General features: G+C 38.5%; 1 protein-coding gene across 1 annotated transcript; it reads right to left on the reverse strand.

Annotated features, from left to right (window-relative positions):
- Window positions 1-10,654: 10,654 nt before the first annotated feature.
- On the reverse strand, window positions 10,655-47,706 carry LOC129777541 (uncharacterized). Its single transcript, XM_055783864.1, has 5 exons — window positions 46,953-47,706; window positions 21,179-21,338; window positions 20,852-20,994; window positions 20,572-20,713; window positions 10,655-11,588 (listed from the first exon to the last, which is right to left on the reverse strand). The coding sequence occupies exons 1-5, from the start codon at window positions 47,002-47,004 to the stop codon at window positions 11,303-11,305; spliced, it is 783 nt and encodes a 260-aa protein (XP_055639839.1). The 5' UTR covers window positions 47,005-47,706; the 3' UTR covers window positions 10,655-11,302.
- Between the last annotated feature and the right edge of the window lie 24,383 nt (window positions 47,707-72,089).

Here is a 72,089-nt window from a genome sequence, read left to right on the forward strand (position 1 = left end):
TGTTTGCCAGTGCCGCAAGCGATAGTCGTTTCCAATTGTTGAGAAGCGGGTTATTATAATGACATTGGCTATGGATTTGATAGCGGAGAAAATGGAATGTTTGATGGTATAGAGAATATTCCACCACATTGAAGAAACCATATTATTTGACAAAAGCAGGAGTTTGAATCTCATTTGTTGCCACAATCGATCATTGATTCTAATTGGTGGAGAGGGGGTATTATTTGTTCTGTGTATTTTCGAGAAGGAATCGACTCCTCTTTGAACGTTAATATTCTTTTTCCAGCTAAACGAAGTGGATTGTAATCATTTTGTTCAAAAGATATAATGTCTATGAATTATATGCTTATTAATTATTGACCCGAAAACTTTTTCCAATAACTTAAATATTGCTTTGAAACAGGCTAATGAAATCACAAATCTGTATATAAACTGGTGCCGGCTCGGAAATTCATTTTAGGAACGTCGTTTGATGTTTGCTGAAACGGACACGGTTTGTTGAGGACCGTCGAACGACAATGAAGCGTCTTTGTCAAGGCAGGTGGAGAAAAAGTTTGAATGGGGTTGTCCCCAAGGGCCCTTCTCAGGGCTAGAGACGAATGAGCCGCATACGTTTAAAGTTTCTAGCATTCGACAACAAGAAAAAGAAGAGGTAGGATTCCATTTCGTTGTGATAGCGAAGTGACATGGGAATGGTTTCGCTAGCTCGCCACGCACTTTGCTCTTCTCTCCTAATTCCATTTCTTTTCTGCCGCCGGACCGAACTGATGCGTATTTTTTTGGTAAAAGTAACAGTTCTATCGTAAAATGCTCACGCCGCTATCGGGCGATGATTCCAATTGTCGGGGTTGAGAAGGGAGTATTATTTGTGCTGGGTATTTCCGAGGAGGAATCGGTTCCTCTTTTGAGCTTTAATTCTTTTCCGGCTAAACAAAATGGTATGATGATCTCTTTATGCGAAAGATGAACTTTCTATGAACTACATGATTGCTACTTCTAGATTGCTAAGCCAACGGTAGTCCTACGTCCACTTTGCGGTTATATTACACTCGTTCAAAACGTTTCGAGATGTCGACACCGTACTTTGTTGTCCTAAAATGAACTCATTGCACTTTACTTTGTCAATCGTTATCAATAAAAGAGTCCCTGGCTTATTTCAATAATGATAACAACAAGCGGCGTCATTCTATCTCATCTATGTGTCTTAGAAAAATGATTTGAAAAAAAGTACGCTTACTAACATATTATACACAGGACCAGACTTACTAGTCTTTGTTTCAGTTTCCAGTATACTTATCAGTCTAGGTTATGTGATATCACTTTGTAGAGTCTCAGATCGTCAGAGTACATCAGCAAACACGATTTCAGCCGATGGCGAAAATTATTCAGAACGCTACCTAGAAAGCTATCTTGAGGAACGCCTAACAGGATAGAGAAAATGGGCGAGTGAAAGTCATTCAATTTGACAAACGCTCAAATTGACCAAATAGATGCGATCGCAGCCATTCCGGGATCCAGTCAGAAAGATCAAGATACTGGAACTTATCAATCACTAAGACGTGAGACGGTCCACTAAAATGTTTAGCCACTCAATTTGGTATGATAACCATGGAATTTGATGTTGCGATTGATTTAATGTATACTGACCGCAGTAAGATCTTAGTTTTGTTGCCTTTCGAGAACGAGCGGTTAATTGCATACTATAAATATCCCACGTGTTTGAAATGAAAATGTTGTCCGTTAATGACCCGTTTCAGCCAACCTGAACCAGGTTAAATTTATTGCTTCCAGCTTGCACTTTGATTAAATATTAATCGGCCCATTGCACCGGGGTTCATTTATGCGTATGGGTTGGTTTTCGGCTGTTTTCGATCCAGTAATAAATATCAAGGCATGGGGATTAAATATTATTCAATTATTCATATTTCGCTATTTTCGATCACAGAAATAAGCAAATTATCTCCTGTAGCATTAATTGAGAAGCTGACATTCAGTGTCAGAATTGAGAAAAAAAACTTTTCCCAGTCTTAAAACAAAGAAATCTTTATATTATATATAAAACAGAGTTTTTTACACGTACGTATAACTCATCATCACGGGAGAACGGCTGATCAGTTCTACTTCATCCATTTATTTTGTGACTTTGTCTTCACCCAAATTAGAATGATAGAATACTGTGTTTGAGATGATTTGAAAAATTCGAAAAAGTTGACTCTGCATATCTTTATATATGAGTAGGATATTCAAAATAGAAAGGGAAAATTAGAAAATAAGAAGTACGCATATGTATGTTTCGCTGTGAAAATCATCATTTAGATCAATTTGACAGATCTGAACGATAACATACAAACTCTCTTGAAGTATATTCGTTATTTTTACCAACCAAAATATTATCTAGAAACACATTATATGGCAGAACCACGTTTGCCGGGTCAGCTAGTTCTATATAAATTTGAAAATGTCTTATCTCATCTAACGATATCAATGCCAGAATATGAATAGTTTTGAAATTGCCTATGTTTGTTAGATCCCAGCTAATATTAAATGTTGTTCTTGATGCAGGAATTGATACCGCGAAAAACGGTTCAAGAGAACTGGTTCACTTAGGTGACCGAAACATTCATTGAAAAGAACTGCTCTGGCCATCTTTACTCCATGTCTGGTTTCGTTCTTACACAATTTTACTGACGGACAAGGTGATTCGATTTATTATTTTGAATTATTGTACACCTATTATTCTCAAAGTCTTGACAAGAGCCTGGTTTAACAGGGTTGAACGTTGATAGAGATTTTATTAGTTATGCTGTTGTCTAACCATATCGTGCCTAATCTACGTCTCTATCATCTAGGATATGAGTTCGAGTACGTTGGTAGTCAGTCTTCCGTGTGGTACAAAAAACACTGCGTACGAGATGAACATGTTCACGCTGTTTTCGCAGTTTTGTGCAAAACAAAACATTTTTTTTGTACCTGTGTTTGAACATGTGACATGTATGTTCAAACATGGTGTACAATTTCTCTCGTGTTTTCTTAATCCACAGCACGAGTTACGAGTTGCCAGGAACCAATATGATGATGATGTTGTTGCTTCTCACGCGAGTAAGCTACTACTTTCTGTCTAAAGCCGGGTTCAGACGGTGCGAGTAAGCATACGAGTCGGTCTAGTCAGTTACTGCAGTACAGCTACTCACACCGTGTGAACACATCATGCCAGTTAGTGTCATGTGTGATTCGGCGTGCGAGCTACTTCAAATTTTTTTGAATTTACTCGCACTCGCATCCCTCAAAACGTCAAAAACAGAATTTAGCGCTCGAATCAGGGAGGCCAAATCTTTACATTGTCTTTACATGTCCCTATTTTTAAGATATTTGAAAATATGCGAAGATTATTATAGACTTGAAAATTATTGAAAAAACAAATAAAACCCTCATAGTTTCTAAGCGGAATCGTTGTTATTAAACGGTTTTATTTAGCTTGCCCTGTAATCTGTTTGTATGTTTGTAACATATCCCACATTAGTAGAAATTTGACCCCCTTCTTGTTGACCGATTGATCTGAAATTTGGAACACACCTTTATCTCTGTAGTCATTACAAAACTGCGTATTTCATTATCTTGTAAATCCAAGATAGAGGCCGCTACAAAATGGCGGATCCCTTTCTTCCTCAAAACCTCATCAATGTGGGTTTTCCAAAACCCCATCAATATGGGTATCAAATGAAAGGGCTTGACTAGCAGAATACAGTTATTTAAGAAAAATGCAAATCCAAGATGGCTGCCACTACTAAATGGCGGACTACATAGTTTCCCAAAACTTCATTAATATGGGTGTTGGGGGGAAGCAAACTACGCCACTGATGACTTGATCTGAACCTGCGCATCCGGACGGTGCCACTCCATGACGCACCCAGACAATCATTGACAGCTAGCTGTCATCACTGTCATTCTGAAAACTTCTCTCGTACCACACATTCTTTGCTAATCACAAAAAAGGAGTAGAGATAGAACCCAAAATAAAGTTGAATTCCCAAATTGTTAAATAATTGAATCATCCTGTCGTGCTTTGAATTTAAAACGAGGAGATCAAATGTAGGTAAAACCTAATAATGTAAAGTTCTTGTTTAATTATTGTTTCTCTTAATAAATACAGCTTTGAGCTCGCTATACATTGATAAAAACGCGTGCTGAATAGAACCTCCGAAACCCCCGTAACAATGGGTATCAAATGAAAGGGATTGACTAGCAGAACACGGTTATTTGTGAAAAATGCAAATCCATCAAAATTCTACCAAATGGCGGACTACATATTATGTCAAAACACCATTAATATGGGTATCAAATGAAAGGGCTTGAATAGTAGATCACAGTAGATCATGAAAAATTAAAATCCAAGATGGCCGCAATCACAAAATAGCAATATACTTTATTAAACGGTTTTATTTAGCTTGAACTGTTCGTATGTATGTATGTATGTCTGTAGGATTGTCCCACAGTAATAGAAATTTGACCAATAGGAACTGACCGGATAGGAACTGCTGTCATTTTAAAACTGCTTATCTTGAAAAATCCAATTTGGCCTCCGCTCAAAATCGCTGATTCCATATCATCTCAAAAAAAAGGTTGATTGAGATATGTGTATCAAACCAACGAACTTGACTTGGAGAACACACTATGTATTTTCTGCAATCTACTCAATATCGGTATCAAATGAAATTTTTTGACTGATAGAATACAGTACAATGCCTTTATTGTAGAGAAATATTCTAATGAAACAGATAATGTACTAAAAACTAGAAAATAAAATGAGTAAACAAAAACTTTTTAAATTATAAAATCCATTCATTTTCATTATCCACAATTAGTGATTTCATCATATGTCCCACTATTTTATTTTAGTCTTATCAATGCCCTAGACTAATGAAGGAGAGGTGTGATAACTACTAACTGCAACTTGCCTAATTATTTTCTCTAGCTTTTAGTACATTATTATGTTTAATCACAAATAAACCGTTTAACTTAAAAAGTTTTTTTACTCATTTTATTTTGTTTTGCACGCTGGTGGGGCACGTTTTCTTTTTGAGATAGTTTTCTTGGGATTCTAAATATAAAATCATTATCGGGCACAATTTTCATTCGAAATTCACTCACAACTTCCAAAAAAAGTATTGTTCTAAAAAACAGAATACATATTCCATTTAAAAAAGTAGATTTTTATTCATTATTTTAGTTTTTGAGGCGTATTTATTCCTCCTGCAAATCTACTATCATTTTCATTTCACAAATTGGTACACGAAGCTGCTGTCAAGGCGAAATAATTCAAAATTTGAAAAATCTTTTAGACTGCCATTTGTAGCACTACATACTTTCGGAATTATTTTAGCTATGGATGCTTTCGAGATTCTAAAAAAATATCGACAATAATCTGAACGATATTCCAGAAGAAAGGTACAACATTTCTAGTTTCACTTATGTAGGTATAGCATCCCTCATGAGTGTATCTTGCGTTGTATTTGTGGAGCAATTAAATCCAACAGTTTTTTCACTTTTTCAGGTGTTATTCTCAACACTGCTCTGTACTCTCGGGGATCATCATCGTAGAGTTACTTCAATATTGTATTTGTTGCTCCTTTTTTTTGCATCCAATTCCTGGACCGAATCCTTTTTTCTTTCTGCTTTTTCCGGATAGTACCTTCAGTTCAAAGAAATTCAGCACAAAGTATTTTTAAACACGGCCAGTGTGTGTTTAGCGATAAAATTGTGTAATGATAAATTCAACTGAAAATCTAAGACGAAAACTGCCAATAAAGAAGTCGATTTCGGATCAATCATCTGACAAATTCGGATCTGATTGCTGTTTCTGACGATTTGATGGACATTTGAAAAACCGCCTGGCATCTCTGGAAAACCTGTGCCGTAGTATCTAGTTTCTTGCCAGCAGCTCACATTGTGTGAACGGACAAGGCGAGTCAACCATTTGTCAAGCGAGTTCACCGGGTCAGTAGCTGCTCATTGTGAAGCCAGCTACTAGCAACGTATAAATGGGCCTTAAGAGCATTCGTGAATTGAGCGATCAACTGATCAAAAGTGTCTCGTCCGTTTTCAAATGTCTTCACGTGGTACGAAAAAATGTCTTCAAATGTCTTCATAATCATATCAGAGGAAACTAAAATTTATAACTTACTTTTGAACAAATTTTTATAGTTAATTCAATATTTATTTTAATTGGTGTTGTTATACAGGGTTTTCCATTTCGGGCTTCCGAAAGTATACAGCCCTGCGCCGACAACCGTTTGACATAGCTGTCAACCAAAGCGTCATATCGTTAGTTGAATGTCCGTCATTTTACACTATGAATCGTTTTAGCATCGCACAACGTGTTAATTTTGTTAAATTATACTATAAAAATGACGAAAAACCGGCAAATGTTTTTCGAGCATTACGGACGGATTTTGGTCGTCATGGACGGCCTACAGAGCACACAATCGCTAATGTAGTGCGTAAATTCGAACAAACTGGATCCGTAGCGGATATTGTGAAACCTGTGCATCATCGTAATGTGCGTTCGGCCGAAAATATTGCTGCTGTTGCTGCCAGTGTGGAGGATGACCCGAATGTTTCGATTCCACGGCGTGCTCAGCAATTGGGCTTGTCAAACACATCATTGTGGCGAATTTTGCATTTGGACTTGCACCTACATCCATATAAAGTCCAACTGGTACAAAAATTAGAGCGTGGTGACCATGGAATGCGTCGGGCATAGGTCGATTGGGTGAAAGAACAACAGCAGCAAAATGCTGAATTTTCGCATCAAATTTTCTTCAGCGATGAGGCACATTTCGAGCTCGGTGGCTATGTGAACACCCAAAATTTCCGTATATGGGGCTCAGAAAATCCACACGTGATGGTTGAGAGGCTATTGCATCCGCCAAAAGTCACTGTTTGGTGCGCATTATGGTCTGGTGGAGTCATCGGGCCGTATTTCTTTGAAAATGAGGACGGCGAGACGGTAACTGTGAATGGTGAGCGCTATGGCCGCATGTTAACCGATTTTTTTACCACAAATTGAAGATATGGATACGGATGACATGTGGTTTCAGCAGGACGGTGCCACGTGCCACACAACACGACCGAACATGGCCATATTGCGAACGATATTTAAGGGACGCATAATTTCGCGTTTTGGTGATGCCAATTGGCCGTCCAGATCATGCGATTTGAACCCGCTAGACTTTTTTTGTGGGGTTATGCGAAAGACCGTGTCTATGCCAACTCTCCGCAAACTCTTGAACATTTGAAAGACAACATTCGTGAAGTTATGACCGAGATGCCGCTCCATATGTGCCGAAAAGTCATCGAAAATTACCTGTTCCGGATCAAGGTGTGTGAGGAAGCCCTAGGTGGACATTTGAATGATGTTGTATTTCACACATAATGGCATAAACCAAACTTTAATTTGAAATAAAAGTTTCATCGAAATTCGGATTCTAAGTGTGTTTTATTTCAATTTACTTTCGGAATTTAAAGTTGGAAAACCCTGTATAACACATTTCATTAAACTTACCTTTAGTATATAACCTCAGTTCTTCCACAAAAACGGAACTGTGATAACTCAATTAAGCGTCTGAGTTCAAGCATTTTTTGCAATACGAATTAAATTTCTAGTTTCTGTGAAAAAGTATTCTACAAAGAAAAAGTATTCTACAAAGAAAGCTTTCTACTTTGGTGCCTATTTGATTGAAAACATGAGAAAATCATCGAAAAAAATGCTTTTCAAATGAAGCGAATAAGAATCAAACTTCGGACACTAAATAAAATTTCGGACAGATTGAATTCAAATTTCGGACACTTTATTTCGTAATTTTATGGACGAAAATTACATTATACTTGATTATATTTTATAGTCAACTGCGAAACACTTACTAAGCAATCACAGTAAACTGTTAACGATGATGAGAACTGATGAAACAAGGGAGAAATTTAAATATTTATGAACGGGTAAATTCTACTTGCTTACGTAAAACAAACGTCAAACACAAACGATAATGAGTGGTGCTGTTGAATTTCTTTCCCACTATATAATAATTCAAATGTTTTTCTCAAATGAAGTGATAGTGAAACCAAGGGATCACCCTAAAGAAGCAATTGTGATAAAAAATTTATAGTTATATCATCAGTGCATGAAGCATTTCAAGATATTAGAACAAAGTGTTCGAAATATGATGTTGTCCGAAATATGATTCAGAACGGTACAACAAAAACACGTAATTTGAGCATCGCGTGCACATGTGTAGGGGAAGTGGGGGCATAGTGGTCACCCTAGGGAATATGCCCATTTCCAGCGTCCACATACCGCTACAATTCTCGTTTTTCATAGAATATTATAGTTCAACTAATTGTTGTTCAAGATAGCATACGGCTTTTACTATGAAAATTCAAAATATTATATTTTTCATCATTAGAAAAAAAGATGAAAAATCGATCTCTTTGTTTGCTTGGAGGTAAAGTGGTCACCTATTGGGGGCAAAGTGGTCACTTGCACATATCAAGCTAAATGTGATAGATTTATGCGTTTTTTCGTCCAAATTTGTTCAAATCATATTCGAATTGAGACTCTAGGTGAATAGACCAAGTTTATTTCATACATGTACCTACTATCTTCTTCTTCTTCAATGGCACTAACGTTCCTAGAGGAACTTCGCCGTCTCAGCGTAGTATTACTTGCGTCATTTTTTATTAGTACTTAGTTGAGATTTCTATGCCAAATAACACGCCTTGAATGCATTCTGAATGGCAAGCTCTAGAATACGCGTGATCACAGTGCAAGTCGGAGGAAATTTCTTTGACGAAAAATTCCCCCGACCAGAACGGGAATCGAACCCGAACACCCGGCATGTTAGTTATGACGCTAACCACTCGGCCACGGGAGCACATGTACCTACTATACATGTATGAAATAAACTTGGTCTATTCACCTAGAGTCTCAATTTAAATTTTCTGATGCATACAAAAACGTTGTAAGAAACATATAACGTTCGGCAAAATGAGGCTTGGTTTAGTTGGGGTGGCATATTTTTCCAGGGTCAAAACCACAAAAGGAACCTCTTCAAGAGCAGAATGTGATGAGGTATATTAGCTTTAGTAAACAGAACATTGTAAGTCGTTAGGCACCTATGACCACTTTGCCCCAAACATCAAACTAATTTCGATGCTAATTAATAGCTGAGATTGAACAAAATATATGTTCACCTCTCCTAGAATATGTGAACAGTCGTCCAAACTTATGATTTGTCCAACATATAAGATGAATTAAATTTCACGAGAAATTCCTTAGAAACCATGCGCACAGAACTACGGCCGAATGGCTATCGTGAGAGCAATTTCTGTTTTTATTTATATTTTGACATGTGACAGTACTATTGAAGTACAGGGTGACTCAAAAGTCATTAAAATCTTCAAACATAAGGTGACTATCAATACGGTGACAATAGTCAATAGTTATACTATCAAACAAGCAGGTGACCACTTTGCCCCCCATGACCAATTTGCCCCCAATACCCCCAAGTGTATTTCGGTAACTGTTGGTAATGTCCAAAATTTTGCAATGAAAGAACCTAACTCGCTGCCGATTGAAAGGCTCGAAAGGGTATTCCCACGCAGTAATGGTACACAATATCTTATCAAGGAGTGTTAATGGTTTTATTGACGTAGGACTACGTCCAACCGGAAAATATAGGGGGTAAAATGAAAATCTAGGCACCGAACATATGGGGGGAAAAAAATTCTAACGCTTATAACTCGAGCATTTTTTAATAGATCGCAAAAATGTTTACATCAATCGATAGAAATTATTTCTACGCATCTATCAAAATGAATAACATTTTATTTTGCTTGAGATAAACAATCAAATAATTGAATCGTTTATTTGAGAAACCCCATAAAGTGACGCTTGCGGGAAAACGACTAAAAACTGCTTTTTTTTTTTCAAATTTTGACCTGGTCCTCTTATGTGTTGTTGTTGAGCTATTAAATATTGTTGTTATATATAATAATAAATTTAAATCGTTGAGTTCAACTATGATCAGGATATTTTGTTTTGTTTTCAATTTTGTCACACGGTGATAAAGAATGTTCGAAATGTTGCGTTCATAAGACATATCCTCAATGATTAAAACCAAAAACCAAATCGTCAAGAAACACATGGACTCAACCACAAAGTGATGGCACGAACATCAACGCTTTTAACCACAAATATAATTGACAGTCGTTAAATAAATGCCATTCATCTAAATCCACCATTTGTTTGCCAATCGAATTGGTGAAATTAACCATCCTCGGTGCGATTGATTTAATTTATATTGGCCGCAATGAAATTTTCGTAATTGTTGCCGTTCGAGAGAGAGAGAGCTATTAATTACATTCGATAAATTTCTCACTTAGTGGAGGTTTGGCGAAAAAAGTGGTTCATTAATTAATCATTCCAGCCAACCTGAACCGAATAAAATTTATTACTTTCAGCTGGCACTTTGATTAAATATCAATCGGCTCATCACACCGGGAGTCACTTATGCGTGTGGGTTGGTTTTCGGCTGTTTTCGATCCAGTAATAAATATCAACGCATGAGGATTAAAATATTCAATTATTTATTTATGTCGCTAAAAATATTTTCAATCACAGAAATAAGCCTACCACAGGAAGCAAATTATGTCCTGTAGCAATAATCGAGAAACTGACATTTGGTGTCAATTTTCGATTTTATTTTCGGTTATGAGTCTGATGCAAACATTTGAGTAACAACTATAATGCAATGAGTGTTAATTTGCTGTACCGAAAATAGATTCTCTCCACCACAAATATGCATTGCTAAGCGGAAGTAGATACGATCCATGGTTCGTTTTAGCACCTTGCATTCATAGAGAGTAGACATATTATGTAGTGTTTAGAGACTAGAATCACAGCAATTAGTTAACTTATTTCACATCAAAATTTCTATGTTTTTAGACAGCATTCATCTAAGGTTGAACAAATGGTAACAATTATTCCGTATGAGACATCGGATAAACAGGCATGCATCCATACAACAGTTTGGTCTAGCAATGTGACTCCTTATTCATAACCTAGGTTAATCCCTCTCGAAATCATAGCGAAACCATCGATCTATCACACTCACAACGAACACCAGCGCTCTTCTTTGATCCGCCGGAATCCATTCACTTGGAATGAGCTGAAAACCGCCGAACATTGGTAGATATCATCTTACAAAATTCCATCTGAAGATTAAACTCATCCCCAATTCCGGTTGATTTATCGACATACAAGCCTCGTGGAGCAAGCCATCGTAAACGTTTGCAGTAGCAGCACCAACAGCAGCATCATCGGGATCGGACCGGTCACCCCCCGTGGGACCGTCACTCCGAGTGGCAGCGGTCGGCCGGCGGAAGAGCAAATTTCATTCTCGATTCTATCACAGTTCAGGAAGTGTTTGTCGGTGGAGAGCAGCTTAGCGATCTTCCTGAGGAAAATGGCCGAGTCCAGTTTGCACTTGTATCTTGCGCTGGTGAAGACACAGGTCTCGTAACCGTACCGAGCGCTAGGACCGAGATGGCGAGATGAAAAGGAAGAAAGAGAGAAAAGAGAAAGTTTGAAAAAGGACGGAAGTAATATTAGGCACCGAAACGGTGGATGGCGGAAAGTAATTCGTTCCCGAGACGGGATTGTGCTGATGTGGAAAAGGCTTCCGCCCATAAATTATATTCTGCCGCCGCCTGCAGCAGAAGACGGTAACCGCTGTAATGTTGTGTTACTTTTTCTGATGGGAAATAGGATAATGTATGCTCTTCTGAGAGTACACTGGCGACAACATTCCGTACCAATGCATTAGCGGTTCAGGAAGGTTGTTTGTGCATTCTCAGACAATTTGACAAATCATAGACACTTTTCACCCTCTAAAGATTTACAGGGAATTTTTTTTTCAAACTTATATCCAAAACATCACGTCTCGTCAGCGTCAGTATCTTTTCAGTTCTATTGATTTTGTTGGTTATTAATTAGTGATGAAAGTGGTTTGGCCGGATACCGGATCCCGGATATCCGGCCAGCTTCGAAGCCGGATAGCCGGATATCCGGCTGTCGGATATTTGGCTCTATATTAGCAAATGCAAAATTAAGAGAAATGGCATGTGACATGGAGAAAATGAAGCGTTGAATGTAAGAAAAAAATAAACACATTTTGAAAAAAAATTTTTTGGATGATTATCAAATTTTTCGTCTAGAATAAATATCCTATTTAAAGCGTGTCCACGTTAAATTTTGGACACTTTTCTTTCAGTGTAGTTTATGAAATATGTCACTAATCAATGAAAAATTTCACTTACATGACAGCTGAAACCCTCCTCTTTATTTCGATGTTCAACTTGTTTACATTCCTCTTCAGTTTGGTAAAAAGGCGTCGAATCGAGTGGAAGTACGCAAACGCATTTTGCGCGAACGGCAGCAAAATCCAACACTGTCGGAACGCGATCTCGCCAAAAAGCTAAAACTGCCGAAGAGTACCGTGTTTAGTGTGTGCAAATCGTTTGACCTGCGCTTAACTGTGGATAGAAAGGTTGGAAGTGGAACAAGTCGAAAAGTATGCTCCCGACAGATGGACCGAAAGGTGGTTGCCATTATTGAGAAACATCCCAACCTTTCAGTTAGATATGTACAAAAAGTGAAGCAGAGGCATGGACTGAAGGCGTACAAAGTGAAAAAGGAGTCCAATCGTGATGATAGGCAAAATTTCACTGCAAAAATACGTGCTAAGGTGCTCTACACCCAGTTTTTGCAAAAATGTTCATGCACCAAAATGGACGATGAAACTTATGTTCTCGAAGACTTCAAATAGCTTCCGGGTCTCGCTTTTTATACTACAATTCGAAGCAATGCCGTAGCCGAGTGTTTCCGGACCAAGAAGCAGTCTAAATTCCAGAAAAATTACTTGGCAGGCCATATGCAGTTGTGGCCGAAAATCCAAATCTTTCTTCTCTACCGGCACTATCAACAAAGATGTTGTTCGCGACCGACAGCGCGAAAAAGGAGTAAGTATCCCTACTTCCAAATTCCAATGTCCATCCTTGTCCTTATTCCCATCCAAATCACTCCCTCCCATTCTAAATACAGTGTGTGGTGCATAACACAACTACACAGCAGCAAAACCCCGAAGTACAATATAAAACGCAACGAATACCAACGGAGTGCAAAGTGCATACAAACCGATTCCTATATATTTTTCATTCCAATTCCTACTTTTACCCGAGCAAGATCACAAAATAAATCCAGTTGTGTTTTAGTTAGAAGTATTCCAAAGTGTGTTTAAGTCTCCATACAAGCCGCATTCCAAATCCTGAGCTATCATCCAGGCCTCCTTCAGCCGAAGGAACCGCCATCATCCTCAATGGTCCACCAGATGTCTACGAGAAGGAATATCTCCAGAAGCGGTTGCTACCATTCATAAGAAGCCACTACTCTTCAGCGTTATTTTGACCAGATTTGGCCTCTTGTCACTATGCAAAATCCATCCTGGAATGGTATAATGCACATGTATGTCAAATATGTTCCAAAAACAGCGAATCCGCCGAACTGTCCACAACTTCGCCCAGTCGAAAAGTAGTGGGCTCTGATTAAGCGAAAACTATTCGAAACTAAGAAGAAAGCGAATGGCATTAATGATTTCAAGAGGAGATGGAAAAGCGCCGCCGCCAGCATATCTGAGGATATTGTAAGGAACCTAACGGCAGATGTTCCCAAGAAAGTTCATGAATTTTACAGACAACGTAATTTACATCGAAGTAAGCTTTCCTTGTTTTAGATATAAGTCTATTTTACTGAAATAAACAATCGGTTTTGTTGTATTACGTGAATTTTCGTTTTACTGGCATCATCTTAGTATCCGAGATTTAACATGGACAGTCTTTAGGTTTGCGCAGTAGCGATATATCGTAACGAATGAGGTTTTACCAAGGTGCGATTATGGCTTGTTGAAAAAAAATCATGGAGAGGTTGTTTTAACTACTTAGAAGAAGATCAAAATTATCTGAATGCAACCTTTTTAGACACGAGGTTCAGGTCAGACCATTTAGGAGTTCTCGAAACGTAAACAGACAGACAAAAAATCATCGTACAAAAATATCTTCTGAGAATAACAGCTCATTGCCGTCTTCAACATATGTTAAACGAAACGAAAGCGATGAAGCTGAGTGAAACGGTGGGTTGATAATAATTCAATTTTCATAACAAATTTAGAGTAATCACACCTTATTTTTTATCACGTGTGTTAAAATTTATCTAATGTTAATAAGATTTTTTTTTCAAATATCCTGTATCCGGTTCCCGTTATACCAGTGCATACAATGCTCTGGTTTTTTTGTATGCACGTAAACTATAATTCATATCAGTTGCACCAATACGAATTGGCAGCGTATTCGTGATTCGTCCCACGCGTAAATGTCGCAGAAAGGCATTTCAAGCGCCGTGCGAGTGCCCCGGTGAAAAGGATCTTAGACTGCGAAAAGAAAGGACAACTATTCGCGAAGATGGTCAGAGGTCGTCCGAGATCAGCTGGGTTTCCGAGGGTTATCGCTGCCAGGAAAGTGAGGTAGGAAAGGAATATTCGGGGCGAAGTCTACTTCAAGTTTCCATGATTAGAATTGAGGTCATCGAGATGCATTAATAACATGATTTAGATATATAAATCTGAAACAAATGGTATTCAAGCATGATGTTCACAATATTTTTAAGTGTTATAATTCAGAAAAGGTCTGAATTCGTACCAAATAATCATCTGGTGGTTGATTGAATGCCAACTCAAGCAGCGCATTAACACCAATAGATGGTGGACTTTATAAAGCTTTAAAATATGTAACTCCGTAAATATATCCTACAAAACTACTGTAAATAATGAAAAACACAATTTTATTTATATGTTTAGAAATTGAATACCTGATTCGACACAGGTGCGCTGAACTAGAGCATTCAAGCTTCCAAAAAAGAGGACAAACCAAGATAAAATTTTCGACAGGACAAACAACATCATTTACCCTACTGCTCACCGACGAGAGCTTGTCGATCCCGTATCAAATTTGGAACAAAATCAACAAAAAAAACTGATCAAAAAAGATTCTTCTTAAATCGGATATTTTTGAAACTCTCAGGAAACTTTTTACCAAAACTTGACGAATTGTCTCCCGAGAATTTGAGATTTTGAGGTATTCGAAGCTGTTCTAACTAGTTTCCTCTTATCCCGGCCAGAGAACTTCGATTTACGTGGAGCTCTCTTCTTCGTACCGTATCCTTGAGGTTCCGTCAAATAGTTGAACACTACTTGATGGAATCGTCCAATCCGACGAGTAATTTCTCTGATACCTACATTTTCTTGGTGAAATGCATCGATTTGTTCTTTTTCTCTCTTCGCGAGCATTTTTCCCTCCGGAATTTTCCAGGTTTATTGATAAAAAAAAGGAAATGTAACTGGACTTTCACAAACTTGACACTTAAAAAATACGAAAATATTTGTTTACGCTCAGCGCTTGCACACACACCCATGTGAAACCCCTGCAGTGTATGATAGTTATCAACCGCATCCAAAAAATCACAAAGAACCACTTTTTCACCTCAGCAGGAACTGGAGATGGTTATTCATATCCTCGATTTGCAAAATCAGCTATATGGTTTGACGTCGCATAATATCCGGGAAATGGCATTTGAATTGGCCGAAAAAATGAACTTATTCATCCCCTCATTCTCATAATTTGCTCAGCCGGAAGAGATTGGATTGTCGGCTTCATGAAGCGCCAAAAATGTCATATTCAGCAATAATTGTCACTAAATATCTAAGGTTTCCAAATGCTGGTAATGCCATCCTTTTGTACCAAAAGTTTCGTTGCGAAAAATGGCATTGTATGGTCTCAATTCAATTATTCTGGTCTGGTTTCTGGGTATCGATCCCAGAACACTGGTACTGATTGAAATATAATCCTGAATTACTTTACATAAACATAAATATGTTTTTCAATGAAACACACACATTATTTATATCATCCACGATTATAACCACATCACCCCACATGAAATTTAAATATCCAATAATCATCTCTTTTATTTTATTATATATTTGATAGTTTGAAGCTTGATACAATGATTACACATTATTGATTGAGAGAAAACAATTATAGCTCAGTCTTCAATGTGACTTTTTAGATTTCCATTTTTTTTATTTGGTGTCCAGATTACCCCCACTTACCCTACCAATAGAACTGAATAAATGTATAAAACTGATGCTTTATTCTCCCGAAATAGGCATGAATTTTCGGACAGCCCAATATGAACTATCCTGATTTCTTCCTGATTTTTGAAAATTATGGTTGGCAACTCTGTTCCTTGAGCTTGGACTTGGATAGACCTTCCACTTCGTGATTGACCTGAACCAACCAAATTGCACAAAGAACACACAGAATGACGCTTGGGATTAGCAAGTTATTCTCGTTGTGCAATTTTCGGTGATTCGAGCTTTAAATGGTCAATAACGACGCCGGCCACGACCTTACAGTCACCAGGGGAAGGGAAGTAATGTTAGTATGATGTTCGCCGCCCGAAGGCCAGAAGGGTCACCTCTATAGCGTGATTTCCTAGCGTTTATCAAGGAAGGGATAGTTGTTAGTGGGGAGAGGTAAGAATCAGGATTCACTGAGGTAAGTGATGTGATTATGTAAACAAGAGCTATCGACCATTCGCTGAAATGAAATTCCGGAAAACTTATGAGTCATAATGCACGGCAGAGATTATCTTCAGGTATCCTGAGAAGGAAAACCTGTTAACACGTTTGTTTGGACCGGCTATATACTGTATTATTTATTTTAAGTACTTTTTATGAAAATATCGCGACCGAGAAAAGCTGGAAGAAAATATTAACATATACACAAATAACCCATCCCTACTAAGTCATCAATGCAAAATATATAAAAGGACAGAAAGAGCAAACTTATCTAGCACCGTTTCCTACTCAGCCCAGCCATGCGAGGTTTCCTGCTAAGGTGATACGCATACTACGACACAGAAGTTTCGCATTCGATATAAAAAAAAACACAATCAAAAAACAGAAAGAATTTTCGACCAAAAAAACTATGCAATATATCTATCACGATTTTTAACACGCGTCGCATCACACTGAAACAACCGCGCGACGATTAAGATCGAAAAGAGATTTCTCAAACACATGTCGGTTAGTTTCTACTATCCAGAATTTTACTGGTTTTCACATCACTCGAAACAGTATTCTATACTTAAATCGCGCACACACGCGCACTAAACCTACCACAGAGAAACAAAATTTAACACATCGCGGAAACGAGAGCGGAATCCGAAACCAAGAGTGCGACGATTGAAATTATAATGCGAAACCGAGAGCATAACGAACGGAAAACTCTCACTAGCGAATGACAACTGAAAAAAATGGCTTCTCTGGAATTATGATCACTATCAGGGTACGTTTATGACAAGGTATCCTGGACTCGAAGTGTGTCCGACACAATTCACTTATACACTCTCAACTATGACGTCTTTGCTTTGACGGAAAGCAGCGATCGCAAAGCATTTCATAACAAGTGTTTTTTTATTGCGAATTTTACGTGTTTTGCTACTTTTTATTTGAAGATACGTCAATAATACGTGAGATAGAGGAGTTAGTGAACCATTAAAGTTAAAATAACGGGACTAGTACCCAGGATGTGTTGTTTCCGTGTTGCTTTTTTTACGGCGGCTTGACTGCGAAGGAATATATGTAAAATATTTCTATTTTCAGATAACTCTATGACTCGATGTGTGGCACCCGGATGCGTGAGCGTTCGTTCACCCGGGCTCGAGTCCAACTCGAATTATGAAAACATATCCCACAAATTATTCCATCGATCCCCAAGGGATGTGACCATTCGGAAGAAATGGCTTCGATTCTTTGGACAGGACCTAAACAGCAGTACTAAAAACATGTACATTTGCTCGCTTCACTCGAGTCCAGATTGTTTCATTCATATCGATGGCTTGAAAGTACAACATCGTTTCAAACTTATACAAACAGGTAAATTTGAACAAATCCATATTATAGTTACAATTATTACACACAACTCTTTATTTTTAGCTGTTCCTACTGTCAGAAAGGCCAACGATTCTCATGCCTCGGGAAATCAAAACCGAACGGCTCACCGAAAGGTCTTGATTGACATCAAGCAAGAGTTGAATCTAGTAAAAGCATTCGTAAAATCCGCGGAATCGGCCCAGTTTTCTAATAGGACTAAACAAGACCATCCCGAGAGGGATATTCCGTTAAAGGATATCGGGAGCAGCATCGTCAACATACTAGGCTGTCAAAAAAGTCCTGCGGTATTTCCGCGAGGTGTCGTTTTAAGCGCGTATTTCTAGTTGTATTCATTGTATCGAGTCATACTATAACTTGTTGGAAAGGTATTTTTGCGCGCTATAATATAGTTCTTGACAGTGTTTTGTTTGGTTAAGTCGTTCGTGAGTTATAGTGTCGCAAATATGGAGCAAAATAAAGAGAAAATCCGATATATTTTACAGTACTACTATGACAAAGGCAAAAATGCATCTCAAGCTGCCAATAAAATTTGTGCAGTTTATGGGCCCGATACAGTTTCCATTTCCACCGCACAAGCCGTAGCAGCCGTAGCATCGGCCAAGAGCTGGGGATAAGTCATCAAACCGGTATTAACCATTTGAAGAAGCTTGGATTCACAAAGAAGCTCGATGTATGGGTGCCACACACGTTGATGCAAAAAAACATCTTTGACCGTATCGACGCATGTGAATCGCTGCTGAATCGCAACAAAATCGACCCGTTTCTGAAGCGGATGGTGACTGGCGATGAAAAGTGGGTCACTTACGACAACGTGAAGCGCAAACGGTCGTGGTCGAAGCCCGCTGAAGCGGCTCAGACGGTGGCCAAGTCCTCATTAACGGCCAGGAAGGTTCTGCTGTGTGTTTGGTGGGATTGTCAAGGAATAATCTATTATGAGCTGCTTCCCTATGACCAAACGCTCAATTCGGACCTGTACTGCCAACAACTGGACCGCTTGGAGGTAGCACTCATGAAGAAGAGGCCATCTTTGATAAACAGAGGCCGCATTGTCTTCCATCAGGACAACGCCAGGCCACACACTTCTTTGGTGACGCGCCAGAAGCTCCGGGAGCTCAGATGGGAGGTTCTTTTGCATCCGCCGTATAGTCCGGACCTTGCACCAAGTGACTACCACCTGTTTTTGTCCATGGCGAACGAGCTAGGTAGTCAGAAGTTAGCCACAAAAGAGGCCTGTGAAAATTGGCTATCCGAGTTTTTTGCCAATAAGGAAGCGAGCTTCTATAACAGGGGTATTATGAAGTTGGCATCTAGTTGGGAACAAGTCATCGAACAAAACGGCGCATATTTGACTTAAAACAGATGATTGTAACTAATTTTATGAACAAATGAAAATTCAAAAAAAAAACCGCAGGACTTTTTTGACAGCCTAATATCTCATGAAAAACCTAGCGATTCGGCCGGTTCTGATGGCTTAATTCAAGCACTGCGGCAGGAGGTATCGAAGAACTACATTAGGAAACTAAAATCCGAGTTACCGAACTACAATTTCTCCAATGTATTGATAAGGTTTTGAATCTTCACGCTGCAATGAATAAATATATACATTAGGCTAAAATACAATAGATATAAACTTATTTAGACTAATTTATTATACCGCTCCATGATACTTGCAAAGCTAACACGTCACAGGCTCACTATTATTGATGCACTAGTCAGTCCAGACTACCTTTCCATATACGTCCGCTGGATCACTATTTGGTTTTTATTAATTCAATTTCTCCATGAAATTGAACCTAATTCTATTGGTTCACAAGATTGTTTTACTCGTTACACAAATCACGAACTGTCGAGTGATAAAAAAACACAAGCACCCATTTCACATTTCACGGAGCGAAAATAACACATGTCTATTCTAGTCTGTTGCTTAATCCGCTCTCTCATTATGGTTGGCAATTCTGTTCCAGGTAAAAAAATAATTCGGAACAATATCATAATTAAAAAGAGGTCAACGGCTAAGCAAATTATTCAAACAATATTTCTCGCGCAACGTAAAAAATATTATTTGAGGGGCTTAGAATGCAAGGGGTGTAAGTGACTTGATCGATTTCTCTTGTGAGTGGCAACATAGTAGCCACTGCCTTGAAAATGGTTGAAGAAACTTGAATTGTATGAGCCTTTTTGTCAAGATTACTGATACTTGACAAAAAGGTTTTCCGGACATATTTTCCGATGTTGCATCTCAAACAGCCCGACCTAAGAGCAAGCTTTTTGGCCGAGCGCTATGTAGCTATTTCCGACGAATTCTGATATTTACACCACTGTCACGACAACAACAATGCCCTGTTCTGCATGTTAATACTCCCGCCAGAATTTTCCAGCATCCAATCGGCTCCAACTGAGCCTCCGACAATCCTAATCGCTCGAAGCCACCTAATGTCCCTTAGCTTACCAGCAAAAGTGCATGTATTGCATATTGAAGGACTGCTGTGTTGTTTTCATCATTTCATCCTTCAGAATGTTAACGAATTTGCTGGAACACGCGTCCCAATCGTTGTGCACATGATGGAAGCAGGCCTTGTGTTTTAGGAATTCTATCCATGTGTGTTTTGGCAGCATGATACGTGGAATCAAGTAAACATAAAAAAAAGGATAGGGAACGAGATGAACGATCGGTTGTCGGTGGAATACCGAATCACGTGCGAATCGATGTGGGGATTTGAAAAGCTCACCTCGCTGAAAGGATTTATCTCGGCACAGAAACCCGTACAGCTTCCTGGCGCCGTACACTTCGTTTTCGATGATGTTGCGCTCCTTCGATTCCAGGCAAGCGTTCAGATAGCGCTGAACGCACTCCATGCCCCGATTGAACACCCTGTGGAATGTGAAAAGGGGGGCGCATTAGCTGAAATGATGACTCGAGGGAAAAATTGGGGAGGGGAAAATGTATATCACACAAAATGGAAAGCAATTTGCTACTATGATTCAGACATTTTGGAGTTTTGTCTAGAGGACAGAAACAAAACAATAGAGACAAGGAGAGCTGAAGGTTTACTTACAGGCATCGTCCGTTTATTTCCTCTTCCGTCTCGGGGATTTTCACCGAATAGAGCAAATCGGCGGCCACACGGGGTGTCGTATTGTAAAAGCAATTATCCAGCATTAACGAGATTTGTCCACACACCGGCTCTGGAATGCTGCCAACCTGCTGGCTCGAATCTGGAACGAATGCGGCGAAAGATGAAAATCATTTGCAAGGATTAAACGGACGGCATGGCTGGAATCTGTCTGTGGTTGATGATTTATCGGTTTTACAGCTAGCGTCGACTGTGTGGAAAGGTATGGTGTGGGAAATTCCTTTCCGAAGGCTATTTATGTACGTGATATCTTGCGTTTGTATAGAAGTGAATGACACACCGTAATATCGAATGACTTTATTAGCATTATTGGTTGCGAGCTCTGAGGGTGGGATAGAAATATACAGCTGGGTATTATCCGAAAGCTAGCTACAAGGAATGGGCGGTTCAGAACAAAACATCGCCGTCTTATGTGCCGGCAAAGGAGATCACACAAATTGTTTGTATTTTCCTTTGCAACGGAAATTCCAATATACTCTGTTGTATATTGGCCCCCTTCCGGGGCAGTTCGTTTCCCAAAATATTTCGCGCCATATGTTATTTATGCAAATGCCGACATGATCCAACACTGGGTTACATAGCCCGGAAAGCTATGGTACGTGCTTGTTTTGTGACAAGCTTGCAAATCTAGTGCTAGCCATAATTTGAAATTTATGATTTTTCTAGAATTGTGAATTAATGGAAAGTGCTGACGTAGTTATTATATGTTTTTGTTTTGCGCTTTATATGGTATACTGTGCTGTTGGAGCACATACTACAGGTGAGTATCGTACACGAAAATTACTCACACATATAAAATAGCGTGCATTGTTGTGTTCAGAACAACTGACAAATTTGTGAATTTTGTTGATATAAACCAGTTTTTCTGTATGTTTTTTTCTCTCACAAAATTGAACTCGGAGACAAAGTGAACTAAATTTTTTTTTTATAGCATACCTAATAACTGGCTAAGTTCGTTAGTTTGAGTTCACAATGGGTAAACAATGAAGCCGTCCATTAATGGTGTAACTACTTTTTTGCATCAGAAATCAAGTTTTCGTTTCCCTTTATATGGACGTAAAAATAAGATTGTGTACGCGGGTAACAAGATTCATGTCAGGGTGGAAAAAGTGTGTATTGAAGTCAGTTGATAAGGAGGCAGATTTGTATTCAATTGTCACGTTAATAAGAATCTAGGAGAATCTAGAATCTAAAATAGTTCATTAGTCATCCTCGCTCTCAACGCTCTTCAATTCATTTTCTAGTCAATTCAAATTATGTTGACTCGCCGTCGAAGTAGTCCTAGTCGACACGAAGCTACTGAGAGGAGAGTCGATTTTCATTTTTCATCTTCGATTCGGGCCCTGGTTGGAACACAGTAGAAGTGTGATACGCACCCCCTAAGCGAGAATGGATTTATCTTGATCGTGCTCTCAAAATTTGAGGTAACAACTTCGTCAGTACGTAGATTAGTTAACCCTCAGCCATCTGTAATCGTTCTGTATTTTAGATACTGAATAACAAAAGTGCTACGAATTTTATTTTGTAAGGCGCCCAAATTCTATATTTTCCAATCATACGGTGTTAAATTGCCCAGCAGAAGTAGAGGAGATGTGTCTAAAACGCGCCTGCCGGGCAATTCGACCCGCCTGATTTTATCGTAAACCAGCAAGAATATAATTGCAATGGATATAGGCAATCGTGCTAGTCAATCATAGAATCCTACCATCAAGTTTTACATTTGTAGCATGCTTTAAAAAATTATAAAAATAATTTTCTTTGGAAGCGATATTCGATGTAATTTTCCACATCAGACTATAAAGCTCAGAGAAACAGCTTGTATGAATGAGAGATTCCACCAATCTATTCCCTTCATGCCCTCCAGCGAAGAGAAGAAACCGTTCCTCCGGTGAGCATGTTCTCCCAGTATTCGTGCATTAATTCTCCAGTCCGCGCTCATGTTTTCCTGCATTCTCTGAGCACATAATATAGATGCCAGATGTGAAGACATGTTTTCGTTGTCAAGACATTTAATTTTGTGAAAACATACTGAGATCATTTCAAAGTATGTAAATACAATTTTTTATGTGATTTATCGAACATGATTTATAAATATCGTGATGGTTTGATCATTTTTGTTAATTTTGATTACATTTGAAGACATTTACAAATGTTACAATGTTACAAATGTAAAACTTGCATGGTAGGATTCTATCATTGACTAGCACGAATGCCTATATCCATTGCATTTTTATTCTTGCTGGTTTACGAGAAAATCGGGCGGGTCAAATTTCCCGGCAGGCGTGTTTTAGACACATCTCCTCTACGTATAATGTCCACATTTACCACAGCGTCCGCCTTTGTTCACATTCCTCTATATTTCCCCACGTGAAAAAAAACTCTGAGAATAACTCAAATAGGAGCGGCTATTTGATTCCATTACGTGTAAGAGTATTGAACATCACAGAAGAGGTGTGTCGCTCATTTGTATTATTATAATAAAGGGTACCTAATATGAATCATAAGCTTATCCCAAAAACACACAATACTGCATTTGAAAAGTTTCACAAAGTTTCACAATACATCTGTTCCAGATACGCTTTATGGTGGTAGCTGAAAGTGAGGCTTCAAAAATAACCAAATATCCCATTTCACTCCGTTAATACGTTTTCCACAGCGTTATGCCACATCTGCTTCAAATATCTGTAGTACATTAGCACCACAACAGGAGAGTGCATCGTCATGTTCAAACTTTTTGGTCACAGTTTCTTGTCACGTCCGAGCAGTATTTCATCCACCCCATCTGTTTCTGGGTAACAACACCCACTAAGGGATACACACGTAGTGGTGTGATGCTATATTTTCAATTCGTTTGAATGCACGCCAAATTAAAAGCACAACAATGATTCGAATAGCATTATTTTTCAATCCAATTTTGAATGGAACTCATTTTCATACCCCGCTTATTTGCTTCCTTTTCATTGAAAACCGCCCCCATAAAGACCGAACAAGAAATGGGTGGCCAATGGAGGGCAATCATCTACCATGGGGGGAGCATCACAGGGGGATGGCAGCCGATTATACGCATTTGTATCGGAATACATCCGATGCTCCAGTTCCATTCTTAGCCGGATCGAAATGGCCTGTGCCACTCGTTCTGTTTCTATGATAATCCAAACATGTCAGGCACAGTTCCTCAGCTCGATGAGCCCCAAAGCAAGGGTCTGACTTTCGTTTCGGAAGAATTTGCATATGTGCAAAGCCGTGTGGGCTTGTGTCAGCTCCGCTATGAAAATGTTAATGTGATCACTGCATTGTTTTTCATTTTGTATTTCTTGGAAGGATATTTTTAAATCTACTGTTTTAATATGGAGCGAGAGAGAGTGTGGAAGTGTAATATGAATAGAAAGATTCATTTTATCTTCATGGAACCTTTCAAAGTCGCTCTTGATGTGCAACCTCGTATTCTGAGATAATCGCAAAGGTTTCCTATGCCTCAGATTGCTTTACGCCGGTGTAGAATTGACACAGAGGCGATGAAATTCAATCACCGTATTATATTACCTATCAAATCCGTATAAATTTTGGTGAACGTCATTTTTCATTGTTATGCTTCTTTTTTACAGCAATCCTTCGCAACAATAACAATCGATATTGATTAGGAAATCGAAATCGTGATGAGGTGCTTTTTGCTACAGAATGTGTTTCCCTTCGATCGTGCTTCGACTGATGGAAAATAGTACTTTTGATAATTTAAAGATGACAGATCATAGCTCTCAGTCTGTAAAACACCTTTTGTGGTCATGTCAGTGGACTCAAAACCAATTGACGAATTTCATGCCAACTCGTCTTAGGAGTTGGCAGCACCAACTCAGATAGTAGTGAAACGTTGTGGGTGTAAAGACATGGGTCATTTAGGCAACTTTGCATACTTGAAATATTCGAAAAAGAATTAGACTACTTTTTAGAAAAGATCTTTTCTATTATACAAAAATTATAATCCAAAAACTATGATGCCTACAAAATTCTTGTCAAAGTATGAAATGTAGGAAATTATTGAAATTTTTACGAAAAAAAAAACAATTTTTTTTGGAAAAAAAATCGCTGAAAAGAAAGTTATTTATAAAACTCAAATTCATTTTTCTCAAACATTTTTTTTTACAAAAATATATACATGAAGAACCCTTACAATTTCCAACAAGTCGTCCATACATCGGAAGATGGGCACTTTGGAGGGCAGGAAGTCACCCATGCATCGGAAGATGGGCACATTTATATGGAAAAAGTTTTTCGAACAACAACTTTTTCATGTTTTTTTTTTTGAAAAAATACTATTAATGTTCAATTCGTAACATTTTTATGTATAAATTAACGCAATTTTCAAGCTCTGCTAACTTTTTTCTATTTAGAAACATGTCAAGAACATGTCAAACACGAAAATTTACACACACAAATGTTACGAGCAGAACATTATTTTTTTAAGGAGTCTTCATACAAAAATGAGTTATGTATCAAAAACTATAAAAGGTAAAAGTTAATGTCTTTGACAAAAGTTCATATTTTTATAAGATCTTATAGGATTTATAAGAACTTTGTCAGATACACTACATCGCTATCTTGACTTCAAACAAAATTAGGTTCAGTTGCATGTTTTTCAAAGAAAACATGAAAACGTTGTTAGAAAAACTTTATCCCTGTAAAAGTGCCCATCTTTCGATGTATGGATGACTTGAAAATTGTAAGGGCTATACATATATATATATATATATATTTTTTTTGGGAATTTAAAAAAAATACGTTTTAGAGAAAATTGAATTAAAATTTTTAAAATATTTTTTTTTTCAGCGAAATTCTTTTCCAAAAAATTATTTGGTATTTTTTTGTGAAAATTAAAATAATTTCCTACATTTCATACTTTGACAAGAATTTCGCAGATATCATAGTTTTTAAGTTATAGATTTTTGTAAAAAATTAAGTAAAAAAAATTGGGTTTTCACAAAAAGTAGTCTAATTCTTTTTCGAATATTTCAAACATGCAAAGATGCTTAAATGACCCATGTCTTTAGACCCACAACGTTTCACTGCTATCTCAGATAGTGCTGTCAACGGCCAGTCGACTTGGCATGAAATTCATCAATTGGAATTTACATAGTTCATTTTGATGGGCAAATTTAAAATTAAATTTGTAATTGAAATTGCCTCCCAAACGAACTAGAACTTATTTAACACTTTCGTCGCCCAGAGCGATTCGGTCGAATTTCTTGCGGGGCCCAAATTCAACTGTCGGTGCGCTAGAGAAATAAGAGGGCAACGATAATAATGAATGCGGGCTCGATTCAGGACTACCTGTCTGTTGAATCCGGATGAAATCATCCGACTGCTGATTAGAAAACCTTATAAAAATAATTTTCTAGCCAATTGTACAGTGTTGCCAATGATAATAAAAATGAAATTCAACCGAACGTAATTGCTCTATATCCTATATTCGATGACGATGAATAACAACAATTTTATTGGAGATTCTGTGAGTATATCATACTAACAACATAAGTCACTTTTGTGGGAAAATATAGTCATAAACTATATCACATTTGACAACTCCGATTTTCCACGTGATTCGTTTTCATTGTTCTTCGCGCTTTGCGCCATTGTTCTAAAAAGTTAAAAGAAGAGGGAAGGTGCAAGTTTTTTTTCTGAGAATGAGAATAATAATTGCGCAACTTGGATAGGTTTGTTTATTCCAAAAAGTAATGTGTTTTTTTCATCCTCAAAATGTTCACCGGGCGGCGTAATAGTGAATCTGAAAGCGAGGAAAGTAGTGATGACAAAATAGTGCGAAGCGTTAGAAGAAAAGTTTCGAGTATTATCTCATCGAGTTCCGATTCGGATTATTGAGGAACTATACGCAAGTGAAGACCTCGACGATATGTTAGAAGAACTTACTATAGACGACAGAAAGATATAACAGTTTTCAATATTAAATTTAATTTTTGAGAATGATTTTTAACAGTACATTTTTCTCAAACGGTTTATTGATTTTCCAATAACTTCGTCAAACAATATATTTTGATCAGACATCTGGTTGTTGAGTTACATTTTTTTAAAGAAAGATCAATCATTTTAATTACGCCCTTTTAAAAAATCAGTCTTAATTTATATTGGTCATATAACAATGAAAAATGTAGTTTTAGGTAGTTTCCATCATTTGTACAAAGATTAAAAAAATCGAAGAGGGTCGGGTCAGCAGCCGACTGATTTGGGGTGGAATCGCTCTATACGGGAGTTGTATAAATAAAAGTAATTGACCATTTTGAACTTGGATTTTTCAAGATCTAATGTCACTAGTCAGGTTTTTTTCTTTTGATATCCATATTGATGGGGTTTTGAAATAAAACATATTTCGCCATTTTGGATTTGCATTTTTACAAATAACTGTGTTCTACTAGTCGAGCCCTTTCATTTGATACTTATATTGATGGGGTTTCGATAAAATATGTAGTCCACCATTTTGTAGCAGCCGCCATCTTGAATTTTCAAGATCATGGAATACGCAGTTTTATAACGACAGCAGAGATAAAGGCGTGTTCCAAATTTCAGATCAATCGGTCAACTGGAAGGGGGTTAAATTTCTATTGGAAAGGGACAACCCTACAACCGTTCGAAAGTATAGTATAAAAACAATATTTTTATGTTTTTGATTTTTTTTTTATTCTACATATCCCATATTTACATTTAAGTGCCTATTCTATTAAATTCCGTTTGGAAATCCTGTTCAAATTCAACGAGGAAAGTGTCGCCCAGATCTGGGTGACGGGGCGATCAAAGTGTTAAGACGACAGTAAATCTCTCACTGATATTTTCTTTCATGGATAATTGTTGTTGGAGATGATTGACAGTCAAGTTATTGTTTCTAAAGTGTGTGCAGAAGGGTGTTTCAAGCATGCTCTCAAATCCTGGTTCGAACTCAGTAAAACTTCCAGTTTTAGTTTTCAATTAAAAAAAAAATTAATATAAGGCTGACGAAACAAAAAACCATTATCAGTCGTGCTCTTCTTAATGACACGATTGTCACATTGTGATAAAGTGTCTTAAATCAAATAAAAAAAGAAAGTCGTGCTCTTCGTTTATTCGACGGTCGAGTAGAGATCAACGCCATTCAGAGATACGCCAATAAGCAGAACTGCACTTTCTGTATTCTACTAAACAGCATCCGAACACCGATCCGAAGTAATAAAAATCTAGAAGAAAAAAAGCCGTCTTTTTTGCCCCACTTGACATATGGTTCCAAAGAGATGTATCAGACATTATTCATTCATTCATTCTTTGTTTTTGAGAGGCTTTAAACTTTGCAGTTCATTCGCCTCTTTACACTGCGTTTCACAACTATAGAACCACTCATTTTTTCTGAGTTTCCAGAGATATGTAAAAAGTCGGATGAATTGAAGTATATAGTGTACGACATAACAACTATCTTCATTTAAAATACTGGCCGTTTGAACTTTATTGTTGTGATCAGGCGCGAAACATTCAAAAAACAAAAATTCCAGTGTTTCATAACTGTAGAACCAGATGGGAAAACTCTCACTCCTTTACAAAATTAACGTCAATTTCACATAAATTACAATAAGTTCCTAATCCGTAGGTCATCTTTAGTTCTCAATCAGTTTAGATAACCAATTCTGGGTGGTTTTGACCAAGCTGCGCCATGTTGTAGTGTGTATCTCGTTCTACGCAGAAGATACTGCTCGTTTAAGCTCTTCAAATCACTCATACTGCTTGTAAGCTGCATCTACTATTCGTACGATCACTCCTTATATGCTCTTGATTGAGTTTTGATCTGGTAAATAAACTGACCAGTCCAGAATCTGAAGCCCCTATTCAATAAACCATGCCATGACTTCCGGATTTTATGAATTGATGTCAAATTATCCAATTATCACATTGTTTTTGATGTAAACATAGCAAAAAATGATTCTGAAGTACTTCGTTGCACTTCTGACTGTTCATTCGTGTTGATGGTAAGCTACTTCAACCAGGCCTTTTTGAGAAAATTCTCCCCAAACAATAAAAAACTCATCTCCAAAGTTGCGGGTCCAAAAACTAATGTGGAAGCTAATCCCATGAGTTTCACTATATCAGGAGAACTTCTCTGATAAAGAGAAATACCACTTGAATAGAATTTCTTCATACTTGAAGGACTTACGGAACGTGTCATGTAATTTTTCAACTCGTCACTTTGCAGGCGGCAGTTCGATGGTTTGAGGAACATATTTTCAAAACGGCCTGTTTCAGGTAGCTTTTCATCAACACCAATGTACAGTCAGAAGTGCAATGAAGCACTTCAGAATCGTTTACTTCTGTTTTTGGATCAAAAACACCGTGATAATTGGGTAATTTGGCATCAATTCATTGAATCCGGAAAGTCGAGGCATGGTTTATTGAATAGAGGCTTCAGATTCTGGACTGGTCAGTTTATTTACCAGATCAAAACTCAATCAAGAACTTATGAGGAGTGATCGTACGAATAGTAGATGCAGCTTACAAGCAGTATGAGTGATTCGAAGAGCTTAAACGAGCAGTATCTTCTGCGTAGAATGAGATACACACTACAATATGGCGCAGCTTGGTCAAAACCACCCCGAATGAGTTATTTAAGTTGATTGAAAACTAAAGATGACTTACGGATTAGCAGCTTATTGTAATTTATGTGAAATTGACGTTAATTTTGTAAAGGAGTGAGAGTTTTCCCACCTGGTTCTATAGTTATGAAACACTGGAATTTTTGTTCTTTGAATGTTTCGCGTCTGAACACAACAATAATGTTCAAACGGCCAGTATTTTAAATGAAGATAGTTGTTATGTCCTACACTATATACTTCAATTCATCCGACTTCTTACATATTTTTGGAAACTCAGAAAAAATGAGTGGTTCTATAGTTGTGAAAAGCAGTGTATCAAACATTAAGCCCAAGCATTCTATAAGGGAGTGAAACAAAAGGTTATGGCTTATAGTGATTACTTGTTCGTTTCAGTGACTTGCGATGACACCTCTGCGTGGATAGATGTTGACAGTTATTCCGTTGGATAATCAGCTTTATATCGTACTACTTTGTGCTGTTTCCGTGTGTTTATTCTACAGTTAAATTCCTTTCTTCAGCATAATCGCTGACGGTGACAAGCTTCTGTATTCAGAATAAGGTTAAGTTTGGAGTAATTATAAAACGCCTTTTCCTCCATTTCAATGTATTTGTCATTAACACACTTTTTCTTGTTTCCCGACAACGTCGCCAATTTGCTAAGTGAAAACTTTTCCCAGAATCGCTTTGTGATAGCTTGACACTGAAGAAGATTTTTTGTTTGTTTCGTTTGTATTACTTCAGGCAGGGTCAACCGACTGGTCTCGTTGGCGCGTGCATACTTTAGTGTGCATGCATTAGGGCAGCCAAGCAACGGCTCTCTCGTTTAATTGATTCAGCTTTCTATTATTTTTTAATAAACAAGTATTATTATAATAGCAATTATCATCAGGCAATATTTGCATGCAAATTTTTCTCTCGCTTTATCAACCTTCAAGGCTGCGTGTTATTCTGTTACAAGGTGTAATGAATAATGAGGATAGTCTTGGTGTTGGTTTTTGAGGTCTCAATATACAGCAAGTGGGTCTTTTCAAATTCTTTTTTTGTTATAGGCCAAGTAAATAAGCTTTAATGACCAAAAATCTTAACTATGTTTCTAAAACTATTATAACGATCGCTAAGGACGTAGGATCACGCATTTGTTAAAAAATTTCATAAATAACTTATTAGAAAGTTTCGGTGAGCCTGAAAAAGGGTAAGTCATTAACCCTTGGCTTTGTAGAAGCAGTTCTAGAAGCAGCGACTATTTCTTGCCTCTGCGAGAACAATACACAAACTGGTCATATAACGCAATTTGTTTCTTTATTCCGATGCGCGCATTGCACTGAGTATTTGTCGCGCTCCCGGCTGTCTTTTTGCATTTGACACACACTCGGCCACATGCGATTGAATATTTGTTTCACCAGCACCCACCGCTATTCCACATTCCCTAACCACTTCACTATATCTTTGGCACCCCGCAAAAACAACAAAAATGACAATATTTGCAAATACCAAGTGTCGTGCTTCATGTTATTTAGTGTTTCCCCAGTGGAATCGCACCTATAGTCATCATCCGTGCGTCGCCATTTAACCAGTACCAAACAAGCGTTCCACAGAGAACGCACACAGTAGCACACAGATGCATCGATAAAAATGATACATCGCGAGAATGAAAAAATATTTCTCTGAATCTCGGCCAAAACAGGTAACAAAGCTAGGAGATTTCTACATCGGAACGATAAAATTCTATTGTTAGCAGTATTGGCCTTGAAGAGACGATTACTTGATGGGATGCAGTTGCAGTTGTATGCATAGAAGTCATCCTTTGTGGAGATAGTTTTGCGACTGAAACGCGAAATTAAATCACATATATCAATCCAGCAGAAAAAATCAAGCTTGACCATCATCGCTTTTTTGAGCCGGCAATGATGGCCCAGCTTGATTTTGGAGAAAAACATGATTACGCCTACTTTGTTATGGCTCGACTCGATGTGTTGATTGCAACGCCAGCTGCATAGCAAGTAAAATATTCGCGTCCACATTATTTTATATTATAGTTAAAGTCGCACTTGAATTTCCTTGCAAAATATAGAGAAAAAAAAGTTAAGATCAGGGCTGTCTTCTATGTATTTCAACAACATCGAGTGATAATTTTCATTCAAATTTCAATAATTCAAAATTACTTTCGGGTCTGCCAATCTGATAGAGAGTAAATTGCTCCATGAATACGGATGAATCACTTTGACGTTTTCTTGCAATAAGGCGATGTTGCTATTGAATGTGAGTCGAACGGATTCAAGAATGCAAAAATCGATTTCGATCGAATCGTGAAATTTGAAACCAATCGGGTTCGGGAAAAGTGAATGAGTGTTCGATGCTGTTACCACAAGCATGATTCATGGCCCATTGAATGACAATGACGAAATAATGCGGTTCCAAATAGAATGATATATCAGCTCCATTGAAGTTACCTGGGGTATCGTTGGTTTCCCAATTCATGAACATAACCCAGCAGCTATAAATTTAGTCGTCCATATTGAAAATGACCATATGCTAATATGCGGCATTCACAAATGAATTAATTTTACATCCGGGACTAACAAGCACAGAGGAATGAATGTCTCTTAGTATAAACCTGAATTAATTCACTTATGGTGAGATGTGACCTTTCTTATTTCATGTAGTTTTAACTTATTGCCGGCAGAGTTTTTCTTTGAAACGAAAGCTATTGCTTCCATTTTCATTGTTGGCCGTGGAGAAATGTCAATGCTTAACAATTTGCTTAATGCTTAATAATTTGTTTCCGATTATCCATTTTCCGAAAAATTGAATATTTTCCAAAATCTGCAGAGTACAAATACGCTGCGAAAAATTAATGGCTAGATGTTTGGTATGTTATTATTTTGTAGAATAGAACCATCATTTAGGTTTTCTTCATCGATGAGATCTCCCACCTAATCCGGTGGAAGAATATTCATCCAGCAATCTCATTAGAATCATTTTTCCGCGTACTGATTTCCTCTAACTCCTCTACACACGAAATTCTACGGATCGCCATCACCTAAGGTTATCTAGTACAGAAATATAATTTTTCGATAATATTTATCGACAAAATCGATAAAATGTTCGTTATGTCTAACGTTCGATTTTTCGAATACTCAATTTCCTCGGCTGTTATTTTTTTGTAGGGGGCTCAAACATACGGTTTTTGCCCTACATCACAATGTATGTTCTTTCATTAAAGTTATACTGTAGAAAAGTGCACATATGTATGTATTTATTTGATTTTTTTATTGAAATTGAAAACACCTTCCAGACATACTTGCTTTAAATCGTATTTACTGCCCAATAAAACTATTCGAAATTGAATGAAATTGATGGTAAGTGATAGCAAATAAGTTAAACTATCTTTTGGTGCAAAAACATTATCATTTGGTTGCTTTCCAAAGGGATGAAAAATTATCAAAGTTACTGTTCGATTTTTCGAACGCACAAATTGGGTTAACGGAATACATTGAACATATAAACATCCGTTCAAATCGTTTCATTCGTTCTTCTTTATCGATCACATTCGATTAATTTTATAGATCGTTAAAACTTCAAACACACTTACTTAAGACATTAGTTTTATTTTTTCAACACCCAACATATTCATAAGGAATAATTTATGTGGCAGAACAACGTTTGCTGGGTCAGCTAGTATTTATAAATATTTATATTTATAAAAGGCTAGCTCATTAGCTTTGTTTTAATATGTCGAACATCTAAAACGGTTCAATGGTTCGAAAGTTTGTCTATTTTTAAAGGAAGTCATTTTTGGGAAAAAGTGGGAGAATCGATTTTTCGGAGCACTCTAAAATGGAAATGAACACACTAAAGAAAAAATTAAAAAAAACGGGTCTAATATTTTGCGATAAAGATCGGGATTCCAGACTACGGGAAACGTTTAGTTACGTTTCTCGGTTTTTTAAAAGTAGTATACTTAACAAATTATTGTTTCATGCAATATAGAGATGCATGCAGATTGTATTCATATAAATTCGGCATGAATCGGTTCAGTAGAACTTGAGATATCGTGTACGTCAGTTTGAAAAAAATAATTTCTAGAAAAACACGTTATGGCCGACTAGATTAGATACCGCATCACTAAAATGGTTATAACTTCATTTATAATGAGATTTTCGAAATGTTCTTTCTAGGGTATATTCAAAGAGCACACCCAATGACGGTTGGGCGCCGGCCACGTCCTTACAGTCACCAGGGGAAAGAAGGTTAGTATGATATTCGCCGCTCGAAGGCCAGAATGGGTCGCTGCTATAGCGTGGTTCCCTAGAGATTATCAAGGAAGGGATAGTTGTTAGTGGGGGGAGGGTAAGAATCAGGATTCACTGTGGTGAGCAGGGCTCGGTAAAGTCAGGCAGAATAGTCGTATTTACAAGTTGTAAGAAATCGAAAGAATTTAGCAATTTAATTTCAATATCGTAAACGATCGAAAGAAGGACAGAAGAAAAACACTATACGATAAGAGCGAACCGTGTGTAAGATCCTAAAATAACAATCCTATCGGGAGCGGGTGCAATAAAACCTGGTGCAATAAAACCTAGTAGAAAGGAAAGGAACCGAAAACAATCGCACACATTTCTTATCGCGTTAGGCTCCGTTGCTCTTAGAATGCAGTTATGGATATCGTATGTTTTGAAATACAGATAGCGATAGGTAAAGGACTTGTATGAAAAGAAGCAAGGACGTTTATAGTCTTCTCTTTCTTTCGCACGTTAGACTTAAATTTAGGGTAGATTTAGGATAAACTAAAATTGTATAAAAACCCAAGGTTCTCTGAATAAAGCAAGTAGTCTTTGGAATCGTGTCTTACGATTAAGTAGTCCGAAACCACCTCCATTGAATCGACTGACGAGAGTTCTTCAGATTCAAGTCTTCCAACGTTCGCAGCAATAGTTGTATAATTTGCGCTCGGAGTTCGTGAAGATCTTGTACTCGTTGATCCTCCCGCTTAGTTGATGTTCGATATTTTGATCAGCTCCCGTTCGTTGCTCGTTCCGTACGGAATTAGTGCGAAGGCAGTCAGTTCAATTTATTGAAAGGAATAAGTCTGATTAGCTTCCGTTCGTGGCTCGTTCCGTAGGGAATTAGTGCGAAGGCAGACAATTCAGTTTATTCCAGGAATAGGTTATTTCTCGTGACGCTTTTCTTCTACTTCAACTTTGTAAATTGCCAATCCAGACTCAGAAAGGTTGATTCCTTCGCTCAACCGAGTTTGCGTATTGGGCAACTTTTACATTTGGTGGCTCCAGAGAGGAGGAGCCTTTCATTACCAACGAACTCATAAGTGCGTGCTCATCGCCATAAGAATGAGCAAAGGGCCAGTTGGATAGAGAACCCAACAGGATTAAAAGCTTAATAGAAGCTTATGCGCGTGCTCAACGCCATAAGAGTGAGCAAGTTGGATAAACAAATCCAACAGGACTAAAAGTTTAAAAGGCCTTGTGAAAGTGCAAATCACCTTGAAGTGAATAAGTTGGATAAAGAATTCCAACAGGACTAAAAGTTTAAAAAGCTTTCTGAAAGTGTGCTAACCTGAAAGCGAGAAAATAAATCTCTCAAGCTTAAGAAAGCTTAAAAAGGCTCAACGCCTTGAAAAGTGAGCAAAGTGTAATTACAAACAACTGGAAACGGATCCTGAGAATTATACATTATTTCAACGGCTGAGTATCTTGAAAGCAACACCATGATACGTTTCGTGGAAAATCAAAACGGAAATTGCCGTTTGTGCTCGGAACCAGACCATAAACAGGATATGGTTGAATGCGACGATTGTGACCGATGGTTCCACATCGGTTGTGTTAACTTAACGGTCGCGCCGACAGCGGAAGAAAAATGGATCTGCCCGAAATGCGTGCAGATCCAACAAAGATTAGCATCATTGGAAATATCTGCTCGGAAGAAAGATGAGCAGATAAAACAACAACTGGATGCAATGGACAAATTAATGGCGACTATGAAAGGCCAATGCTCAACGTCATCCTCGGGCCAAGTAACAAATCAGCCCACGGATCGATCATTTACCCAAACAGTGAGTATGTCTAGTGACTGGACTATATATTTAAAGAGGCAATCATTGACGACCCTACCAAGATTTTCTGGCGCATCAAAGGATTGGCCAAAATTTAAGAAAACATTCCATGATACAACGGCAGAGGGAGGTTTCTCAAATTTAGAGAACCTCAACCGCCTGGAACAAGTTCTGAAAGGGGACGCGTATAAAACCGTCCAACAATTGATGATTAACTCAGAGAATGTTCCGAAAATAATCGAAAAGCTGGAAGAATGCTTTGGAAGGAAGGATCTTGTATATAAAGAACTTCTGAACGACCTGAGACGTATCAAAAAGGACAGCCGAACCGTAGTTCCGGATATATCAGACGCACTAGATAACATGGTGGTGAATATGGAGGCGCTGGGCCAAAAGGAATATCTACGTGATCATCGTTTAATAGAGGAAATCATAGAGAAGCTGCCATACACGATACAAGTGAAATGGGTTGAAGTGATCCAAAGCAACACTTCGATCCCAACACTCAACGATTTGAATAAGTGGTTATTGCCACATTCAAGAATAGCCCGTATGATGCAAAAGTCTAATAACAGTGTGTCGACTACGGAAAGGAAACCTCGAGTTAATGTTCATCAAACTATGAAATGTGCACTTTGTTCAGCCAGTCATAGGCTATTCCAATGTAAGAATTTCAAACAAATGAAAACATTGGAACGTAGAGAGTTTTTGGCTAAAAAAGGAATTTGTTTCAAGTGCCTAAACTCCAATGACCACATTATGAGAAATTGTAGCATGAAAGGAATATGTGGAATCGATGGGTGCAACAAGGAGCACAATCGCTTACTTCATCAAAGATCGGAGTATAAAAGAAATCAGGATACGGCTGCTGACGTACGACGAGGTCCCGAAGAAACCACGAATATTCATCGACAACGCAAGGAACACCTTTACTATCAAATAGTTCCTATAACAGTCCAAAACGGCGAAAGAATGATAGACACCTACGCCTTCCTGGACACAGGATCATCAGTAACACTATTGGACGAGAGAATGGCTAACATGTTAGAGTTGGAAGGAAAAGTTGACCCGCTTACATTAAAATGGACACAGGATTGTTTAAAATCCTGCTCAAGCAAGAGGGTAAAATTCTGGATAAAGGGCATAGGAAAACCAGTGATGGCCCGGACTATGCATGATCTAAATCTTCCTATCCAAACAGTTGACATGGAACAAATTGCCAAGAATTATCCCTACTTGAAGGACATTCCGCTTCAAGATTATAAGGAAGCTCAGCCTACATTGTTAATTGGATTGGACAACAGCGAATTACTGAGTGCCATCAAAACGGTAAAAGGAAATGGTCCTATGGCAGTAAAAACGCGACTCGGATGGGTGATATACGGAAAGGAGTATAACATAAACCGTCAAGATTATACAATGGTCATCCAGGAAGAACAGGAGATGAGCAAAATGATGCAGCGATACTTCTCAATCGACGATTTTGGAGTGAAATTAGTGGAAAAACTGCCAAGATCACCAGAGGAAGAAAGAGCACAACAGATTCTCGACAACACCATCAAGCTAAAAGACAACCGTTACGAGGTCGGTCTGCTATGGAAAACCAAAGATGTACAATTTCCGGACAGCTATCATACAGCCTTACGGAGATTGGTGATTATGGAGAATAAATTGAAACAAGATGAAAAATTGAAGGATTGGGCTATCAATACCTTCGCTGATTATGTGAAAAAGGGATATGCTAGAAAACTAGCACATTCAGAGCTAATTAACGCGGTTCCGAGAACATACTATCTCCCGCATTTTATAGTTCACAACCAGAATAAAATACCTCCAAAACCAAGATTGGTATTTGATGCAGCTTCAAAAATAAATGGCGTATCGTTTAACTCTAATCTTTTGTCTGGACCTGATGCTACTACATCACTCGTTGGAGTATTGCTGCGATTCAGAGAGGGACGTATTGCAGTTTGTGGAGATATTCAAGAGATGTTCCACCAAGTCAAAATAAAACCGGAGGATCAGCATGCTCAACGATTTTTATGGCGAGATTGTGAAAACAATCGAGAACCTGATGTATACATTATGGAGGTAATGATTTTTGGATCGACATGTTCACCATCATGCGCGCAAGCAGTGAAAAATAAAAACGCTGCAGCATTTATGGAATCGAAACCGAAAGCAGCCCTGGCAATTGAAAAACAACACTATGTGGATGACTATCTGGATAGTTTTACAAACATTCGAGAGGCAACCGCTATTACCAAAGACGTCATCGATATACACCAACATGGCGGATTCTTCATTCGAAACTTTATATCGAACAGTAAGGAATTACTGAGCAATTTATCCAGCGATCGGATCCAATCTACCGACATTAAGGTAATAGAGGATAAGGATTCATGTGCTGAAAAAGTTCTTGGTGTCTATTGGAACACGAAACTGGATTTGATCGGGTATCGATTATCGTTGAAGAAGCTGAGCAATGAAGTAAGACAAACGCTACGATTACCCACGAAAAGAGAGGTGTTAGCATTTGTTATGAGTTTGTATGATCCATTAGGATTGATATCAAATTATACGATAATGGGAAAGATTTTGCTTCAAGAGCTGCACAAAGACGAGTTAGACTGGGATGATGAAGTACCCAAACATTTGAGCAAACAGTGGCAAAATTGGCTTGCGAAAATTCAACAAGCCTCTAACGTAAAAATACCCAGGTGTATAATACCGGATGGAGCAGGAAAATTGGAGCTACATACATTCGTAGATGCATCTGAACGAGCATACGCTGCAGTTATATACTTACGTTGTATTGCAAACGGCTCGGTTTATATACGATTATTGGCAGCAAAGGCAAAAGTCGGACCTATTCATCAGTTGTCTATTCCAAAAATGGAACTACAAGCAGCCTTACTAGGAACCAGATTGACAAATACCATTCAGAACGAGCAACGAATTAAAATAGATAGTATTACCTACTGGACAGACTCGGAAAATGTTTTGTCATGGTTACAACCGAAGAATAGAAGATATAAAATATTCGTCACTCATCGAGTTGCTGAGGTTTTAGATACAACCAATATACAGCAATGGCGTTATATACCGTCTGAATTAAATCCCGCCGACGAAGCTACAAAAGATTTCAAAGGGCAATCTATATGGACAAAAGGACCTCAATTCCTTAAGAAGCCAGTGATCGAATATCCTAACAGGAAGATTAAGGAGTCAACGGAAGAGTTGAGACAAGTAGTGGGATTGCACCAAACAAGTTCTATATTCATCGGAATCAAACGATACTCCAGTTGGAATGTGTTGATACACCATGTATGTGTTGTGAAAAAATATGTTGATTGGCTGCAATACAAGAAAAACCAACGATTGAATATACAATCTAATTTTAATCGCAATATAACATATGAGGATCGAAAAATTGCAGAAAGAGTTGTGTTTCGTAAAATACAAATGACACATTTCGCTAAGGAAATTCATGACATTGAATTAAACGGTTATGTTGATATTAGAAATAAACAGTTATCAGCGGTTACTCCAATACTAGATGAATATAACGTAATGAGAGTTGGAGGTCGTCTCGAAAATGCAACTAAATTGCAAATGAATACAATACATCCTGTGATTTTACCTGCTGAAGACCATGGAACACGTTTGATCGTTGCTGAATATCATCAAAAATACTTTCATCGTTCGGATAACGTAGTACTTGGAGCATTACAATTACGGTATTATATACCACACATGCGTACAGTTCTCAACAAAATAAAAACGGACTGCTCTAAATGCATTATAATGAAAGCTAAACCTTTGCCACCTCAAATGGCACCATTACCGGCAGCTAGAGTAGATTTGTATGCTCATCCATTCACGAATACTGGAGTGGACTACTTCGGTCCTTTTGAAGTATTGGTAAGACGATCAATAGAGAAAAGATGGGGCGTGCTCTTTACATGCATGACTACGAGAGCCGTGCATATTGAAATGGCTGAGAAGTTAGATACAGATCACTTCCTAATGTGTTTTAAAAACTTTCAAAACCGCCGTGGAAAGATCAAACATGTATACAGCGATAATGGCACAAATTTTGTTGGAGCTGAAAAACAACTAAACAAACTAATCCACGAAATCGACGAAAGGATGTCGAAATCTGAAGCTGTAAAACTGAAGATAGAATGGACCTTTAACCCACCAGCATCACCGCACTTTGGAGGAGTTTGGGAGCGACTCATCAGAACTATTAAAGACAATTTATATTATATGATAGGTTGTAGTCGGACACCTTATCCTGAAACGTTACGAGCAGCTCTAATACAAGTAGAGTTTATCTTAAACTGTCGCCCACTAACACACATACCGTGCAATAATGATGTGGAAGAGGCTCTAACACCGTTCCATTTCCTAATTGGACGGGCAGGTGAATACGTTCCACCTCAAAATTTGGACAGCAACAACCTCACTCGAGTTCAATGGGAACTAGTGAACCACTACAGTCAACAGTTTTGGGATCGATTCAAGAAACAATATATACCAACATTAATATCGCGACAAAAATGGACGCATAAAGTTCAGCCCATTGAAATAGACGACATAGTATTGATAACAGACAGTACTATACGTTGGGGCCTATGGTTGAGAGGACGAGTAACTGGAGTTATAAAAGGAAAAGACGGCCAAGTACGTACAGCGTTCGTTAAAACACCCAAAGGGACCTTTAAACGAGCAGCACATAAGCTAGCAGTATTGAATATACGCAAGGATGCCGCTCTGAAAGACATAACGTCTAAAGAAGTAAACAAAATGAACACCTCATTTACCGCACTCCATCAAGTTATTGAAAGAAACAGCAGTGTGAATTGTGAGAAATTTGAGCCGAAGAAAAAGAAACGACGAATCAATCCTTGTACTACAACTGTATTAACAGCGGAAACTTCAAAAGTTTTGGTACAATCGGATTACTCTCAAAAAGGCGAATCTAGAAGGAAAATAAGATGGAAATCAGATACAGTTAACCGGTTAACGCTCATGCAACTGTTGATTGCTGCAATGTTATTCGTGGGATGCAGTGTACTAGGCTCAACATCTCATGGATTGATCGCATACGACTGTGCCAATGCAGATGTAAATATGACTTCATATTCTTTGTTGGATGTGGCATCTTGCTTACCGCCAACAACTAACCTGACAACAACGGAACTTCGGATACAAATGTTACAAAGAAATTCGAAAATTCAAACAAAGGTATTTCAATGTAAAGTCATCATCAAGAGGTCGATTCGACACTGTGGTATGCACTCCCACACTTCTGATTATCAACACGGCTTTGCCTACATCGTGAAGGAGTTTTCATCCGAGGAATGTCGAAAAGCTCACTATAGTGGAGCAGTTACACTAGCCGATAACACTGTTATTCAGGAATTGAATCTCAACAGCACAAATAGAGGTCAAGTATTGGTGGTAGGATCAATAACTGGCAGTTCCTGCAGTGGAGGAGTGTACAAAACGCCGTTATACACGTGGACAAACGCCTTAGTATATTATGAATATACGATTACACTTCAAGATTATGTCGCCTCTGTAGACATTGAAAGTAGCCAGATAATGTTGAAAGGAGGTTTAACGTGTACATACACACATGGACGTTGTTTGGACGCTGAAGAAGGCTATCTAACTTGGGACATCGACATGAACCGTAGATGTGAAGAAAGCGAGTTTGAAGTTATTTTTGAAGGAGTTGTCAACAAAACAACGAATAACCAAATGAAAACCATTGGAGAGGTTGTAGTGTACAGCACAATATCGGAACGACATTTATTTTCGATAAAAACTACAGCAAGGACATATATATGTGGACACGTTGGGTTTAAAACAGACCATCCCAGAATATTAGTTTTGGAGTTATCCAACATGAGATCGCCATTTGTTAGAAAACCTACGTCAGGTTCAAATAATGATCTATTTACTTACTTCAATTCGAAAATAACATTCGTCGAAAACTACATTGGTCAGAAATTAGACGACGTATACAATTCGGTTATGACAGAGATGTGCAAACTAGATAAGGCTCTACTGGAAACTAAATTGACATTAGCAAGAATCAATCCAACGGAGTTTGTATCGAGCATAATGAAGAGGTCAGGATATACAGCAGTTGTTGCTGGGGAAGTGCTTCATGTTATTGAATGCAAACCAGTATTTGTTACGCCAAGATCCGAAGCGCGATGCTTCCAAGAAATTCCAGTTGAATTTAACAACAGGTCGATGTTTTTGGCACCTGTGACAAGAATACTCCAGAACCGCGGGATTGAAATAGATTGCACACCTTTAATACCAGCAAAATTCATGTTCGGAGGAAAATGGTATACAACTGATGGACGATTACGTGAAACAACTCCACCAGAGAAATTAGTGTCGGACATAGTTACAACATGGTCCTACACACCTCTTCCAAATCTAATGCAAAGTGGTGTCTATGATGCAGACAATCTTAAAAAGATGAGGGATATGATTTATGAACAAGGAGATCGTAGAGTGGCAACGAATGTAATACACAAGGTGCTGATTGGACAACGACCCAATGATCAAGGATTCAACTTCGGAGCCTTAGTATCTGGAGATGTAATCGACGATGCAATAACAAGGTATTGGATGCGGCTTATGTCTTGGTCTACATGGCTCGGAAACATCACATCAACGGCGATTGGTCTATATATGATGGGCAGGATGATAAAGTTTATCGTCGATACAATCATGCACGGCAGAATTCTATACGACATATATGGATTCGGCTGGCAATTGATGGCATCTTGCTGGGATTCACTCACAACGTTTCTTTCTCACCGGAATGCAGTACGACATTTACGTGAAACATCAATCAATTCAAGGAAGACTGAACCATCTGATGACATCAATATTGCTACGACTAGGGAGACGGCAATACCTATGGAAGATACGACAACACAACCCATTTGTGGACGAATTTTACCAAGAGTATAAATAATGTGAATTAGTGAATTAAAATAATTAAAAGTGAATTAGATAATAGCTAACAAAAATTTATAAAAAAAAAAAACAACTGAATACTTATACAATTGCTAATTCTTTGAAGTGTAAATTCGAGCAGGTAGATTTACGGAAGGGGAAATGTAAGAAATCGAAAGAATTTAGCAATTTAATTTCAATATCGTAAACGATCGAAAGAAGGACAGAAGAAAAACACTATACGATAAGAGCGAACCGTGTGTAAGATCCTAAAATAACAATCCTATCGGGAGCGGGTGCAATAAAACCTGGTGCAATAAAACCTAGTAGAAAGGAAAGGAACCGAAAACAATCGCACACATTTCTTATCGCGTTAGGCTCCGTTGCTCTTAGAATGCAGTTATGGATATCGTATGTTTTGAAATACAGATAGCGATAGGTAAAGGACTTGTATGAAAAGAAGCAAGGACATTTATAGTCTTCTCTTTCTTTCGCACGTTAGACTTAAATTTAGGGTAGATTTAGGATAAACTAAAATTGTATAAAAACCCAAGGTTCTCTGAATAAAGCAAGTAGTCTTTGGAATCGTGTCTTACGATTAAGTAGTCCGAAACCACCTCCATTGAATCGACTGACGAGAGTTCTTCAGATTCAAGTCTTCCAACGTTCGCAGCAATAGTTGTATAATTTGCGCTCGGAGTTCGTGAAGATCTTGTACTCGTTGATCCTCCCGCTTAGTTGATGTTCGATATTTTGATCAGCTCCCGTTCGTTGCTCGTTCCGTACGGAATTAGTGCGAAGGCAGTCAGTTCAATTTATTGAAAGGAATAAGTCTGATTAGCTTCCGTTCGTGGCTCGTTCCGTAGGGAATTAGTGCGAAGGCAGACAATTCAGTTTATTCCAGGAATAGGTTATTTCTCGTGACGCTTTTCTTCTACTTCAACTTTGTAAATTGCCAATCCAGACTCAGAAAGGTTGATTCCTTCGCTCAACCGAGTTTGCGTATTGGGCAACTTTTACACAAGTTTTAAGGCTTTGGTTTTCCCACATATTTGATAACAAAAAGTAAAAATTATCTTTCTGGTAGAGCTCACAATGTTCATACGAGGGTCACTATTTATATTTCGGGAATAGGAACAAAAACAAATAGTTAAGCTGCGAATATATTTTTATTGTTTTTCAAATTACTCACCACGATGATCGATACACTTTTGCATGCGTTTAAACCAATTTTCAAAGCATTTATTCCAATCGACACGAGCCTTTTTTTTTGAGCGATTGTCAAATTATGTGGGATCCAACGTGAACATAATTTTCGCAGAACTAAGTGTTCATGTAAAATCGCATATATGCTGTTGGAACTGATGCTTAGGGATGCCTCAATCTCACAATAGGTTACATGACGATCTTGCTTAATCATTTCGTGCACAGCATTGATGTTTTCTGGCACTACAGTCGATTTTGGACGACCTTCACGAAACTCGTCGGACAGCGAACTACGACCACGATTGAATTCACTATACCAGCGATACACAGTGGTTTTTGATGGAGCTTCATCGCCAAAAGTCAAATTAAGTTGATTGACGCACTCTTGTTGTGATAATCCACGTCGAAAGTCGTAAAAAATCATCGCACGAAAATGTTCACGATTCAGTTACATTTTTTAACCGAGACCAAACTTTCAACTAAATATAAAATAAACAAATAGCGTCCGTATGACAAATGTTCTGAGTACGTATATCGTCAAAAATGTCAAACTTTACGATGGAACCGTCAGATGGACTCACATGACATCAGTGTTGCCAATTCCCGAAATATAAATAGTGACCCTCGTACAAACAATATCTCATTAGAGAAAGTAATTGTAACATCAGATATTCCCATTAATCCATTTGATGGACGACTATCACTATTTGCGAATGATACAATTGTCATTTACAAGGGCTGAAATGTCACCGAATCAAAATCTGAGCTTCAAAGAGTATTAAATACTTTTTCCGATTGTTTTAATGATTCCTTCTCGGATAACCAACATTACCAATTTTATTAACTGAATCTAGTGATTTATGGTCCCAGAAGATACGAAAGTACCACTTTTGCAATCCATAGCTATATATCACTTGCCGAACGAGTAAATTTCTTTGGCAAATTCGACCTATTTTCAATTTTGTAGTCTCGACCAATCGTATGAAGTACAACATTTTTGTTCATTGCCGTACGTTTCGTCATTTATAACGATACAATCTAATTTCACCAGTGAATTATCGTAGAGATTCCTTGGGTGCTCCTTTTCTTCCAGATTTCGCTTCTCGTAGCGATCCGGTACAATTTGTGTCCTGAAACTTCTCAAGCACTCAGCACTTTTCTCTATTTCCTGGACATAGATTGTTATACCGTCTGCCGTTTTCGTTGGTTTGGCTTTGGGTTCCGTTGTGGAAAGAGCCACCTAGTGATGTCTAAAGTTTTCATTTATTCGATTATCGATTAATCGTTCGGGCATTTTTCAATATTCGATTCATTCGAATAATTGTCTTTCAATATTCGATTAATCGAGTGAATATTTATTTCTTGCAATAATCACGTTTTACGTTGTCATTTTGGTCGTGTGGTCTATCGGGTTGTCGATGTTAAATGGTTGAATAGAAAATTATATAGCATAATTCTTAACCTAAAAATACATTAACCTTGAGAAAAATTCTTTCTTTCATTAATCGTGATTACAGTGGCAATTATTCGATGTATTCATATTTTGATTTTATATTATTCGATACAAAATTACTCCATTTTAATTTCAGATATTCGATTATTTAAATCAATCGAACGATGACCCGGCATCTCAGAGCCACCTGCTTTTCTTCCACTTCCTTGTTTTATATCGATAGTGAGATTCCTTTCAGGATAACACACATCGTTTCAGGGTAACACACATAGTAATTCAACAGTTCAGTCAACCGCAGGATCAATTCGCGACGTGACACCACGATGTAAACAAACTAATTTATCCACACACCAAGCCTACTATTATTCCATACACTCTTAAAATAAATCAGTGAGATCAACGGAACTAACGTTAACGTAATTCAATCCGGACATTTTTACATTCTACCATTATGTAACAAGGGAAGAACATTTACAAAAATACTTTTCCGTAACTACAATTAGCTGCTCATCATGTGTTCAACAGAAATAGTCAAACACCACTTATTCCTTTGTAGTTGACTAGTATTTCGACGTATCCATGAGTAATTCGCTGCGTTGATTGTCAACTCTCGTTTCTTTTCGATATCCGAAAGATCGAACAAGCGTATTGAATGAAATTATTTCGTTATTCCACATAAACAATGTGGTCGTGTTTTGAACCTTTGAACAGCAAAACTAGATTAAAAATAATGTATAATAACAATTGTATTTCATGTTGTTACACAAAGAATCAACGAAAACATATTCTTGAATCTAGTGCAACAATCAAATTATTTTCATCCAAGAAACTAGGCTGGAAACTGAATGGGAAAGCACAGTCATTTTTCCTCAATCCTTACTGGAGCTTAACACGGAACAGGAACCGATGGCGACACCCTCCTTAAATTCGTTCAAGTCATAATCAATTTTTAATAGAAATTTCGTCCTGTCACTATTCATTGGTACGAAATTAGCGAAGAGCGCCATCAATAATGATAATCGTTTCTCTCCGATGCAAATCACTGGCCAGATTTTTTTGTTCACTCTCCAAATGCCGCCATCCATCCCGGAGTTGGCTATTTGATGAAGATTAATTAGTCACTTACACACTTCATTCAATTTCAGCAAGCTTTGCATATAGCCTCCGCAAATCAGTAAGGCACTCAAACTGTTCAAATAAAAGCCTATCATCAATCAAAGCGATCAAACGTGAGGGTCGGCTTCACGGGTGACCAACGCTTTCCAACGGGGCGTAACGAGAGATGTTCGGGATATTATTGCGATTGTTGCTTCTGGGACGGTCTCAATAGAATGCAGCACAGTTAGAAACACTCACCACAGAAACTAATCGCCGTAATCGCCAAAATATTCCACAGGACGGTCAACATTTTCAATTTGCGTCACTTGTGGTATCCAGTACAATCTATCCAGTTTTAAACGCCACTTCGCACCTTTCTCGCATTCACACTGAAACAATCCATGAACCACCCTGTAGGGCACTAACGACACCGGGGGGAATTCCTACTAGCCCTCGGTTCTATTGCCATTTTGGTTACTTTTCGTCTGCGATAATTTGCATACAATTCCACATCATCCCTAACTATTCGGCTAACATGATTAATTAAGCCGAGATTGAGTTCCGGGATCCGACATACGAAATTAACTCCAACTCGGATTCCAAACTAACCGTTAGGCGGCTCGCACACCGCAGCAATAAGCAACTAGCAAACTGCAATACGCAATATACAACAGGCAACACATTTTGTTGTTCTTCGCATACCAGAGTAATTAAAACCCCTGACATTATGCAAACAATCGGTTTAATGTACGAAACTTGTCAAAATATGGGCGATAAGTTGCTCTTCAACCGACACGCCGTGTTGCTAGCGACATGTGTTGCTCTGTAAAGGCGACAGCGATATCGTATTGCGTCGGTGTGCGAGATCAACAAAAATTAAATGGAAAAATCCATTGGCGATAATATTGCTTATTGCATGTTAACAGTTGCTAGTTTTTTATTGCTCCGGTGTGCGAGCCGCCTTAATCGCGTGTTTATTCTCGGCGGGACAGTTTGAACGAGTGGTTCACTACTTTTGCATTATCACCGGCGGACTGATCCTAGCGTCGGAATATTCCTAACTTATGTAGCAAATATTATGGTTAATGAGTGTCCGACACTCACGGGAGTGAAGCGCGTGCGCACAGATGCAACACGTGGTCACTGGAAACTCAAGGCGGAACTACTTATCCCAGCGGCAGCCTCCCTAAACACCGACCGGGATATGTTTATTTATGTTTGTCACCATCGCGGAAGCATCCCGACATTAAAGTTTGCTGATTCTGTTCCTTAGAAGTTTTGTTGCTGAATGCACACAGGCAACGGGAGCCGTCAGAATGGTGCGAAATCGTGACATTATTACAAATATTTATAGGATCCAAGTTTGGTTTATACGTTTTTGGAATTTTCAATTTCGACAGCGTGCCACGTGTCAATATCCTATGCCTACATAAAAAATAAATTCAATTGAGAAAATGTTGCGATGCAAATCTAAACCGGTTACACGTATAATATATTGTATAGCCAATATAAAATCAGTTTCCGACCATCCAGACAATCTAGACAAAGCCTATTTATTTAATCGAAACAGAATCACGTTCCGGATGAAGGGGAAGAGAATGTTCTTCAAAAACAACCGATCGGAAAACCGATTCAATAATCTCTTATGTTCTCAAGTATGTCTGATTTTGTAGCCTTCAACCCCCTCGTCGAATGTCGTTCCAATTCTTGTTGGTTGGTCAGCACAGACATTGAGGATGGCACATGTGGGCATTGTGTGGCGTGAATTTGATTTAGGCAAATGAAATAACTTTTCCTTCTGGGAATTTCCCGAGAGGAAACTGCTGAAAAGGCTGAAGACGAGTTATTGACATTGAAAATTCAAACTAAACATGACTGGGACGGAAGTACTCGAGCGGATGTAAAAAGTTTGGTAGTTGAACAATGGTGACCTCATCCAATTTCGCATTGAATACTTCTGTATGACAAAATATTTTCATCAACAAACACATCTAGAAGATTGGTTATTTATTTACTATGGTTTTCGGAAACTATTTGAAATAATTTATGCATTCTAATAGTACAGAATGTGTGGAAGCGAGGCTCAAACAAAACTCCACACAACAATTTTTTTGTGTCAATGGCAATATAAATTCTATTGAAACAATACTGAATGACATCGCTCGGCACGCTGATTGACTACAGCAAGGTGGTTTTGACAATGATTTCTTTATAAAATACTCCACTTCCAGCGATAAATATTCAATGGCGTCGATGGGGGGGGGTGGTGGTATGGATCGCACCAGGTACATAATTTTAGGGACCCCTACATTATCAAATACTTCAACATTCGGCATACACCACATACAGAAGAGGGAGGGGCTCCACTCGGCGCCACTGTTTATGCCGCAGTTTCGTGCCGCGAGTCAAAAGTTAATCCAAATGGAAGTCAAGAAAATACAATCAATCTTGCATATCCACCTGCAAGAGCAATTCAGTGAATGTGTAACACTTACAGTTTAAATCATGGCTTCCAGACTCTCACCAAGTGAGCATGACATCGATATTCCACGGTATTTCCTAATACGTAGGTATCCGATGGCAGTTATTTCTAGAGATGGGCATCCGTTCACGAACGGTACGAAAGAACTAGTTCGCCGAAAAGAGTGAACGAACGGTCGTTCTTTCTCCCCACGAACTGATTGCGAGCGAACGGTTTGTGAACGAACTAAATCCGAAAGAACGGTTTGCGAGTGAACTGTTTGTGAACGAACTGGTTCAGAACGAACTGTTTGCGAGTGAACTGTACGAGAAAGAACTGATTGAGAGTGAACTGTTTGGGAACGAACTGTTTGAGAACGAAGTGTTGGCGGGCGAACTGTTTGCGACCGAACTAGTGCAGCTGAACTGATTTGCGCTGGACGGCATGGATAAATATAACGAGAATGCTTGTAAGGAAAATAAAACGATATTGTCATTCATGAGCAAAACGCATCTAACGCAGGGTTCATTTTGTTAATGTATACCAAAAGTCTGCATTTGTGAACAGCGGTACATCTTAATTCGATTGTAAACAGAAAAAATTGGGTTTAAAATTCCTCAGCGTTTTCGGTTCGACAACAAAAATCGCTCGAAAAATCAAGCCCATCTGACGATTCTTATAGGCATAAACATATTGGAAGCGAAAGGTATAAGTAGCAAATCGGGATTCATCCAAAAGAAACGCATCGATGTCGTTTGACATTTGGACCCATTGTTTCAAACACGCATATGGGCATCTTATCTCGCTTTTTTGACCCTCCTATACTCGCGCATACGGTCTCACAGACCGAGAATCAATAAGTTAGTTTTGTGGAGGCTGAATTAAATAACTATTAAAACTGAATAAAATTGAAGAGAATTTTTTTTTTCTCTTCAAGTTCAGTTTTTTCATTCAATTGATCTTTCTTTTTAACACTCCTGTACTCGCGTTCAAAATTATAACACGTATACTCGCGCACGGTGTCACAGACCAAAAGTTGAATTTCTCTAGAATATTACTATTGTGAACTTTTAAGGCAAGAAGAGGAAGAGGATGTAATTGAATGAAATAATTCCAGAAAATATTTTTTCTACCACTTTATTCAGTTATTTTTTCAGCCTCTAAAATAGGTATGTAAATTTTGATACTCCAACACAAATAAAAAAAACGAGTTTTTTCTTTTATTAACTAAATTTAAGCAATCGAATATCATAAATGTAAGAAGGCAGAACTCAAATATAGCGCTACATTGCTATAACAATCAGAACATACCATGCATGCATGCTCGAGACAAAAGTATGTTTCACATTTCATGCAGTTATAACATGTTTTTCAGTTTTTTTTCGAAAAGCATAATTTACAACAACCTTCCAGATGTCTAGGTTCTGGAATATCGGGTTTAGATACTTCTGATATTCGTTGTCATAGTGTTTTAGGTAAGCATAATAAACATAATGAGATGATATGAAAGCATCTCTCGGCTTGTTTTAATATCAGTATTGTTCAGTCCATATATTATAAAAGAATTTATGCTCGCAATGTTCATAAGACTAAAGGGTGTGTCACATCAAATTGCATCACGGAAAAAACGCTGTAGAAATTTAATTTTTAGGAATTATATCTTCAGCTTTCGCTTATAATCAGATAAGAGTGTATAGATCACGTTGGCCATGCTTCACTGTCAATTTTTCGTAAATTTGGAAAAATGTCGTCGAACGAAAAAGAGCGTCGTGAATTAATCCTGCGCACTCATTTCGAGAATCCGGAGTTGTCACATCGGGACATCGGTAAGATGCTGGGAATCGTCCAATTCACGGTCAGCAGAGTACTAAAACGATACTTCGAGAACCTAACCATCGACCGGAAGGTGAAGAACGGCAAAAATGGATGCTCCGTCAGTGAAAAAGATCACAAGCGCGTAGTTAAGCAGTTTAGACGTGATCCGAGAAGTTCGGTCCGGGATGTCGCCAATAAGCTGAATTTGTCAAGTTCATTCGTCCAGCGGACCAAGCAGCGGGAGGGCCTGCGTACATACAAGGTTCAGAAGGCTCCTAACCGCGACAAAAGGCAAAACATGGTGGGGAAGACGCGAGCCCGGAAGCTGTACACCGAAATGCTGACGAAGCCGCATTGCCTGGTAATGGACGACGAAACCTACGTCAAAGCGGACTTTCGTCAGCTGCCGGGTCTGTTGTTCTTCTCCGCAGAGAACAAATTCAGCGTTCCGGAGGAGATTCGCAAGCAGAATCCAAGTTTGCCAAAAAAGTACATGGTGTGGCAAGCGATCTGCTCTTGCGGAAAGCGGAGCGCCCCCTTCGTGATGACCGGCACGGTAAACGGGCAGGTTTACCTTAAGGAGTGCATACAGAAGCGCTTACTACCACTATTGAAGCAGCACGAGGGCCCGACCATCTTCTGGCCGGATCTCGCTTCGTGCCACTATTCAAAGGACGTGTTGGAGTGGTACGAAGCCAACGGGGTGACCTTCGTGCCAAAGGAAATGAACCCGCCCAACGCGCCGGAGCTTCGCCCAATAGAGAAATATTGGGCGATTATGAAGCAGGCCCTACGGAAGAACCCAAAAGTTGTCAAATCGGAGGCGGACTTCAAGAGAAAATGGATTTCTGTTAAAAAAAAACTACAACCTGACGTTGTACAGAACCTTATGGACGGGGTAAAGAGGAAGGTGTGAGCATACGGGCTTGGGCTCGAAGTATGAATAAAAAGAAAATGCCAAAAGTTGTTTAATAGTTTTTATTTTACTGTCTAAAATTTTCAAAAGGATCGGTCTACTGGGCGAATTTCTACAGCGTTTTTTCTGTGATGCAATTTGATGTGACACACCCTTTATAAAAATAACCATCGGCCATCGATTAGTTCCTCTAGCGCAGTTATAGCTTTCGCACATTTTGTCTAACGTGTCAACGCCGGCTTTTGTAGCATTATAGTCCAAAATTATATGCGGTTTTCCAGTTTACTCTTCAATTTGAGCATCAGCGTGCGTACCAGAGATTAATATAACATTCTTAGTCTTCTTTGGCACGTATGAAACTAGAGTGTAGTTATTTTGGTGTCCAAATAAACTGGACTTTTCTGTGCGGCTTCTTACATTAGTGAATTCCTTTGGCAGTTCCTTTTTATTTTTGCGAATTGTGCCTATTATACTTAGCTTGTGATCTCGCATCTAACTGTCGACTAAAGGAACGCTTATGAAAAAATTGTCGGAAGTTATATAATAGAAATAGAAGAAGTTCAAGTAATGCTTCAATTTCCTTTTCGTCAGTAAGTCGACAGCCACTGGCTCGTTTGAATTCAGGTGAAAGTCGTTCAGTATGTTAGTTAGTAAACTTCGTAATAAGGTGGATTACTTTATCTGGAAAAAATAATTTCCAAATCACACCAGGATCTTTGGTATTTCTGGCTTCTGTCTTCACACCAGGTAACTGAAGAACAATATTATGAGACCTTGTTCTTATACTAGAAGATGGACAATTTTTGTTCCATCTACTAGTTTTGTCCTTTCCAACATAGTAGTTTGACATATTCGAAACCTCTTCGAATTCGTCTGACGAATCGCACTCCTGCACAGTATCGGTATTTTCCTCTAAACTTCTAAAGCGTTTCCCGTCTCACTGCTACTACTGTCGTAATTTGAATCAGAATCCTCAAATTCTAGTAGTGCCTTTATCCTTTCGGCGTTCATTTTGGGTTAAAAATGACAGAAAACAAATAGAAAAAAACCTTTGATTGTGTGATTGATTGTTCCTTGCTGAATATTATGCAGCACGTCAATCAGAAGACTGTTCTATAATAAAAAAAAAGTTACTTACCTATAATATTTGTTCTATTCAAAACTAGATTATGCAAAGTTTCTCAATAAATCTCTAGCACGTATAATGTAAAAAGTAGATTTCTTCCGGTAAGGAAATCAATGAAAAAATAGCGTGCGTTTGTCTTGGTTGAAAGTTTATTTTCGAATGAACATTGTATGATTTGCTGTTTCCGCTGTTGTGTGTAAAAAAATAATTAATGTATTGCAATACATGTACATACATGTATTGCAATAAATGTGTGTTCAAATGTTTCAACGATCTATAAAATTAATTGATTTTGACCGATGAAGGATAGATTCCACGTGGATATCGAGCAGATACGTGAAGATTTGATCGTGTATTGCATTGGACCGTGGGAACTTCCCGAACCTGAGTGTGATGTGGAGATGGAGATCGATCGGATCTCAGGATTCGTCTTTTGCATTCAGAAATCTGATCATTCGTGTTATGAAATGTAGCAACCTTGCCTCGGCGCAAAATAAACTTCAAAATAAGTAATCCGTATTCGTGGAGCAATTTAATCTGTATCAGATTGGCAGACACGAAAATAAATAATTTTAAATTGCTTCAATTTGGATGAAAATCATTACTCGATGTTGTTTAAATACTTAGGAAACAGTCCGAACTTAATGATTCTTATATAAATACATTCTTGTATACATTCAGCAACATGTTGGACGAAATACGTGTAATTTTGTAATAGAGCCCATTAAAGACTGCATTTCTTTTGTTTGAACACACGTGCTGTCGTTTGAACAAAGGCTGTGTATGTGTTACTCATGATATGGACACAGCTCAAGACATCCTAGAATGACGTTGTTCTGACTGCGCCAATTCATCAAACGACACACATAAGAATCCATCGAGGGTACTCTTTTGTTTGTTTCGTCTCCTCCAACCACATAATATTAAAATATCAATTCAAAATGAGTAATGATGTTCCTAATAATCAAAGTAACTGGCGCATTGTATCTACACATGTGCTCTTCAATCGGTTTTTTATCAGAATTGACGACAATAGCGTGACTGTTATTTTGCATTCCGAGCATGGTGATGATTATGACGAGCATGTGATTAGAATAATTTCAATAATCCATTGTGCTGCCAATGTGCTTATCCAAAAAGGCTTCCAGCTCGCTGGCGATATTCCTAGTTTTAGTCGAATTGAGGTTACTTGCGTATGTGTAGGGTGAAATTCGATGAAGAGGACGAAGTGCCATCTGGCATTAAACAACGTAAATATTAGGCTGTCAAAAAAGTCCTGCGGTATTTCCGCGAGGTGTCGTTGTAAGCGCGTAGTTCTAGTTGTATTCATTGTATCGAGTCATACTATAGCTTGTTGGAAAGGTATTTTTGCGCGCTATAATATAGTTCTTGACAGTGTTTTGTTTGGTTAAGTCGTTCGTGAGTTATAGTGTCGCAAATATGGAGCAAAATGAAAAGAAAATCCGACATATTTTACAGTACTACTATGACAAAGGCAAAAATGCATCTCAAGCTGCCAATAAAATTTGTGCAGTTTATGGACCCAATACAGTTTCCATTTCCACCGCACAACGATGGTTTCAACGTTTTCGTTCTGGTGTAGAGGTCGTCGAAGATGCTCCGGATGCTCCACGCTCCGGAAGGCCTGTCGTCGAAAATTGCGACAAAATCGCTGAATTAGCCGAGAAAGACCGGCATAGTAGCAGCCGTAGCATCGGCCAAGAGCTGGGGATAAGTCATCAAACCGTTATTAACCATTTGAAGAAGCTTGGATTCACAAAGAAGCTCGATGTATGGGTGCCACACACGTTGACGCAAAAAAACATCTTTGACCGTATCGACGCATGTGAATCGCTGCTGAATCGCAAAAAAATCGACCCGTTTCTGAAGCGGATGGTGACTGGCGATGAAAAGTGGGTCACTTACGACAACGTGAAGCGCAAACGGTCGTGGTCGAAGCCCGCTGAAGCGGCTCAGACAGTGGCCAAGCCCTCATTAACGGCCAGGAAGGTTCTGCTGTGTGTTTGGTGGGATTGTCAAAGAATAATCTATTATGAGCTGCTTCCCTATGGCCAAACGCTCAATTCGGACCTGTACTACCAACAACTGGACCGCTTGAAGGTAGCACTCATGAAGAAGAGGCCATCTTTGATAAACAGAGGCCGCATTGTCTTCCATAGTCCGGACCTTGCACCAAGTGACTACCACCTGTTTTTGTCCATGGCGAATGAGCTAGGTAGTCAGAAGTTAGCCACAAAAGAGGCCTGTGAAAATTGGCTATCCGAGTGTTTTGCCAATAAGGAAGCGAGCTTCTATAACAGGGGTATTATGAAGTTGGTATCTCGTTGGGAACAAGTCATCGAACAAAACGGCGCATATTTGATTTAAAACAGATGATTGTAACTAATTTTATGAACAAATGAAAATTCAAAACAAATACCGCAGGACTTTTTTGACAGCCTAATAGATTCGTCCTGTTTAAAAAACGAACGACGAATCAATTATTTGGTATCGTTTATATAAAAAAACATATATCGCGATAAAAAAGGAGATGAGGGTGAAAATTGGTTATATATGGTTATAATTTTTTTTTCAAGCCAAATTTATGCAAAAAAATACCAAAACAAAGTTATTCAGATTTTATTTGCATGGGACCACCCTAATCGGTATCGAATATAAAGTAATAGGTATCCTAGCGGTATCATATATAGTTTACGACCTATTCTCATGCCTACCAAGTTTTTTGAGTATCATATCATTGAAATCGGTCGACCCGTTTCGGAGGAGTTTGACCACGAACATCGTGACACGAGAATTTTATATATAAAATTATACAAAGGTCAAACATTCGTACTTTGCTTTTGCATGTATGAAACTAACGACGGCTTTATTCTTCTTCGTTCATTCCGGTGACAAAAAGGACTAAAATAAAACGAGAATGGTCCTGCTATAATGGTATGCAATCTACCCAATAAATATTCTAAACCACTAAAATTAATGTTTTGAACAATATTTTCATTGAACAATATTCTGAAATATAAAAAAGTCACTTGTCCAAAAAAGTTACTCCTATACTCGCGACGGAGTCACAGACCGAAAGTATTAAAAAAAAGTCATAGGAGGGTTGTCTCCGAGACACGACCGCACAGTTGACGTAGGATTCCGTTAGGCTATCTGTTGATTTTAAATATGTTTGAATAATTACTTCGTTAAACTCTTTGATAATGATTAGGTGGCCCTGAAAAGGGCAATTTTGTTTGGTTGTTGGGTATTGTTTGTTTACTCCACCAGTGTTTACCGAGTGATGATGACAGAAGTATGGTAAACAGTCGTTGGGTGGTGCGTATCAGATAGAATATGTCGAAGTGGAATGAGATATGATGAAAACCGCCCTCTGTGACCCTAGACGAAATGCAATATTATTTATGGAAGAAATAAAAAAAACTCACCAATGTATCATAAGATAATTACCAATACCGAACACAATTATCAATTTTCCTCATCAGTACAAACATGTTACTTTAATATAGAGAAAACATATTCGAAATAGAAAAGGTGATTTTGTTTTATAATTTTCACTTTCTGAGTGTTTATTCAATCCAATGCGAATTTTATTGGACTAACAACACCTAATACTATATGTAGAGTATATGGGAAATCACTTTTTCGATTAGTGATTTCGATTTTCCAATTTTTTCTCGCCGCATGGACTTCCCTTGGGAGAAAATGAACACAACAAAACAGACAGCTTAAACCTAACTACTCGTTCTCGAGCGGGAACACACCTAGGTTTTAATTTATGAAAATTGAAATAAATCGTTTCATATATCAAGTCATTTTTATCACAACTGCTACCATATACAATTTTACAATTACACTTGTGCTAATTTTTTCACAATACACGATCGGTCATTGATATGAAATTTCACGAAGCAACCAACATTAAAGTTCCTAATTGAAATTTTATTTGTTAGAATTAATCATATCACTCACCCTACTTGCAATATAAAATAACAATATGAAACTTTCATATATTTGCAATGCCGATTTCCCCTAGGCAGCTTGGTTTTGTTGTCTCTGTCAGGGAACCGCCGCATGTGTCGTCAATTTCGACCAAATAGTGGATATTTACGTTAGGATAGGGGTAAAGTTTTTTCAATTGTTCGATAATTAGTTTCATCACATATATTATTTTATTCAATATAAAAAATGGTTATGGAGTGCCGAAATCGATTGACGAAAAAATCAATAAACAACTGAGCAATAAGCGTTTGAAATTGGATAATTTTCACGATGTGCTGAACGATGGCAAACAACGAATAAGAAAGCTACTGAGAATTGCAAAGTGATGGTTTTGGTATTTTCTGATAAATGAACGAATTATTGGTTTGTCGGTCTATGAGACCAATGCGCGAGTATAGGAGTGTTAAATAAGTAAAAATAAAGCCTTAAAATACACAATAGCAACATTACATGAATTATGATTTTGTGCGCGAGTACAGGAATGTTAACACATGAGGGACCGCAAAGAAATCTGTAATACATACGCTTGAGACCGCACGTTTTTATTTTACGTTCGTGCATTCATACAGTTTTTCATAGCTTCATTTGCTCGGATCCCACCAATGAGATCGTTTCCTTCGGTGTGGATGAGACGAAGGCGAGCCATCGGTAGACCTTGTTGAATTCTTTGCAGACAAAGGAATTGACCATCAAGTTTAATACATTTGCTGTTGATGTAAATACCTAAATACACAAAGTATAATACAAAGTATTAAAGTAGGTGACATCTAAAGACAGCGTGTAGAAAACATGGGTTATTTCGTGATCCATCCGTAACAGACGGAACACCAAACACGAGAAAACTTGTGAGCGGTCCTTAATATGTTACGAATGATCTAATATGAATGCGTTTAGAATTGTGGTTTTTTTTATCCCATCGATTTTATTTTTATTATTAGGCTAGCAATTCAATTCAATTTTTATTATATAGGCTAGCAAATTCAGCTGTAACATTTTTTTCTCATGTTGTATATTACTCAGTAGCCAGATAGACGTAAAAGTATGCCTATCTCATCGATACACATTTTTGTCTGTTACACATTAGCCATTTAGACGTAAGAGTATTCATTCCTATTCTATCGATGCACAACACATGTCGCATTTTTCTGCGTAAGAGTATTCCTATTGTTCAAATGTTCACAATTGGACACAGCGGGACTGTTGATATGAGGGTTCCATTCTTGTGTTTATAAATAGCACCAATTACCGAGGCAGCAGATCGATCGTATGTGGAGTGAGAGACTGGGATCCCCATCACATGGTGATTGATGCATGAGCGAAGTAGTTAGAATAACACACAAAGATGGTCAGTTGAGGGCCCTGAGTTATAAGCTCATGATTGTTCGCTTAGTAGCGGACACGCAACCAATTAGGCTACGAAGACCCCTTCTCGTTATTCTTATTGGTTTTCCTATTCGTAATCGTTTTAGATCATTTCATTACAGATATGCTACCAAGTAGAAAAGCGCACTTTCTGTCCACTTATTTATATCGACAACGCAAACCCGAACTTCGACCGCCACTCGATGCGAGACGGCGAATTGAGGGTCGGTTCATAGAAGCATGTCAGGTCCTATCCCGGCGACATCCTTAAACCACAAAGCTGGGAACAATGCTTGACACTCAATCACTCGCCACGGCCACAAAAGCTTATTTCCACTGAGGCTTGAAAATCGATTGCTTGTCTGCAGTTTGATTACAATTGGATTTTTATCTTAGCACCACTTCCACGGAATAAAAGCTGACGGAGTGCGATAAATGTACAGGACGTCTCGTGTTGTTTTTCTCCTTTCACAATCTCAGTTTTTTTTTCTATTTTCCCCCCATCATTGTGGCTCGAGAAAGATAATATATTTGCTGTTTATTCCGGTTGAAATGCTCGGTCGGTATATCCAGCGCATTTTTGGCCATGTCTCAACATTCATCCCCAACCAAGACCGCAGCCGGAATCTTTCGGGGAAATGTTTTCTGTGTTAGTTTAGTTTTTAGAGGGTAGCCAGGGCGGCATTTTTCATCGAAGATGTCGAGCGATTCATGGAATGACGGAAATGGGAAGATCAGTGAATTCAATATGATCAAATTCCAGTGAAATTTTCAAATGTTTGTGATATTTTCGTCTTCCTACCAGAAGCTGACTGTTGTGCCATTTTTAATGTTCTTTATATACCTTTAACACAATTCACAGAAGCGAAAGCGTGTTATCCTTCGAAGTGATTTGATAAATACACTCGTTCTCTTCAAGCCATTTTTCCCATGATCTAAACATCATAATGTAACCCGTCTAGAAATTTAACAGAAAACGCCAAGAGGAAAGAGAGCGGATCTTTTGCTTTCATTTTAAATTAATAAATTTCGTGAATACACGATAGAGATTCACACAGGCAAAAACAAAGGATTTCCCCTCTTTTTTCTGTATGTTTTATCGTGACAGAAGACAGACGGCAACTGACTGCACCACCTCTTGAAGCCTGAATATCCGATGTCTGTGAAAAAAGCGCAAAATAAGCAAACAATAAGCGTGGGTTGGGGAAACCAAGCACAATCTTTACAAAAGCCGCAAAAATGTCTGCGGCTGCTAAATTTAGATCTACTCGAGAAACCGGAGCACTTTCCTATTAGCTAGCATTCCCCAATCATTCTCAAATTTGCTCCGAGATTATGAAATAGGAAAATTACTAGTTAGAAAAAGGCGATTCGTAATGTTACGACAGATGTACTTTGAATAAGTTATTTTTAGTTAGTACAAACATGTCACTGACATCATATCATTTACGATCGTTATGGTTCAGCAAGCCAGTGACCCGTAATTTCGGCAGTCAGTGGGGCGCAAATGTCCCGCTGCTGCTGGCATCCTGCTGTGACTAACGGCAGCATAAAGTTGTTAACTGATTGTTGGAATTGGCATTCCTTTCGGATTGGGTTTACTAGAAATATATGGCTCTATTGCATACATTGCTTATCATTTTGTTTATTACCAAGATATTTGGCAATACAATTGTGATATTTTATTTGCTGTTTCCAAGAGGGTGCCCCGTGACTCCCTGATGTATCAATATGTATCCATCAACTCATCATGCAAATTGCTTGTTACTAGTGAATATTTTATGTTGTTTCCGAATGCGAGGAATTACACTATCGTTTAAAGGGTGTGTCACATCAAATTGCATCACGGAAAAAACGCTGTAGAAATTCGCCTAGTAGACCGATCCTTTTGAAAATTTTAGACAGTAAAATAAAAACTATTAAACAACTTTTGACATTTTCTTTTTATTCATACTTCGAGCCCAAGCCCGTATGCTCGCACCTTCCTCTTTACCCCGTCCATAAGGTTCTATACAACGTCAGGTTGTAGTTTTTTTTGAACAGAAATCCATTTTCTCTTGAAGTCCGCCTCCGATTTGACAACTTTTGGGTTCTGCCGGAGGGCCTGTTTCATAATCGCCCAATATTTCTCTATTGGGCGAAGCTCCGGCGCGTTGGGCGGGTTCATTTCCTTTGGCACGAAGGTGACCCCGTTGGCTTCGTACCACTCCAACACGTCCTTTGAATAATGGCACGAAGCGAGATCCGGCCAGAAGATGGTCGGGCCCTCGTGCTGCTTCAATAGTGGTAGTAAGCGCTTCTGTAGGCACTCCTTAAGGTAAACCTGCCCGTTTACCGTGCCGGTCATCACGAAGGGGGCGCTCCGCTTTCCGCAAGAGCAGATCGCTTGCCACACCATGTACTTTTTGGCAAACTTGGATAGTTTCTGCTTACGAATCTCCTTCGGAACGCTGAATTTTTCCTCTGCGGAGAAGAACAACAGGCCCGGCAGCTGACGAAAGTCCGCTTTGACGTAGGTTTCGTCGTCCATTACCAGGCAATGCGGCTTCGTCAGCATTTCGGTGTACAGCTTCCGGGCTCGCGTCTTCCCCACCATGTTTTGCCTTTTGTCGCGGTTAGGAGCCTTCTGAACCTTGTATGTACGCAGGCCCTCCCGCTGCTTGGTCCGCTGGACGAATGAACTTGACAAATTCAGCTTATTGGCGACATCCCGGACCGAACTTCTCGGATCACGTCTAAACTGCTTAACTACGCGCTTGTGATCTTTTTCACTGACGGAGCATCCATTTTTGCCGTTCTTCACCTTCCGGTCGATGGTTAGGTTCTCGAAGTATCGTTTTAGTACTCTGCTGACCGTGAATTGGACGATTCCCAGCATCTTACCGATGTCCCGATGTGACAACTCCGGATTCTCGAAATGAGTGCGCAGGATTAATTCACGACGCTCTTTTTCGTTCGACGACATTTTTCCAAATTTACGAAAAATTGACAGTGAAGCATGGCCAACGTGATCTATACACTCTTATCTGATTATAAGCGAAAGCTGAAGATATAATTCCTAAAAATTAAATTTCTACAGCGTTTTTTCCGTGATGCAATTGGATGTGACACACCCTTTATTATAAGAATAGAAAACATTAAAATAAACTCTTTCGCTTGAATGTAATTTTCAATTCCAAAGGGAACTGGCAGATTATTTTTCAGCAACGATGACATCTTTCCGGATTCTTCTCGATGCTGGATAGCAACAAACGAGAAGAGTTGCGTACGTGTATGTGTAGCGGCTGCTCCGATGCCTCAAGCGGTACCACTCTTCGATGCTGGTACTTTCTTGGTCGCCTTTTCAGTGGCATCACTCCTGAAGGATTCCCTTCTGGCCTAAGATGCACAAACAGGCTCTTGGTGACACCGTTCATCAGCGCTTTCATGATGAACGAAGTTAGCTTCGCCACAACAGCGACAACATGCTCCAATCGCTGTTCAATTATAACTGAGTGGATTTTCGAGCGGCGCTCGCTTATTTACCGAATGGTGATTTCAATAGCCTGTTTTGAAAGCAACTTTAAGGCTATTGAAATAACTTTTTGGATCAGAAAGTAACAAGTATATAACGCGTAGACATCCCAAAACACATTTCGAGCTGACCATATGTTGCAATCTGTTGCTTATATAAATGCGCGCTTATGAAGTTTGTAGTTCATTCGCCAGTGACGGGTGACCGGTATCGAATCAGAATATAAAAATGTACTCCCGCTTCTAGGAATATGTCACATACAGCTATTTCTTTTATATAGCAGCTACTATGATGGCTATGGCCCAAAAACGATGAATTGAATGTAATTTTTAAAAATATTCAAGGTTACTACAACTCGGAAACGAGCTAGGAGTGATAGAAGCATATGGATAAGATTTCCAAAAGCGATTATTTGGCGCAGGTTTATTCCCCTTTATGATGACACTCGCGAGTGGAAAAACTGCCAATGGAACAAAAAGACACAGAAAATTGCTCTTATTAAAAATATATGTACAGTTTTTCTAAAATAATGCTTTTTCTCTGTTCTTTATGATCTGAAACCTAAGCATAGATTCTAATGCAAATAGAACAGAATGTACATTTGTGTAAACAATTTTTCCATGCCAAAAACTTACCAACCACTCGGTACACTTTCTAGACGTCAGGAAACGCTGTCCAAGAATATCTCAGAAATGAAAATCTTGAAAGCTGCGTTGTCGTGGATAATTTGGGAAATAGACTTATCAAATATTGTATAGGAAGGTAAATATCAACGGAAATATGAATTTTGACGGTGAAGTATAATTTTATTGTACCAAGCGTTTCGAGAAGTCGTTTACAGATAATTGTGCGAAGGCGTTCACTTTTTTTTATCATCATGCGCCTATTAGGTACGGAGTGAAATATTAAATATACTGTTTTCAATACTGTTAAATATACTGTTTCAATACAATACACTTTTGGAAGGGAGACTTCCACCATCCCAAATCCTAATAAACTGCTGCCTTCAAGCCCGAATAAAGCTTCGATAAAAAACGTTCGATAACATGATCTCGTTGAAATATAAGGGTCCGAGCAAGGATATTTACCGACTTGAGAATATTTTTTTCTAGAGAGAGGAGAAAGAAATATGCACGAATGGAAAAAGGAAAACAGAAAAAGATTTCCAACAGAAATTTTCCCCGAAACCACTCATGGTATTGTATGCCGTCGATCCCTTTCAATCTTTCGGAGGATACGTTCGCTATGTGTTCGAAAACGACCAACAACAAGTGGGTATAGAGTGGGTCGAACAACAAACAAATAATAAATGTACCCGCCAACATCCCCCGCTAGAAAATGTCAATAAAAGGAAAATGGAAGAAAAACTTGGTGACAATCTAACATTGGGGGAGTTCGCGCTGACGAAAAAAAATACCGAAATTACATACCGCGTGTCTGCTGGCAGTGATTCCAAGATGGGTTCACAGAAACAAGACCTGTAGTTTTTTTCCTGTTGCCTGTTTTACCGGAGTGTTCCAAAGAGACGCGATGAATTGGCTGCGGAAGGGAATCGATAAAAGGGGCTGTGCGAGCGGATATTTAATTTGTTCGGTACATAGCATCGCTTCCTGTTCATTTCAGGGCGCACTCAAGAGTACTGTTTACCGAACAATGTCGATTAAGAGCTACCCGAGGAATTGGGGAGAGAGATTGGTAATTTTTTCATCTACAAAAATTGGATGGATGATTTCAATTCCGCATTTTTGCTGCTTCGGCCGTCTGGCTGGGAATCACGTGGCTAAAGAAGTTTAAAGGTATAATATTTTTGTAGCCTTAATTTTATGTTGTTTTCGTCTGTTGCGTCGATGAGAAATCAAATGATATCTCGTTAAGTGCCTATCGGATCCTTGAAACTTCGACACACATTTTGCGTCAAAGAAGAAATGTCGTAACTTTGCAGCAACTTACCACGGGCAATTGAGCTGGTAAAATATTTAAACGTTCCACTTTTGACATAAATTCGCTTATCGTTCTATACATCAAATAAACATTTGCTGGAAACTCCAAACTCAGAGGAAAACTTTCTGCTCAATTCCGCAAAAACTTCGCTAAGACGATTATTATAAGTTTCTATAAAGCTAATAACTTCTTTCTTCATGTTTTGCTTGATAACCTTCTTTGTTTCCTCTGGAAGTGGCGCAGCTGTGGCGGCAAAAAAATGATGCACTCTTTCATCCGAACGAGAGGAACCCCCATCAAGCGTACCGAGCATATCGTTCTGATTTTGCACCTATTTAATCAGTAGCGATGTACGGTGGGGAACATTATGGCGAGAGTTCGAGTGAAATATTGCCTCACTGAGTAGTATTTATGGTTAATTTTTTAATTAACCTCGATCCCCATTTTCCTTGCATTCGCCTACCTGTGCTGAGAATTTTTTTTCCGCCGCAAACTTGCGTCAGTATTTTTGTTCAGTCCTATCTGAAAAAATGCTGTTGGTCGATAAAGTGTGGAACTTTCAAGGTTTGATGCAAAATACAACAGTTTTCAAACTCCAGGTTCTTTGTTTCTTCCAAAAGATCAGTTTCATAGAATAAAGGATGCGAAAGAACGGCTCCTAATGAATTAGATCCCTTATCTGGTGCGATTTTTCAATTAAGGATATTTTTATATCATGTATATCGCATCAAAACCACGTTGACTGAGAACAGGTGTCGTCGCGTGTACCATAACTAGCGTCTTCGCCGCCAGTCAGTCTGCTCCTGCACTAATATCCTGATAGTGTCCCGTCTCTGTGCGAGATCTATTAGGATGATTTATCTCCACCCACTGCGGGGACGGCGTATGTTGGACAATCTTGCTACGCCGTTGCCCGGAGCACATGGTGCTAACTAAATTCCGCTCCGTCATAAATCAACACCATCACAAACCAGGCCCAGCGGTTATGCGGAAAAATGAATGGATTATTCTAAAGAAACCAGAACTGGAGGAGGTTGATACCGACGATTGGAATGATGGAATGCTCATTAGGTGGAAAAGAATAGGTGATCTAACCTACCAGGCCACGATGACAGACATGGTCAATACCATAATCTATCTCATGAACACGATTGATAGCTGTCTTCTAACGAATATCTTTATATATAAATGGAGGATTTTCCCACGTACGTGTAAAATATCATCACAGGAGAACGGCTGATCAGATCTGCTTCATCCATATATTTTGTGAGTTTGTCTTCACCCAAATTAGAACAATAGATAGACTACTTTGAAAAATATTTAAGATGATCAGGAAAAATTGACTATGCATTTCTTTATATATAAAAGAAGGATATTTATAATAAAAAAAGGGAAAATTCGGAAATAACAGGTATGCATGTGTATGTTTCGCAGTGAAAATCATCATTTGGTTCAATTTTACAGATCTGAACGATTACATACAAACACTCTTGAAATAGATTCGTTATTTTTTGCCAACCAAAAATATTCTCCAGAAATAAATTATATGGCAGAACAACGTTTGCCGGATCAGCTAGTATTGTTTATATTGTGAATAACCCGCTGTAAACATAAAAAAAATCTGATGCTCCAAATAAAAGGTGTTTCACAGTTGCTGAGAGTTCAAAAAAAGTCAAAACAGTCGCATCTGACACTTCAAAATGTAAGCATAGGTACTTGTAAACAACTCACCATCCAGACAATCGAAGAAAGTTTTTCTTTTTGTGGATAGTTCATTATTAGTGAAAGAATGTACTGTGAATGGTTTCAACGCTTCAGAATGGAAGTTTTCAGTACCGAAGATAAGGAGCATCCCTGAGAGGTGAAAACGTTTGAAGATACATACTAAGAGGCACTTCTTCATAAGGATTCAAGTAAAATTCTTCAGAAACTAACAAAAATCATTATGAGAAATTCATTCGAAGTCGTATTGTTTTCAACCAACCAAGCATCTCGGTGTTGAATATTCTGATCCAGGGCCCGAAATCTTCGAAGATGAAAAATGAAAATCGACTCTCATCTCAGTAGCTTCACTTCGACTAGGACTACTTCGGCATTCGACGTCAACTTGCCTTCAAACTGGTTTATATCAACAAAATTCAATAATTTGTCAGTGTCATTTGACGGGGAAGAATGAAGTGGGATAGTCAAGTCGTAGAGTGAAATAGTAACTAAACGCCCGAATGACTGTTGAGTCATGTTGACGGAGAAACTGCTGGAACTGCTGGTTAGCCGACAATGCCAAAACCCATTTCAAATTGAATACGATGGCTAATTTCCTCATAGTCCGCTGATTATCCTCAGTTGAATATGACTTTGCCGAGCCCTGCTCTTCACAGTAATTTAACACAATTCACTAGTAAATGATGATTCCATACTTATACATTTCCACTAGCCCACGAAAAAAAATTTTTGAGATGACAGTAGATCTCGACGTTTCATGTAATTTGAACACATTTGGCATCAAATTTTTTTTCTCGAAAACCTCGATTTCCTTTACTCCCCCTTGGGGTGATTTTTCAGTTTTCATAAAACTCAAACTTTGACCGCTGTGCGACACTAGTAAATGAAGTCTGATTGAGCTTATATTTTGCATAGGGTAGTTTTCCGTGGGAATCAACATTTTTAATCGCTTTGAAAATTCGAATATTACTTTTTCCCATACATCCATTAACACTCTGATGTACATGCAACAGAGATTTACAACGATACTTGGTGGGTGGCGAAGAATCTCTTTCGATGATCTTTTACGACCACTACTGAACAACATCTCACCAGCAATTAGAATTGAAATATTGAAATTATTCGTACGCTATACGAACTACATTGATAACAATCATAATAACACGATAAATGTTAATGAACTTGATTTTTTTTAAGTTGTAATGAATAATGTTTCTTGTTGTAAATACTTAAGATAAATAAACAATACTTGGCTTTATAAAAAAAATACTCCAAACGAGCTCGACGAAGTTTGATAGCCTACATACGAGGGCAGTCCGATAAGTACTTAGCCTACAAAAAAACAAAAATTTCGGAAAAGTGGCGATTTATTCCTCAACATAGTCTCCTCAATACACTTGACCCAGCGATGCTCCAACTTCTTTAATCTATCTGAAAAACACGTTTGTTCAAGGTCTGCAAAGGAAGTCTACTGTGGCAGCGATGACCTCCTCGTTCGGCTCAAATTTCTGCCCGACGAGTGGCTTTTTCAAGTTTGGAAACAAAACAAAGTCGCACGGGACCAAATCTTGAGAATATGTACTACGAACAGCAGTTCGTAGTGCAATTCGACCAATTTGGCCGTGGCGACGGCGGAATTTCCATTTTATTTCCATTTTTCTAAAATCCGCGGACACGCCCGCTTCCACACACGTCAAAACAAAACTACGAGCCCGATTCGGCTGAAAATTTGACAGTAGCCGTTTACGAGAATGTACTACACGATAAGTAATCTCTCTTGCGATACTGACTCCGTCGGGCGATGAGGCTAAGTACTTATCGGACCGCCCTCGTAGGCATCCGGATAGAACGTCTTGCTTGTAATCTAGTTTCTCGAAGACGGTTCCTGATTATTTGAGAGGGGATGTATCTCGGACATTGATGTGGTCGCCCTTGCTGCAGTCGCTGTCGATCAGAGTAGTCACGAGCAATGTCGATTGCATTCATTAATGGCTCTTGTCGTGCTCGGTGTACAATTGCTTTATCGTCACGAGAAGTTGTCACACGATGTCGGCCTTGTTGAAACAGCGAAACACGGAACACGAACAGAACATGAGAGAGCAACAAAAATACTCAGTAAATTAAAAAAATGTAATGAGGAAATTTGGAAAAGATGCAGGAAACTTCGTTGATTCATTTTAAGAAGTTTATGTGGGCACAATTAACATGCCATCTTCCAACCTCTCCATATTGAGCTTTAAGGCTAATAAATTCTAGATTTAAAAATGAACACGGGATTTGGAATGTATTTTTTTAAATAAAGCAGGTAATTTTAACATAACAAATATAAAGCATAAATCTTGAAAAAGTGAGAACAATTATTAAGAAAAAAGGTGCTGTCTATTTGGTGGGACCAGCTGGATGTGGTGTACTATGAGCTGCTAAAGCCGAATGAAACCATCACGGGGGATCTCTACCGACGCTAATTGATGCGTTTGAGCCGTGCACTGAAGGAAAAACGGCCACGATACGAGCAAAGACACAATAAAGTTATTTTGCAGCACGACAATGCTCGTCCGCATGTCGCGAAACCGGTCAAAACATACTTGGAAACGCTGAAATGGGAAGTCCTATCCCACCCGCCGTATTCTTCAGATATTGCTCCGTTCGATTACTACCTTCGATTCGTGGTTAGCCGACAAACCGGCCGATTATTTCCGCAAAGGGATCCGTGAATTGCCAGAAAGATGGGAAACCTCTAAAGTAGTGACTAGCGATGGGCAATACTAATATTAAATTTGTAACTATTTTTGCAGAATAAAGCACTAATTTTTGAAAAAAACGAAGAAACTTACCGGTACTCCTATTAGTATGTTTCAAAAAAATCGGTGAGGGTCGGGTCAGCGACCAGACGATTTGACGTGGAATTGTTCTATGGAAAAAAAAGGCTGATCCGGTCAGAGATTACTGGTGATTTTCTCAAATGTCTTCACATGATACGAAAGAATGTCTTCAAATGTCTCCACAATCATATATATAAAAAAAACTAAACTAAAATTCATAACCAAAACCTTAAATTCATAACCAATTTTTTAACAAAGTTTGATAGTTTATTCAATGTTTATTCTAATTGGCATTGTTATAGAGCACATTTCATTCAACTTACCTTGAGGTTTTGAAGTTTATTTCAATAAATGTGAACAAAGATTGTATTCCACAACTGCGAACTAAATTTTATGCGTTCAAAAATGATAATTGGCTCGATATGCATGAGTGCATATCGTCCCAGTTCTTTCAGAAAAACGAAAATATGATAACTTTTTGTTTATTTCAGCTTTGAAGTTTTAGTTGTAACACAAACCATATTCATAAAATTAGTTATTGAAACGGTATGTAACCGCAAATCTTCGATTTATGAAGTGGTCGTTCGAAGGATCTAGGTTAATCTATTGTATAGTATAATCCTAAAATAATAAAAATACAATGTCACAATCATTTGATTTCTCGAGTGCAAATGAACTAATGTTCTCTAGAGACAATATGTTTTTTAGAATTAAAAAAATAAACGACATTCAATGATGAAAATGAATTTGAATAGGAAATAATAAAAATAATTACAACCGAATCACGTTTTTAGGCGCGTAGAAATACAAACATCATCACTTTTGTAGTTCTGAGTTCTAATGTAGATGTCGCATGAACTGATGCAGCTTTGCGTAAATTCGTCAATAGTCTTTATTCACACGAAATAATTGTTGGATTATCCACAAAGAAATTATATTAATTTCCTCGATTGAAAGAAAAAAACACTTCGAACCCATAATTTCCCTTTTTTATCATTTATTTTCTGCCAAACTCAATTTCAATCGAACCATTTCATCGATTCCCAAACCGGTGTTAGCACGGACTATTGCAAGCTCGAATCACCAAACGTGCTAGTTGCTAAGCACAACAGCAATAAACTCAAATTTATTAACTTCTTGAAAAGCAACGATAACAACAAATTTGGAAGTCGGATGGGTTGAAAAAGGTGGTTTGTCTTCTCTATATATATTAGGATGTCAAAAAAGTGCTATAGTTACAATTATTACACACAACTCTTTATTTTTAGCTGTTCCTACTGTCAGAAAGGCCAACGATTCTCATGCCTCGGGAAATCAAAACCAGACGGCTCGCCGAAAGGTCTTGATTGACATCAAGCAAGAGTTGAATCTAGTAAAAGCATTCGTAAAATCCGCGGAATCGGCCCAGCTTTCTAATAGGACTAAACAAGACCATCCCGAGAGGGATATTCCGTCAAAAGATATCGGGAGCAGCATCGTCAACATATTAGGCTGTCAAAAAAGTCCTGCGGTATTTCCGCAAGGTGTCGTTTTAAGCGCGTATTTCTAGTTGTATTCATTGTATCGAGTCATACTATAGCTTGTTGGAAAGGTATTTTTGCGCGCTATAATATAGTTCTTGACAGTGTTTTGTTTGGTTAAGTCGTTCGTGAGTTATAGTGTCGCAAATATGGAGCAAAATAAAGAGAAAATCCTATATATTTTACAGTACTACTATGACAAAGGCAAAAATGCATCTCAAGCTGCCAATAAAATTTGTGCAGTTTATGGACTCGATACAGTTTCCATTTCCACCGCACAACGATGGTTTCAACGTTTTCGTTCTGATGTAGAGGTCGTCGAAGATGCGCCACGCTCCGGAAGGCCTGTCGTCAAAAATTGCGACAAAATCGCTGAATTAGCCGAGAAAGACCGGCATAGTAGCAGCCGTAGCATCGGCCAAGAGCTGGGGATAAGTCATCAAACCGTTATTAACCATTTGAAGGAGCTTGGATTCACAAAGAAGCTCGATGTATGGGTGCCACACACGCTGACGCAAAAAACATCTTTGACCGTATCGACGCATGTGAATCGCTGCTGAATCGCAACAAAATCGACCGGTTTCTGAAGCGGATGATGACTGGCGATGAAAAGTGGGTCACTTACGACGACGTGAAGCGCAAACGGTCGTGGTCGAAGCCCGCTGAAGGGGCTCAGATGGTGGCCAAGCCCTCATTAACGGCCAGGAAGGTTCTGCTGTGTGTTTGGTAGGATTGTCAAGGAATAATCTATTATGAGCTGCTTCCCTATGGCCAAACGCTCAATTCGGACCTGTACTGCCAACAACTGGACCGCTTGAAGGTAGCACTCATGAAGAAGAGGCCATCTTTGATAAACAGAGGCCGCATTGTCTTCCATCAGGACAACGCCAGGCCCCACACTTCTTTGGTGACGCGCCAGAAGCTCCGGGAACTCGGATGGGAGGTTCTTTTGCATCCGCCGTATAGTCCGGACCTTGCACCAAGTGACTACCACCTGTTTTTGTCCATGGCGAACGAGCTAGGTAGTCAGAAGTTAGCCACAAAAGAGGCCTGTGAAAATTGGCTATCCGAGTTTTTCTCTTCTCACATAGCGCTAAAAACTTGGCTATGTAATAGGCGGTAATGCAAACTAATGATTCCAAACTCACGCTTCAACTTTAGTTAGGATGAGAATAGGGATCAGATATGTGGCAACGAAAACTTGGATTCTGCTGCAAATGACTAGAATCCTTTGTGATGATAAGAGAAGACATATTATGGAGAAGAAACCTTAGAGCAATGAATAGATGGCAACGATGATTATGACGATAGATGATGGAACGTTGCGTTCCTCTTCTCCTGAATCAATGAACTGCAATTAACAATCTCGAATATCCTATTGTCAAGTTCACCTATACAACTACAATTGATGGGAAACAAAAATGTTCATGTTGAAAATATAAGGTTAGATTAATTTAATTAGCGTGGCAAAAAAAACTTCAATTTCGTTTAGGATGATACAAACTAACAATTCAGACATAAAAAAATGCAGATAGAATAACCTTAACCGTAATTCATCGCGTGGGTTCTAACGATAATCGTTATCTCTTATCTGTAACACAGACCCGGGCTGCCCACATACCTTCGTCCAGCAAAAGACTAAAAAAGATAATCGTAAATTATACGAGGTAATATTCCCTAGATAATGTACACCCGATTCAATTTCACGGCTCGGGCCAAAAATGTCGGTTTTTACACAGCCATTTTATTATAACACCAACAGTGTTTCAGTTTCGGTGGCTACGCAACGGAAAGTGCTATGCTTACAAATTAGATCAAAACAGAGCAAATCACCCCCAGAACACACCAATAGGAGGATATCGTTTTATTTACGTCCATACATCCTGGTGTGATACAAATTGTGCCTTTGAATGCACCGAATTCAACAGCAAGTTCCAATCGTAAAACCATCGCATCGTTATCGGCGTTCAAAATGTGACATTTTCCTCAATGCACAACCGACTATTAACCGCTTGGATGCTAGAAAGTAACTGAGCGTCTTCGCTGGAAAAGTTCTCCATCTACCCCCAAAATGCTCGGATGTTTGTGAGTTCTTTGAGTGTCCTCACAAGTCACTCACAAAAAAGGCGCTAATAACTTGGAAGCCGTGGGCAGACGACATATTATAGCATGC

This window comes from Toxorhynchites rutilus, chromosome 1 (genome assembly GCF_029784135.1).
Source record: "Toxorhynchites rutilus septentrionalis strain SRP chromosome 1, ASM2978413v1, whole genome shotgun sequence".
Classification (NCBI taxonomy): domain Eukaryota; kingdom Metazoa; phylum Arthropoda; class Insecta; order Diptera; family Culicidae; genus Toxorhynchites; species Toxorhynchites rutilus.

Bases quoted from the DNA above. Each gene is read 5' to 3' on its own strand.
- LOC129777541 (XM_055783864.1), bottom strand. From the start codon at position 47,004: ATGTTGACCGTCCTGTGGAATATTTTGGCGATTACGGCGATTAGTTTC. The intron at 20,995-21,178 runs GTAAGTAAACCT...CACATTCCACAG, and splicing joins GAAATAAACGGACGATGCCT to GGTGTTCAATCGGGGCATGG. The intron at 11,589-20,571 runs GTAAGCTAAGGG...TCTCGGTCCTAG, and splicing joins CAATACATGCACTTTTGCTG to CGCTCGGTACGGTTACGAGA.